Source organism: Corylus avellana, chromosome ca4 (assembly GCF_901000735.1).
Source record: "Corylus avellana chromosome ca4, CavTom2PMs-1.0".
NCBI classification, from domain to species: Eukaryota; Viridiplantae; Streptophyta; class Magnoliopsida; order Fagales; family Betulaceae; genus Corylus; species Corylus avellana.
The window spans coordinates 27,382,019-27,448,609 of NC_081544.1; the positions used below are offsets into that span (position 1 = coordinate 27,382,019).

The 66,591-nt window shown below is 35.6% G+C and overlaps 4 protein-coding genes across 7 annotated transcripts in view; 2 read left to right on the forward strand and 2 right to left on the reverse strand.

Annotated features, from left to right (window-relative positions):
- The window catches only part of LOC132180079 (beta-amylase 1, chloroplastic-like), a 2,876-nt gene extending 1,767 nt beyond the window's left edge, over nucleotides 1-1,109 (reverse strand). Inside the window, exon 1 of the mRNA XM_059592924.1 lies at nucleotides 366-1,109. Coding sequence (XP_059448907.1) covers nucleotides 366-967 — 602 coding nt within the window. The 5' untranslated portion in view covers nucleotides 968-1,109. The remainder of the gene's footprint in view (nucleotides 1-365) is intronic.
- Nucleotides 1,110-11,267: 10,158 nt separating this feature from the next.
- LOC132179729 (uncharacterized) lies at nucleotides 11,268-24,991 on the forward strand. 4 transcript variants are annotated; one of them, XR_009439956.1, is made up of 17 exons: nucleotides 11,268-11,553; nucleotides 12,144-12,302; nucleotides 14,099-14,215; nucleotides 14,324-14,408; nucleotides 14,820-14,928; nucleotides 15,037-15,104; nucleotides 15,189-15,314; nucleotides 15,403-16,343; nucleotides 16,703-16,906; nucleotides 17,008-17,068; nucleotides 17,725-17,838; nucleotides 18,016-18,129; nucleotides 18,256-18,342; nucleotides 20,081-20,156; nucleotides 20,563-20,642; nucleotides 24,243-24,312; nucleotides 24,423-24,991. XR_009439956.1 is itself a non-coding variant. In XM_059592493.1 (15 exons), the coding sequence occupies exons 1-14, from the start codon at nucleotides 11,429-11,431 to the stop codon at nucleotides 20,105-20,107; spliced, it is 2,337 nt and encodes a 778-aa protein (XP_059448476.1). In that variant the 5' UTR covers nucleotides 11,268-11,428; the 3' UTR covers nucleotides 20,108-20,156; nucleotides 24,243-24,401. The 4 variants fall into 4 exon arrangements, 1 of the variants encoding a protein (XP_059448476.1); XR_009439954.1 differs by lacking the exon at nucleotides 20,563-20,642 and having other exon boundaries at nucleotides 24,423-24,988; XR_009439955.1 differs by lacking the exon at nucleotides 24,423-24,991 and having other exon boundaries at nucleotides 24,243-24,401.
- A 976-nt stretch (nucleotides 24,992-25,967) lies between these two features.
- Nucleotides 25,968-28,065, reverse strand: LOC132179730 (cilia- and flagella-associated protein 58-like). Its single transcript, XM_059592494.1, has 2 exons — nucleotides 27,457-28,065; nucleotides 25,968-26,286 (listed from the first exon to the last, which is right to left on the reverse strand). Exons 1-2 carry the CDS (start codon nucleotides 27,902-27,904, stop codon nucleotides 26,066-26,068), a joined length of 669 nt encoding a protein of 222 aa, XP_059448477.1. The 5' UTR covers nucleotides 27,905-28,065; the 3' UTR covers nucleotides 25,968-26,065.
- A 6,928-nt stretch (nucleotides 28,066-34,993) lies between these two features.
- Nucleotides 34,994-59,609, forward strand: LOC132177685 (myosin-8-like). The gene is made up of 38 exons (XM_059590112.1): nucleotides 34,994-35,526; nucleotides 36,853-36,981; nucleotides 38,835-38,978; nucleotides 39,266-39,411; nucleotides 39,499-39,658; nucleotides 39,810-39,868; nucleotides 39,989-40,148; nucleotides 41,848-41,997; nucleotides 42,070-42,206; nucleotides 42,325-42,471; nucleotides 42,580-42,681; nucleotides 43,032-43,089; nucleotides 43,184-43,285; nucleotides 45,207-45,244; nucleotides 45,415-45,541; nucleotides 45,632-45,802; nucleotides 45,893-46,024; nucleotides 46,131-46,240; nucleotides 46,543-46,603; nucleotides 46,904-47,081; nucleotides 47,183-47,388; nucleotides 50,647-50,766; nucleotides 51,044-51,142; nucleotides 52,025-52,237; nucleotides 52,413-52,552; nucleotides 52,726-52,855; nucleotides 52,958-53,032; nucleotides 53,153-53,323; nucleotides 54,264-54,410; nucleotides 54,551-54,733; nucleotides 55,282-55,413; nucleotides 55,503-55,573; nucleotides 55,671-55,770; nucleotides 56,438-56,494; nucleotides 57,912-57,968; nucleotides 58,296-58,376; nucleotides 58,558-58,640; nucleotides 58,986-59,609. The coding sequence occupies exons 1-38, from the start codon at nucleotides 35,524-35,526 to the stop codon at nucleotides 59,098-59,100; spliced, it is 4,494 nt and encodes a 1,497-aa protein (XP_059446095.1). The 5' UTR covers nucleotides 34,994-35,523; the 3' UTR covers nucleotides 59,101-59,609.
- Nucleotides 59,610-66,591: the final 6,982 nt, after the last annotated feature.

Sequence of the window (66,591 nt, forward strand, 5' to 3'; positions counted from 1 at the left end):
AGTAATTGTCAGTCCAAGATGCAATCCTACATAAGAGAACGTCTACAACCAAAATAGAAATGTAAAAACCCATCAAATTTCATGTGGGTTTTTCATTTCTCAGTACTTTGAAGTTGAAGCAACGTGCACGTAGGTCCAACAGATCACGTAAAAGCATAAAAAAAATAAAAGAAAAAAAGCTAATCTACTTTTCGCATATACGTAAGCTCTCGTGAGCGCTGCACACCCTCCACGTGTGCGGCCATAAATCCAACACTGAGAGAGTGTAACCCACGCACCTCACAGAAAAACCGAGTAAAATACTAAAACGAGAGATCGAAAAAAAAAAAAAAAAAAAAAAAAGGAGAGGAAGAAACGATACGCACGTGACGGAGTCGCCGACGTTTCCGCCACATTGGTGAAAGGACATGACGGCCTGGACCTTGAGGCCGTGCCTCTTGGCCATCTCGATGAGCTCGGTGTAGCCACCCCAGTTGTAGGTGCCCGGCGCGTCTCTCTCCACCAACCCCCACCACACGTCCATCATTATCCCCTCAACCCCTGCGCTCTTCAGCGCCTGCAAGCTCGCGTTCATCGCCTTCCTCCGGTTCACCGTGTTGTTCATCGTCACGCTGTCAAGGGGCATCATCACATAAACCGGCACCCCCTTCCCCTTATCATGCGCAACCACCTCCCTGTACTCCCTCTCCGTCGCCGGCGCCTCCACCTCCGTCGCGAATGCTTGGCACGCCATCGATAGATCCATCCGGGTCGACCCTAGAACCGGCGACCGGCAAGGGCTCAACGGCGGCGATAATCCTTCAACGATATCTGGCTTCTGGACGCTGCACCTAAGTGGCGAGGCCGGAGACTTCCACATCGACGACGCGCTCACTGTCGCCATTGACTCGCCGGATGAGGTCCCAGTCTCCGCCGGAATTGGTGTTCCTGCGAGGGCTCCGATCTGGTGGGTCATGCTCAGCGCCATTCGTATAACAGAAAATGAACAAAGAAAGCGCTAGAAGGTGAGAGGAAGCGTGGGAAAGTTTTCTCTCTTTGTTGTTTGAAATAATTGAAAGTTTGATTTGTGTTTTGTAGTTGGAGCTTTGGGATTTTGAATGTGCGAGAGGAGAGGTCGGAGGAGTTCTAGGATTTATAGGCTCAGATCGGATAAGATTAAAATAATCCTTTTACAACCGTCACTCTTGCGCCACGTGTATTACCCCGCGTGGCGGAGAGAGGGCGGTCGAAAAGGCGACGGCTACGATTACTCGATGCACGTGACGATGGACGGTACAGATGTCATTGCGCGTGAAGCTTCCAGCAAAGTGTAAAAGATTGGAAGCTGGCGACACGTGTGAGAAAGGGACTGATCACGTGTCTTGAGCCGAAAGGCGTCTCTTTGTTTCTAAGTCTGCATTGACGTCCACGAAAGTCGAAAGGAAGATATTAAGGACAGGAACGGTGAGATAGACCTGGTTGACACGTGGCGTTATCGGCGGAGTGGGCTCGTGATTGGTGCCAGTCTGATTTTTACGAGACAGCAGGCAACAGCTATTTGTTTTTTTACTGTTCTTCTCTCATTCAATCCTTGAAAAAGTTAACCAACATAACGTTTAGACTTTTCTCTTTTTATGATGATTGGCATTCTTTTTTTCTATTCTGATGATTGGCATTCTTGATTGATCAACCAGCCAGCGCTACATATTGTGTGTGTGTGTGTGTGTTTTTTTTCAAGTAAGATTATTATTATTAAAGAAGACAAAAGAGGAGTGGTGTGATCTCAACCAACACTCTAAAAATAACAAGAATTTAAGTCTAAAATTAAAACAGGAAATGAATATAAACATAATGCGTCCTACGATTCCTTAATCAAAAGGTCGAGGAGAAGGTATTTTTTAAGGTAATTTGTGGTGTTGTTTGAAGATTCATTGGTCGAAAGAAGTGTGCATTGCCAACTACACGATGAGGCAATCAATGTAACACCTCGATCAATTTAGGTCAATGAATACTAGCATATTCAACGCAACATTTTCAATGGTGCAATGAAAAAATAGTTTATCCCTTTTATATTTCTTTCTTTGAAATCACAAACTGAACATTATATGAGTAATCAGAAATAGACATCTTATATAATGTCAGATTTATTACATAATTTTAAACAAAATATTGTAAGCTACATTTACCGAAGTGCCAAAGGCAGCTTCCAATATTATTAGGGCTGGCTTCAAACAAATCCAACCACATCCTGCTATCGTTGTGGGTAATATTCTAAGCATTAATTGGTACAACTCTTCCTTGCCCTTTGACAGCTATATTTAAAACTAAACAATTTGACATGGGCGCTTATTTAAAACTTCACCCATGATGGGAAGAATGGAGAGGGTTCTAACCAAGGAAGAGGAAAAGCGTTTTGGAAGACTATTTGGAGTTTGAAGGTCCCGAATTCATCTAAAGTGTTTTTTTGGAGAGCATGTAAAAATATCCTACCCACCAAGGATAATCTAAAAAGAAGAGGCGTTATTGATGAAGAGCTATGTATTTTCTGCTGTTAAGAGAAGGAAACGGTCCACCACATTTTATGGGCATGTCCATTGGCACAAGATTCATGAGGATCCAGTAATCGGAAGCTTCAAAAATGTAGTCTGAGCTTCAGTAATTTTCTGGATGTATTTGAAGAAATATCGCCACAGCTAGATGGGGAGGACCTGAATGTATTTGTTCTTACATCAAAAGGGATATGGCAATGCCGCAACTCTGTCATGCATGAGGGTGAGTTTACTCATCCAACTGTTGTCGCAAACTTGGCCAGGGAAAGTTTGTTACAGTACTCATAGGCAAATGCTCATGTGTCTAATTGCGAAGCTGACGGGACCGAAGGGACGAAGTTGAAATGGCAGGCTCCATCGCCTGGGTTTTATAAAGCAAACTGGGATGTTGCACTCTCTACGGACAGAAATTGTATGGGAATTAGTGTGATAATAAGAGACGGAGGCCATGTTCTAGCAGGAAAAAAAAAAGACAATTCATGCAGTTTACGAACTTGTCACGGAGGAAGCGTTGGCAGGTCTACACACAGCAGAATTCTGTCGGCATTTAGGCTTCTATGAGATTCTGCTAGAAGGAAACTCTTTGTCGGTAGTCAAGGCCATTGGGGAGACAGCTTAGAACTGGTTACGGTATTGGCAAATTGTGGAGGACACCAAGATAGTTATGAAATCCCTCCGACAATGGAAGATAGGCCATGTCAAGCGCGAAGCAAATGAAGTGGCTCATGTTTTGGCATAGGCATCTAGGATCGTCACAGATAATATTTGGATTAAGGAAACTCCTGTTTGTATTTCCAATATTGCTCATTTAGAGCTTAATGCTCTTTCTTCCTAGAGCTAACGCTCTTGTATTCTTTTTTCATCTATGAATAAAGAGTATTTCCAATTTCAAAAAAAAAAACCCTTCACCAATGATGCTCCTATCGAAATCAAACCTTAGAAGCCGTCTCTCGACCCTCCTCCTCTCCTCTTCCCCTTCTACTCTCCACTCCTACCCTCTCCCTCCCCTTCTGGTTTTCTATCTTTTTTTCTTTATGTTTGTAGGTGTTCTCCAACCAGATTAGTAATTTCGGCATCTCCGCTATGTGTACCTTCCACCATATTCTGCTATTCATCTCCTCCCACGACCGTTATTGCTGGGTTTTTTTTTTGAATAAAAGGTTTTTTCTCTTTAGATCTGCCCTCATGAGTAAGGAAGAGTAATTAGGTATAATGGGTTATTTTTCATGGTCTGGATAATTAGGTGTGAAGGGTTATCTCTCACGGCCTATTTAAATAATTTTTGTTATGAAATTTTTCTACACATGTCTTAGATCTAATATGCTCGGAGCAGATTTACTCTTTAACTGTATTTGTACATGAGTTAAAGGAAGATTGAAGTTATAAATAGCACCTGATTGTATGAATTTTTGCTTGTATCTATGACTTTGTAACTTCATAGCATGTGACTATGATTTTTGCTTTGTGATGTTTGCTATGTAAGAACTTTATGCTCGTGATATTTAATTAATGAAATTCTTAAATTTCCATTCAAAAAAAACTTCACCCTCTTTTTACTTAAAGGCATATTTTCAAAATAAAAACAACCTTTACTTAAAACAGATGCAGGGTTTTAATAAAACATGTGTAAACAATATGTTTAAACTGGGGTTAAGTTTTTTTAATCCCCTCAAACAACCACCCCAATAATAATCTCTTCCTCAAATTATCAATTGCGAATTTGCGACAATTTACCCCCCCAAACTATCAAAACAATGACAATGTACTCCCAATGCTAGTAAAATGACAAAATTACCCTTACTAAAATTAAAAAAAAAAAATACTAAAATTTTATAAAAAATACTAAAATTTATAAAGAAAAACTAAAATTTCTAAGGGATGCTGGACCACCCCTAGGTAATTGGGGATGGTTCGACCACCCATCAGGGGGTGGATCGGCCTCCTCGAGCCATTTTCGGCGGTGGACGAACCACTGCCAAGGGCCTTGGGGGTGGTTCGGTCACCCCCAAAGGCAAAGCTTAGATTTTTTTTTTTTTAATTTTAATTTTATTTGGCTCTTGGGGGTGGCCGGCCACCCTAAACCAGCCAATATGAGGTGGGCGAAGCCACCCCACGGGTGGCTGGCCACCTTTTTTTTTTTTTTTTGTTCATTTGGCCCTTGGGCGTGGTCGAACCACCCCCAAGGGCCATGGGGTGGCTTTGGCTACCCCAAACCAGTCGGTTTAGGTTGGTCGAAGCCACCCAGTTTTCCTTTTTTCATTTTTTCTATTTAGATTAAATTTTTTTTCTTTTAAAAAAAAATGATTGGGATTTTTTTGTCTTATTAAAATTTATATATAAGCAATTTTGTTATTTTACTAGTATTGGAGGTACATTGTTTTGAACTTTTGGTAGTTTGGAAGGTAAATTGTTGCAATTAATAGTCTTTTTTTTTAGAGAAGGGCGGGGGAGATTGTCATTAGGGTGGTAGTTTGAGGGGATTAAAATGACTTTACCCTTTAAATTTAAAACATAAGTGTGAATTCATTTTAACTTGGAAGAGTTTTCTTTCTTAATAGATTTCAAACTACTAGTGCTCTTAGCATTTTCTTTTCACAAATTATATCACTAAATCAATACATATTTTATGTTGGAAAAAATTTTGTAGTAAAATAAATTTTCAGGAAAATTATTTCATCTGAAAATAATTTTTGGTGTTTGACTCATACAAAAAATCAATGACTGCAACGGCAACAACAGTGGTAGAAAATACTTTTCATAAAAATATTTTACATTGAAACAAACGGAATTTTATTGCATTGAACTTATCGGTATCACTATTACACAACTTGGGATCATACCCCTTGTGGTCTATAGTATTAAGCTAATCATTTGCTCTAAGCTTAACAGTACTAATCCTGCTATCAATTTTGTGTTTGGAAGCATTCCTAATTCCTCTCTCATCTTATCTTATATTAGAATTAATAGTGGGAAGGATCCCCTATATAACACTTCCATTTTTCCCTTTTGTTTGTATTTGCCAAGGAAAAAAAAAATTACTGATCATTCCGGGGCAATTTGATTTATTGGACAAAAAGATCAAATGACGTTTTATTCTATTTTTCTTGGGCATATATTTTATATATATGACGTTTTATTCTATTTTTCTTGGGCATATATTTTATATATATGGTTGGATAAATTTTGAAAACCTTCTAAAGCATAGCTCACCTCCAATCTAAAATATTTCAATGAAATTTCATATTGTCAGCCATGGTTAGGACTACACTTTGTTTTGTGAGGTCCATCGCCTTATGAAAAATGGTTCTTTTTTTTTTTTCTTTTTTTTTTTCTCTATTAGTCATCTCCTATCCAACTCTTACAAATTTACCGTTGGATTTATATGACATTAATGGGAAAGACCAATAGGACATCTCACAAACTGGATCTTACAAATTTAATAGTGAATTTGCACCAGTTAAATGAGAGAGGAAAAATAGCATATTTCACACTTACTATAGAGTAGAACAATCATATGAATTGGACCCCCAAATACTAATGTCTTGTCTCCCTCTCTTCAGAAGCCTTTGGATGCAAGGACTTCTAAAAAACACCTCTTCTTCCACACGACATAGCACTCCTTCAAGTTGCTTGGAGTTCTGTTTTCACCAAGTTATGAGATTGCGGTTGGTTGAATAGGAGAGCCTGTAAATTTTCCTCTTTTTTTTTCTATCTTTTTTTATTTATTATTATTATTATTATTTTATGACTTATCGTTCTAAGCATCAATCATGCATAGATCCAAAATTTCATTTTTCTATTTCTCTGTTTCTTTTTGGTTGTTTCTATAAATGGCAATATGAAAATTGGCAAGTAATTAACCATCCTTAATTTGAAAATAAAGCATAGAAAGAGAGGTGTCCTCAAGAGGTAGCTCAATCAGCTGGAACCACGCCTAATAAAGCGAAGGTCACTAGTTCGAATCCCCCTCCCCCTCTTGTGCGGACATAAAAAAATAAAATAATAATAAATAAATAATAAAAAAAGGCATAGATAGAGAAGTCAAGGCTTTCTTTCAATTGTAGTGGCCTCTCTGTTCCAAGTCAAAATGACATGATGCGTTAAAAGTAGTTAAGGGGAGGAAAACAGAGGAATGTAGAATGGAGGGAGCCTGTTCCATTCAATTTTAGACATGTTTGGTAGGAAACAATGACCAATCATATTCCTTTTCACCTAGCACAACATGTTTGGAAGAAACTTGTGTGTTCTATGCCATATTTAGCCGAAAACAATGAGCATTACTAGGAAAAACTGGTGGAGGGGGGCCGCAGAGGACAAGTGGTGTATAAAGCGCCATGTTTTCCCTTTCAAAATTTTGAACTTTTGTGTTTGTTTGCTGGCAGCTTTCTCGTTTTGAGAGAGAGAGAGAGAGAGAGAGAGAGGGGAGGCTTTAAAATAGACCATATACTAACATTTGAGAAAGGTACCCTTCTAAATGTGTCGTTTTTGGGATAGGTACCCTTTTGTTGAAGGTCGTTTGAGCTTTTTCTCGGAGTTGCAATATTGATGTGCCAATTTCATCTAACTTATTATTATTATTATTATTATTTTATAACAATGATTAATTTAAGAGTTGATTAGCCTTGTCATATCAACATTATACGATAGTTGTAAGATAAAAATGTAATTTATAATGGTACTTGCAACATTTTTTTTTTTTAATCCCTATACGGGAGTAATATCAGGCAATTTCAACCTCCATACATGAAAACGAGTACTTTTAATTTCCACAAAATTAATCGAGCTTTCCCTTCTTTTTTATTTTTATTTTTGACATGTCCACACAAGAGGGGGGAGAGAGTTTTGAACTAGTGACATCCGCTTCATAAGGCGTGATCCCCAGCCAATTGAGCTACCCCTTGAGGACAACTTTCCTTTCCCTTATGCTGTTTGAATCATTACTGAGCTTGAATTTTTATTTAAGCAAACATATAAAATGTGCAAATAAACAGTCAAAAAGGTAAACTTAACTTATGACTGACTCCTAAGAGCATCTCTAGCATTGGTTTTCATTTTAACTACTCAATATATATATATATATATATATATATATATATATATATATATATTCTCATTTTAGCTACTAGTTTTTTACTACACACTCTACTAGAATATCTATTTTAAATATATACTATAATTAAATATTATTTTATTATATGAAGGTGGGGAGGGGGGATATGAAGGAAAAGGAACAAACAAGCATTGATGGAGAGAGAGAGGAAGAGAGAAGGAAAAAGAAATAATAATAAAAAAAGAGTAGAATGTGCTAAGTAACTTTCAAATATGAAAGTTTATTGTAGCACATTAAAAAAAAAAAAAATCATTTTAAAAGCTTTGCTAGAGAAGTAAAATGCTCAAAATAGCTAAATTTAACTAAATCTCTATTTTGAAAGCATTGTTGGAGATGCTCTAACTAGGGTAGTTTATAGTTTAGTTTTAGGTTGTTACAATTGAACTCTATTGGTCTAGGTGTCTAACACTCGGTCTATAACGCCCCTTAATAATTATGCATTTTATAATTTCTTTGGGACACTACTACTATCCCTTGACGTTAAATACGCATAAAAAATTGTTATATACGTAAATAAATGTTTGGTTTTCATTTTTTGCTTATTTTTTGTCCATCTCGATATAAGGGACGGGTAAATTCACTATTTAATTTGTAGGTTCCACACATTCAATTGTAGATTTTTTTAAAAAAAAGATAGACATAAGATCATCTCATACATATATTAAAACTATAACATTCACAAAGTGCACTAAAGCTTTAAGCATAAGCATCCATACATACATCTATAACTTTTTACATCATGTGTTCAAATTATAACTTGATAGTTACTTTGGAGTGATAACAAAGATATAGCTAGTGTTTTTCCTAAGTTGTTACATTTTAATTACACCATTAAATGTTTTATTTTATGGTTTTGGGTCAATGTGCCACACATAAGGAAAGTTGCTTTAAAGAAAGAAAATTTATCTCATCACATGCTATATTATGATTAATGAAAGTTTAAATGAAATTAAAAGAAAAAACAAAATGAGCATGTGTTAAGGTAAGTAGAGTTTTAAGGATATGTTATCTGCTTCTTTATTTCTCCATTTTGATTCCATTTATCTGTTGGGTGTCTTGGAATTCTGGGTGCTCTGTTTTATAGGTCCTCTGTTTAATTGGGTTTTCCTCGAAGCACACGAGGTTGGGAAATACTCCTTCCTTTTCTGCTAATATCCTTCAATCAATAAGTGAAGGATAACTTTACGAGTTCAAGAAGTTTTCAATTATATTGTGTTATGTCTTAAGAAAGGAAACTTATTTCATGAAAATTTATGAACTTGTATTTTAATTATCAGATGTTTTAACTTAAACGTCTTTAAATCGATTGGGCTTATTGAGTTTTTATTCATGTATTGTTTTTTTTTTTTTTTTTTTCCCCCTTTAGAGATTTCGATGCAAATAGAATAAGCAGCCAATATATGTACAGTTAGGAGGGGGAGTAATAGTGAACAAGACTTTAAAACATGATACAATTTCTTAGAACATTCACAATGAAATAGCCAAATGTTACTTTTATCTAAAATGACCTTTTTTCAAGTGTTTAAAAAACCCACTATATTGGATTAGCCAAAATAAAATGTAAAATAGATATTTGATTATAGAGGAATGATAGGGACCCAACTTTTTTGCCCAACAAAAGTCCAACTTTTGTCTTATTTATTTTTAAAAAATAAAATAAAATAAAAAATGGAAAAAATGTTTGAAGCAACCCTATCTATTTTTTGTCTTTCTTTTATTTGGTATTTTAAAAAAAATGAAAATTGGTATTTTTTTCATAATAATGTCATTTTTTTCAAGAAAATGTCATTATTATGAAGAAAAATACTATTTTTCATTTTAAAAAAAATACTAAATAAAAGAAAGGCAAAAAATAGATAGGGTTGCTTCAGACATTTTTTCCATTTTTCATTTTGTTTTTTTTAGAAAAAAAATAAAGGGTAAAAGTTGGACTTTTGTTGGGCAAAAAAGTTGGGCCTTTAGCATTTCTCTTGATTATAAGAGCTAAAAAAAAAAAGTTAAATGTAGCAGCACTTTTCGAGGGATTCATTTTATTTTTTATTGTTTCTCTCACCTATTTTCTCTTTTTCCCAAATTTTTTCTTACTTTTTCTCTCGTATGTTCTCTTTTTCCTAAATTTTTTTCAATTTTTCCTCTCACATATTATCTTTTTCCCAAAACGTTTCTCACTTTTAATAATATTTAAATGATATAGATAAAAATATAACTAATTGGATGTAGGAGACCTTTAAAAATTTATTAGCTAGACTAGATAAAGTGCGTTTTAAAGAAGCCATTTTGCATAAAAATTTGAGAGCATTTCCAATGGAAGAGCCAAATGTTACTTTTATCTAAAATAGTTCTTCAAATGTTTAAAAAAACCCTTACATTGGATTAGCAAAAAAAAAAAAAAAGAAGAAGAGTAAAATAGATATTTGATTGGAAGAGCTAAAAAAAAGAGCTAAATGTAGCAGCATTTTTCAAGTGAGCCATTTTATTTTTTATTGTTTCTCTCAATTTTTTTTTTCCAAATCTTTTCCTATTTTTTTTATTGCATGTTTTATTTTTTCTAAAATTTTTCTCACTTTTAATAATATTTAAATGATATAGATAAAAATACAGTTAATCGGGTGTAGGAGACCTTTAAAAATTCATTAACTAAACTAGATAAAATTCGTTTTGAAAAGCCATTTTGCATAAAAATTTAGCTTATCCATTGTAAATGCTCTTACAAGTTAAAAATACGTTTTAAACACTTATGCAATAAAGGCTATGAAATTAACTAACTCTCGACCCTTACATATTCAAGGGTGTTACAATATGCACCCTATACCATGTAATAGATACCTAAATTTAAGATGCATTAGTAACAAAAAACAAAGAGTATAGTCCTCAAGAGGTAGTTCAATCGATTGTGACTACACTTAATGAAGTGGAGGTCACTAGTTCGAATCCCCCTCTCTCTTTTACGTGGACATGTCAAAAAAAAAAAAAAAAAAAAAACCAAAAAGTATAAAAAGGTTAAAAAAGAACAAACCGAATCATAACAATATAATATGTATTTATTTGAATGGAAAGAAAGAAAAAAAAAACCAATATAATATGTATAATAAGAAAATTATTATTATTATTAGATGATTAGGATGATATGCAACAATATTATAAAAAAACAATTGGAAAGAGAGAAATAAAAAAAAGAGTAATACTATTCAAAGCATAGTTTAGACTTGCCATTACGTCGAAAATAAAGGTTTTAAAAGAAAAGAAAAAATAAACATTTTGTTTGTCTTAATTTTGTAAGTATTAAAAATATTTTTTATGTTACAAAAAAAAAAAAAAATTTTTAAGCTCCATAACTCAATCTCAAAATCAGCCATTGAATCAATATTTATTAAAACAAAAAAAAAAAACAATAACTTATTTTTATTGTAATACCATCTCAATTATATAACATTGATATAACAATAAACTAAATAATATTTTTTTTTAAAAAAAAAACCATAAACACTTAGCCGCCCTATAAGACTTTATGCGAGGCGGCTAGTCTCTTCAGGAGCAGACGCGTGGCCCGTAGAATTTCATACTTATGCTAGGGCATTTCGGTCAAATTGGGAAGCATTCACAGAATTTTAGAGAAGGAAAAAAAAAAAAAAAGAAAGAAAGAAAGAAAAAACAACGTATCATTTCAGAAGTCCGATGCCCCTCCTTGCTGCTCTCTCCCACCTCTCCTAATCGCATCCTTTCGAACTTTCTCGGAAAGTTTCTCTCCCTCGCATCGGTTTCTCGGTATAATGCTGTGAAATTCTCAACCATGAGCTCGTCGGAAGCAAAAATGAGGGGATCTATGTATGTAGACAACGCGAACGCTCCGTCAACCTCAGGTCCACCGCCTCGCGCCCCTCAGGCTGCGCCGACCCACCCGAATTCCAAGCACAGGTGAAGAGATCACCAATTTATGCTCACTTCCTCTCTTAGATTGCCGTTTTTCCTCTAATTTCTATCAGATTCGAAGTTCTTATTTCGATGCAATCTTGGAGATTTTGGTGAAATCCACATGAGTTATGTAATTCAGCCTTATGACGATCGTTACTATTTTTAGATTACTAGTATTTAGTGCTATAATTGTGAATCATTCATTCTCGACGTGAAATTTCCACCAAATTAACCTCAATTTCATAAATATAAATATACATCAGTTGCCGATGCTAGTTTTTTTTTTCCTTTTGATATTCTTTTCTGCGTTTTTAATCTAGTCTGGGTGAAATTTCCGAAACTGATACATTGATAGTTATAAATCTTTACTATTATTCTTTGTATTGCTCAAATTTCTGCATAAAACTCATTGAGTTCTGAACAATGTAGTATAGCGCTTTGTTATTCTGATGTAGTTAAATAATGTTGACTGATTGATTGACGCGTTGGTCGTTTTTTTCATTTCTTATTCGTTAGGACTTGTATCAATTAAAATGAATTTGAGTGTGTTTGGTGTTGCTTCTAAGTCTGTATTGTTTTCACATTTTTGCCAGTGGTGGCAATGTGTTTCGACTCTTGGCACGGAGAGAGGTTTCTCCTCGAACAAAGCACTCTTCAAAACGATTTTGGAGAGAAGCTTCTAACTCGCAAGTTGATTTATTTGGGTCAAGATGTGAAGCAATGCAAGATGCAAGAGGAGGTCTTATCTCATGGTATGGTCTGGGTTCTTCATTGTTCTTCTATTATGTTCCAGCACACACACATGCACGCACACGCACACATGCACACACACTTCATTGTAGGTAAGGAACATTTTTTTGTTTGGTTAATTTTTTCTTTTTATAAGTACTCAACACATATCATTAAAAGTGTAAAACAGCCCTAAGGGCACAAGAAGTATACAAAAGAAAGCATCTAGCTAGAAAATGCAAAAAGAACAAGGAAATCTCTATAACTAAGTGCCACAAGAGAAACATAAGTATCTGTCCAAAGATACAAAGTTTTGAAGAATAAGAACTTAATCTCCTTTAAAGTCCTCTTTCAGTCCTCACAACTTCTATCATTCCATTTTCTCCATAAACACCATAAAAGGCATGCAGACACCATTTTCTACACAGCAACACTTTGTGTACTACCGGTAGTCTACCAACAAGCATACAGATGGATTGCGCATTTAGGCATAACGTAAGATAGTCCAAAACGATTGAACACCAACAAATTTCAAATTTTCAACCTTCCCTCAAAGAGTGGCGAACAAACCTTCAACTAGCTAACCAGATAATAATTGAACTCTTTACTTGGCTCACCCTGTAAAAATTCAAGTCGGAGCTTCTCAATACTGTTTGCAACACTTGCCGGGAGAGGAAAGAGGGACATGAAATACGTAGGCAAGTTGGCAAGGGTGCTCTTGATAAGGGTAACCCTACCACCCTTGGACAAGTTTATCATTTCCAACAAGCTAACCGACGCTCTATCTTCTCAATAACACCGTCTTGAATATGGTTGGTTTTATAGGAGGCCCCCCAACGGTAGGCTAAGATTCTTCATCGGCAAAGAGGAAACCTCACAACTTACTATACCAGCCAGTTTTTCCACATGCTCAACATTTCCCATAGGAACCAGTTTTGACTTAGCCAAGTTAATCTTCAAGCCCGAAGTAGCTTCAAACCAAAGGAATAAGCAACGAATATGACGAACTGGATTTGCATCTCAGAAAATCGAAGTATCATTAGTAAACATAAGGTGGGAGAAAACAAACACACCAACGCTACTCACAAAGGAACTAGACAACAATCCCCCACTCACAATAGCAAAAATCATTCTACCCAACGCCTTCATCACAAGGACAAACAACAAGGGGGACAAGGGGCCCCCTTTTCGCAATCCATAGGAGCTACGGAAAAAACCTGTTGGAGTGTTATTCACCAAAACCGAGAAACGCACAGAAGAAATGCAATGATCTATCCAAGTGCACCATTTCCCCCCAAAACAACACCTTCTCAACATATACAACAGAAAGTCACAATTAACATGATCATAAGCTTTTGTTGGATGCATTTTGCATATAACACCCGGCTTACCAGATCCTAATCTACTATCAAGGCATTCATTGGCGATAAGAATAGGATCTAGGATTTGCCTACCTCTAATGAAAGCATTATGCGACTTAGAAATTATCTTCTCCAACCCCAACTTAAACCTGTTTGCTAGAATTTTAGTAATAATTTTGTAAGTGCCCCCCACAAGACTAATCGGGCGAAAATCCTTGATGTCAACAACCCTTGGAATCTTCAGAATGAGAGCGATAAGCGAAGCATTAAGGCTCCTCTCAAACTTATCTCCAGCATGGAAGTCATGAAAAACCTTCATGAAATCCGCTTTTAAAACATCCCAACATGTGCACAAAGAAGGTAATATGTGTATACACATATTAAACGTGTTATTGGTTATGTGATTTGTTGCTATAAGGATATGTGTATAATCTTCTGAGCTGTTGTCATTCTTTCAGGGTGGAGGCAGAAACATTGCGGCATCTATCAGCCAAATATTGTCCACTGTTGCCACCTCCTAGGTCAACTATAGCAGCAGCCTTCAGCCCTGATGGGAGGACGCTTGCTTCTACGCAGTTAGTTTCCATTTCTTGTCTCTCTTTAAGATTATGCCAACGGTTGGATCAATGATTTGCCTAGTGATGCTTCATTTTTCAAATAGCATTGTGTTTCTGTTCTTGCAGTGGAGACCATACTGTGAAGATTATTGATTGCCAAACTGGGAGCTGCTTAAAGGTTTTGAATGGTCACAGGAGAACCCCTTGGGTGGTAGGTTTATGTTATATGCTCTGTTCATATTTGTTTATTTTACTCACCATATAAAAGAAGAGAAATAAGATATTTTTCATTTTTCTGCTAACAGAATATGTTGTATAATCTATTCCATTCAACTTGCTAAAGTTTACAGTTTTGCTGCTGTGATATTGTTCTGGCCTTTTGAGGAAGAAAGTTATTGCTACAACAGGCATTTCTGTAATGTGCGCACCATATGGGAATGTATCATATGGTGATTGCCTGTTAGAAAGCAATTCTTTGCCAAATGAGCTCCTTTTCACACCCATTATTAAATTGCACGCATTGTTAGATATGATGTTTATAATATTAGCATACACCTATTCTATTAACGTGCTATGTCTGCTATGCATCTTTTCTTCTCATGTTCTTGTGGAACTTTTGCAGGTTAGGTTTCATCCATTATATCCTGAAATACTTGCAAGTGGAAGTTTAGATCATGAAGTTCGTTTGTGGGATGCAAACACTGCAGAGTGTATAGGATCACGTGATTTTTGTAATAATCTCTATGTATTTATGTATCTAGAAAATGAGAATAATATCATGCTGAAATTAGATAATCTGTGTGGTGGATATGATAGCTCTTTCCCTTTCCTCCATGCAGATCGTCCTATCGCTTCTATTGCCTTCCATGCTCAGGGGGAGCTCCTTGCTGTGGCTTCAGGTCACAAGGTGAGGATTTTTCACCTTTGAATTTTACAGTTGTTTTAGGATGACTTGTTCTTTAATGTCCTTGGACGGTAATTTCTGTATTAGCTGTATATATGGCATTACAACCGAGGAGGGGAGACATCGTCACCAACCATTGTACTGAAAACACGCCGGTCTCTTCGGGCTGTGCATTTTCACCCACATGCAGCCCCTTTTCTTCTAACTGCCGAGGTAAATTTTTCAATGGTATCATATTACTATCTGTCTTCCAGGCTTTCATGTTCTTCCATATTGCTTCTAATATTGTGCTGATTTGCAGGTCAATGACCTTGACTCATCAGATTCCTCGATGACGCTTGCAACTTCTCCAGGTTACTTGCACTATCCTCCACCCACAGTGTACTTGGCTGATGCTCATTCCAATGATCTTCCTTGTTTGGCGGATGAACTTCCTCTAATGCCTTTGCCCTTGTTGATGTGGCCTTCATTTGCTAGAGATGATGGTAGAATATCTTTGCAGCATTCTTATGGGGATGTTGGTTCAAGTGGTGTGCAACAGAGAACGGATCCTTCTGCTTCAGTGCGACTTCTGACATATTCTACTCCATCAGGGCAGTATGAACTTCTTTTGTCTCCTATTGATCCTAATAGCTCATCTGCTGTGCCAGAAGATATGGGAAACGATTCTCTAATGAGTGAAACAGATAATGCAATTTCGCAATCTGCTATAGATGCCATGGAGACTATGGAAGTGCAGCCTGAAGAGAGAAATAATCGCTTCTTCCCTTTTGGTGATCCAATGTATTGGGAATTACCTTTCTTGCAAGGGTGGTTAATTGGCCAGAGCCAGGCTGGGCAACGAACCATGGGTTCAGTCAATGCTTCAGCTCATGAGAATTTATCAGCATTTAGTGAAATGGAAAATCTTGTAGCTTCTTCAGTTATGCCCACTGGTGTTAGCCAATCTAGGGTTACTGGAAGATCTAGTTCGCGGCAGCATTCTTCACGTTCCCGCTTGATGTCCACAACTGGATCTGGTGAAGGTGCTGTCTTCAATCACATTTCACGCGATGAAGGTGATCCTCAACTTGCTGTTAGCAGAATCCAATCTGAACTTGCAACCTCACTGGCTGCAGCTGCTGCTGCAGAGTTACCTTGCACGGTTAAGCTAAGAATATGGCCGCATGATGCAAAAGATCCATGTGCTCCTCTAGATGCAGAAAAGTGCCGCTTAACCATACCACATGTTGTACTTTGTAGGTATAACCATTTTATAGTGTTGAATAATAGCATTCCCCTGCTGTGCCAACCTTTTGAATTGCCTTTAGCTTATTACTATCTCTTAGCTTATTACTATCTCTGGTGAACATCCAAAAACCTATATGGGAAGTAGTACTTGTTGGTACTACTTATACTTATCTGAAATAGCTCTTCATGGGCTCAAACTTTAGCTTGAAGATAGAGATATTGGAATTATTTTAACTTTCTTCATTTTCTTTTACCATTACAGAAATTGTTAACTGTGCTGCCTTTCTTCTTTTTACCATGTTAATGGGTAGACTATGTAATATCATTAACCAAATTTTGATGGATGTTTACATGTAAGGATTTGATTGCAGTGAAATGGGTGCTCATTTTTCACCCTGCGGGAGATTTTTAGCAGCCTGTGTTGCGTGCATGTTGCCTCATCTGGAATCTGATCCAGGATCACAAAGCCAGCTCCACCATGACATCACAGGGGCTGCAACATCCCCAACACGACACCCAATTTCAGCTCACCGAGTTCTGTATGAGCTTCGGATATATTCCCTTGAGGAGGCAACGTAAAGCTTAAACCTATATATGTTGTCAAATTATTTTCATAGTTTGATCCATCGTTTCCATGCACTTCTTCCTGATGTTCTATGTTTTTTCTTTTATCTAGATTTGGCTCCGTGCTGGCTTCTCGGGCAATACGGGCTGCCCATTGTTTAACTTCAATTCAGGTCAGTTGCTTTCTGGTACTTTTTTTGGGCGTGTGTTTTTTTGGAGATTCAAGAACCTATAATGTTTGAATATAGTTTCATTTGTGTCTTGTATGATGTTGGTTATCCGTCTTCTCTAACAGATAAATGCATGTTTTCTTATTTTTTTAATAATAATTTCATTTAAATGGCCTTTCACCTTCAAAATTTCGTTTTCAAAAAGAATACTCAAAAAATAACTAATTGTTTATTGAAAGCATTGCTCTTTTATGAGTTTGGTAAAGTCAAATGTAAGAAATATTCTTGCTTATTTTGCAAAAGTAGTTATATGTGAAAGTGCATAAAAATCATTCTCTGCTGTATCAACTTGAATTTTGTTTTTCTTTTTAAATTTTGCAAATGCATATCTTGGGCAGTTTTTCTTCACAATCAAAGGGCCATGAAAGAGAAGAATTATAAATCCCGAAAGTTTTTTGCAACTTTTTGTACATCATTGCTCCAAGTAAAAATTAAGTTGTCTGACTTGTATGATGGTAATACTATAATTTCAATTGATGTAGTGACAGAATAATGACATAGTTATGTATGCATTAAAGAAGATTTATTATATGTATCTGTTAACAGGAACTTTGCTTCATATTCTTGTATTAAATATCTATATTATTTCATATCCCCAGTTCTCTCCCACATCAGAGCACTTGTTACTTGCCTATGGTCGGCGCCATAGTTCACTTCTTAAGAGTGTTGTCATTGATGGAGAGACAACAGCACCCATTTACACGATTCTGGAGGTAATGAGTTCATATCTTTCTTTTTGTACTCTTGCCACCTATGTTTATAGAACTTCTCCCCCCAAGAATATGATGCGTAGAAAGACAATGAAAGCACAGTTGTTGGCTTCTTTCTTGTCTGGTATGCATTACTCAGGTTTATGAAATTCCCTTTATTAAAAAATTTCTTTTACTCAGGTTTACAGAGTGTCTGATATGGAACTTGTGAGAGTTATTCCTAGTGCTGAGGATGAGGTCAACGTAGCCTGCTTTCATCCTTCAGTTGGAGGTGGCCTTGTCTATGGGACTAAGGTAAACAGGTTTTGGTATTTGCATCTTTATATATGAGTATCGTGAGCCTGATATTTTCATTTTTTAAATGTTGTTTTGCTAAAAAATGTTTTCATTTTTTAAATGTTGTTTTGCTGTCAAATGCAGGAAGGGAGACTTAGGCTCCTCCAATGTGATAGGTCTCATGCCATGAATTGTGCACCATCTCGCTTTCTTGATGAAAACATGCTTGAGGTATAACTAGGCTTGACATAGTTTTTCCTACTTCTCGTTCTTCTAATGAAGCTATGCGTTTACAAATTACAGACATAGATCTGGAATTCTTTGGCAAGAAAACTGGACTTTTTGCTTTTAGCACGTGGTTTGAACTTTCTTTTTTCATGTGATAAGAAATCTGATTGCTTGTTACCATTTTTGAAGTTTCACTATGATTATTTTTATCTATATGCTCCAAAGATTTTATCAAAAAAAGATTTTATATGTTTTACAGTCATCAAATTTTATGGACTTAGTAATGAAATTTGGCTTTAAGTATGATGATGTGCTTAGTAGATAAATATTATTGGTTTATTGGTCTGAAACATAGGTTTTGCGGCCTGAATGCTGCTGCTTGTGTTCCAGTTGCATGTCAAATTTTTTTCCTTTCTTAAAATAAGTTCAAAACACTGATGGGCACTTTTCACTCATTACTGGGGACTCTTTCCCCTCTGTTTTCTCTTTATTGGTTTTTGTGTTGTTATTACGAATGGGGGTAAAGGAATAAGAGTGGGGAATCCATCGATCATCTTCTTCTTCATTGTGAAGTAGTAAGAGATTTATGAAAGTCACTTTTTAAGTTGTTTGGCATCATTTGGGTTATGCCTAGAAGGGTGAGAGAGTTGTTGGTGAGTTGGGGAGGTCAGGAAGGGTGTCGTAATATTTTGGAAGTTTGGAGGTTGGCTCCGTTTTGTTTAATGTAGTTTATATGGAGACAACGGAATGCACGGAGCTTTGAAGATTAAGAGATTTCAGTAGTGGAGCTAAAAAAGATTATATTCAATTCCATTTACACATGGAAAGCAGCACATAATAGTTCTTTTTTTCTTCGTCTAGTTTTTCTGATTTTTTGAACTATTCTTCTTGTTCTCCTAAATATGGGGTTCTTTTGTATACTTCCTATAAAATAGGGTTGTACTCCTTTGTGATTGAAAAAAAAAAAAAAAAAAAAAAGAAGAAAAAGAAAAAGAAAAAGGAAAGGAAAGGTTGGGGAATGCCAGATGCGGAAGCAGTTCGAGTCCCAGCTGCTAAGGTGATAAATAAGTAACCAGAAAAAAAAAAATTGGCTTTGGTGATCAGTCTATATCTTTTTTCTTTGAGCGAATTTTGAAAAGAGTCAAATGTTTTCTGGTGGCTGATAAGTGAAACTTGAAGTATCCTTTGTGCTTTTCAATAAATCACTTTTTTATAAAAAAAATAAAAAATTAAAAAAAAAAAAAGAAGAAGAAGTGAAACTTTAAGTAATGAAGGAATTCTTTATATTACTTTTACAGCTTGTGAACTCATGTTGTATTTTTCATTGACAAAAAGGGAAAGAATGAGAATGGGCTTTGAAACATGGATAAATAAGATAAAGTAATTACACACTCATGGAGTCCCTTTGAAACTGCAGAATATCTATGACTCTGTTTTTTATGTTATCTTAATTCATGGTTAGTTACGTCATTTTCCTAGTTGTCAAATAATATTAACATGCTATTACTTGATAGAGACAGGAGTCCAGATCAGCTGAGAATTCCTGATTGTTGTGTTTACCTGGTACATACTATGCAAAATTTTGTAAGCTCTCTAATTGCATAGGCATGCCAAGACAGTTGCTTGTGTGTTGGATTTGTTAACTATGCTCGATGAATTGCTTCGCTTATCACGGATCGACAAGTCTGTAATTTGGATTTTCTTTTTCTTTTGGTAATTTGAATTTTACTTTTTATTGTAGGTCCCAACATATGCTTTAGAATGCTAATAGCTAGCGATCATTTCCCACATATGATCTGTACAACTCCTCTTGAATGGTATCCTTCTCTTTCCAAATTTACCTGAGTTTGAACTGCTAGCACTTCATTTATTGACTTGGTTTTTCTTTTCGTTTTGTATTTGCTTACTTTGGTGGGAATTAGTCATTAAAAAAGTATTAGTAGTTTTTTTTAATTCATAAACATAATGCTGGTAGCTATATGAGTGAATCATAGCTTGATCTGACATTGAGGTCACTGCCAGCATGTTTCTTATTTAGCTGTAGCCGAAAGGATTACTTATGTAATAAAGAAACCCCTGCTGGTGTCATGAAGGATTTTATCTGCAATATTTTGCGAGGGACTTGTTTTATCACTTAAACAACCTTGAGAAGCTTGGGTACTAGATTATAAAATAAGGGCATTCTCCTCATCCTGCCTCCTATCTGTCTTCTCGTATTGCCAGCTCTTGCTTGATCTGCTGGTTTCTGGCTGGCTCTACTTGTGGCACAAAGCTGGAGTCCACCAAAGTCTCTGATTGCATCTGTAAGGACTAGAAAAACCAAAGTTCTGGTTTACTGTTTCACTTTATACTTGAAATCCAAAAAAATTACAGTTTTTGTACTATGATGCTCGAAAATTAAATTCATGGGAATTATTGGAATCTCTTGATTTCCATAGTTCTCTGCCGATGATGATCATATATATATATAATGATAACTGGACTATTTTGATTGAAGTAATTTTCCCTCACCAAACATAAAATAGAAACAGAACATGCACAGTTTCTGTCTTCAGCACCCTCCCGTTGTTTTCTATCTCTTTTTGGAGATTCAATGCCATTTTTCTATCTTGCATACCCACTATGGTACTTGGTTGAGCTCTCTCTCTAACAATTTGAATAGTTAAAAGAAACTTGGGGTTGCTGCAAATGACTTGTGGGGGCAGACAGTGACAAGAAGCCAGCACTAGGAGCATATCTAACAAGACTTTATCTTTCTCTGATGCTAACTTTTTAAATAAAATAAAGCACTCTACAAGTATTGCAATGTGTTAGTTGCATAGAGGCTAGCTGAAATATCAGTTGAAGTAAAGCCCAGTGAAACAAAAATAAGAATTAAAACCTGCAAAGTGTCACTGAAATTAATGGAACTTGTCTCAAAGGACAATCATAAAGAAAATGGTGGAGGCATCAGAACATTGCCAAGGTTTTACTGGAAGATATGGCTCAATATGGATCTGAGTGGCATAATGGGATATTTGTAGCCGAGTAAGTGATGGGACTAGGGCCTAATTGACTCGGTTCAATTGTGATTAATCACAATTGAGTATTGTGGTGAACCTTTGTACAATTCATTGTAATGTAACCTCTGACAAAGCTATCCAAAAAGAAACTTCCTCTAGAGAATTAGGGATCTCTGTAAGCATGTTTCTGGAAAATTGACGTTGGGCAGAACTAGGATTGTTTTGACAGTGTATAATAGCAGCAGAAACTAAGAATTGAAGATAGAAAAGAGAACTCAGGAAGAGAGAAAATAAAAAATAGGGAAGAGAAAATCCCTAAGTGCCCCAAATAAGCAAACAGAGAAATAACTCTGAAAACTTAAATTTAATTGATAGTATAAACTGAATTAAAAAACAACAAAGACTAGATGCCTTTATATAGGCTAGACACCTCCTAAATTAACAAGGAAAAGGAAAAGCAAACATATTTGGAAAATGAAAACAAATCCTAATAAGAAAAGGAAAACAAATCCTAATAGGAAAGGAAAAACCTAATCCTTATTGAAAAAGGAAAACTAAAACACACATGCATAATTAAAATAACAATTTTCTAAAATTCATCCTGCTTCAATCTCTCTAGGTTGGAAAGAACTCACCCTCGAGTTCAAATCATATTTTCCTCGATCTTTTGGATGTCCAATTAATCCCTTCCATCCTGTACTTCTCAAAATCAATGCAACTTGATACCGAAAGAGAAACAATTTACAACCCATCACAACATGACTGGGAATAGTAGTTTGAAAACTCTTCTTATCGTATTGAGATATTTCAATCTTCACATGGTATTCATTTATCTTCTCCCATCCGTGCGGCATATAAATCTCCAAAAAATGATCAACTATTTCTTCCTTATTGAAAATAAAATTTTCCTTCACCTCTATATGATCTTCATTGTCAACATATGTATCATAAGTTGGTGGAGAATTCCAATCCACAAAACATTGAGAAGTATCTTTAACGTCTTCTTCATATTGAAACTCTTCATCAACAAACTTAACTCCAAAGTCTAAGTCTCCATGTCGTTCATCCCTAACACGTTCCTGAAACAGAACAAGCTTGTGATACGGGTTCTCGAAATTGGATTTTGAATTGCGACGACAATATTGCAATACATCTCCAAGTTTTGCACCGCCAGACGCTGGGTTAACTCCGCAACCTGCCTCTTCAAATCTTCACTCATCATGTCTTATATATTGCGCTCATGGTAAAGGACTTCATCATTCGGAACTTGTCCATGTCGACCTCGATCACTAGTCATGAAAAACTAATGAAAAAATTCATCCCAAGAAGATGCTAAGCTTTGATATCAACTGATGCCGGGCAAAACTAGGATTGTTCTGACAACGTATAATAGCAGCAGAAACTAATAATTGAAGATAGAAAAGGGAACTCAGGAAGAGAGAAAATAACAAATAGGAGAGAGAAAATTCCTAAGCACCCCAAATAAGCAAACATAGAAATAACTCTGAAAGACTTAAATTTAATTGATAGTATAAACTGAATTGAAAAACAACAAAGACTAGATGCCTTTATATAGGCTAGCCACCTCCTAAATTAACAAGGAAAAGGAAAAGCAAACCTATTTGGAAAAGGAAAACAAATCCTAATAGGAAAAGGAAAACAAATTTTAATAGGAAAAGAAAAACACAATCCTTATTGAAAAAGGAAAACTAAAACACTCATGCATAATTAAAATAGCAATTTTCTAAAATTCCTCCTACATCAAAAATTCATTGTTGAGGCTAGGTTTCTGGATAATTCCAACAAGTAATATGCTTAGACCGTCTATTTTGGATGGCTGGTCCAGATCTCCATCATGTGGTGGAAAATTTTTTAAGGACACAGGTTTATCAGAGCTGGAAGGGGGGTGGGGGTTGGGGTTGAGAGCAAGAAACAATGTCAGTAGCATACAATATAACTGGAAATGGGCCCAGTCTGATAGAAGGGTCATGGTAGAACTTGGCGATTCGAGAAAGCAGTAGCTGATTGGAGAGGAACTCTGATTAGATTACTAGAAACAAGGATGGTCGTTGCATAAGTGAGCAAGATGAACTTGTTCACTGCAACGGATCTGGCTATATTAAAATACTAGTTGTTCTTGAGCCAGCCCGTAGCGACGGGATACTACCCTTATTTAGGTGTTGCGAATAGAATGTGCCCTAATGCATCGAGGATCTAGAGCTGGTGGTTGTGGCCCCTTGAACTAAAAACCCTAACATCTTAAAAGAGAGACCAAAATGAAAGAAAAGGGTGGTGATTTCCCAAAAAACCCCAGTTGGGGGGGGGGGGAAGGGGGCTACATCTGCGGTTGGGTTGGGAGAGCAAGACCTGGGGGAGAAGGATGGGAGGTGGCGGTGAGGGGAGGAGGAAGAAAGTGTGGAGGGCAGCAGGAAGGGAAGGGGAGGATAGATCTGGTTGAGGATGACTAGATTTGGGGAAGGAGAGTTCAAATCAGAGGGAGGAGGGGGTGGAGGGTGGCGATGATGGTCGGGATGGGCAGAGGAAGAAGGAAAGGAGAATTGGGAAGGAGAGGAAAAGGGAGAAAGAGAAGAGGGGAAGGGAAGGGAAGAGAATGAGGGCTAGGAGCGGCACCTCCTCAGCAGAGCAAAGGTGAAGGAGAGAGAGAGAGAGTTCATGGGTTGCTCAGCAGGGATTCCGCACTACATTGCATTTGCGTGCATGGCTACTTTCCACTTATGTTTGTGTAGTTGAAATAACCTAACAAACTTAAGATACCTTTTCTATTCATTTTTATTCTTACAATCTCAAGACATGTCTTTTGTTCATTTTGGCTAGTATTGATACTGGTCTACCTTCTGGCCTTTTTATGAGTAATTGTTGACTGTGTTACTGTGCTTCCAGGTGAGTCAACATACTCATGTATTTATGCGGGTACTGGTTCGAGGATGGCGATCTTTGTTTACCCATGATAGTAAACTCTTAAAACCACACTATTTTTTTCCCCCTCAATGCTTGCCAAATGCTCCCTCACATGCTAATTTTTTTTTTTTTTTTTTTTTCCTTTTTATGTATTGTTACAAGAATCTTGTCTGTAACATTAGGAATTTGGTCTAACATGAAAATGGCCGATGGTGCCTTGCCCAATCTGCCAGAAAAATATAGTTGTATTTGTTTGTTTCACATCAAATGAAGATTGACAGAAAGAAAGGGTCTCTCTCTCTCTCTCTCTCTCTCTCTTAGTTTTAACAAGTTTCCATGGATTCTATAAGCTTGTAAAACTGCAGTAAGTCTTTGTGCACCTGCGGCTGTGTGCACGCGGGGTTGATCTCCATTGAGATTATTGTGGCTTGAGGCAACTTTTGAATTTGAGGGGTAAAAACTAATTTCCAACCGCGTGGTGTGACCTCCTGAAGAAATTAGCGACCATCACTTTAATTTGGTCGACTAGATCACTGGCTCTCTTTTTTTATAAATTAGTGGACCCTGAATGTTGTATGCCAATAATGTTGATAGGTTGTGTGGGGGGCACGTGACCACTTTTCTGTTCATTTTAACGTCCAACTCTGATAGAGTAATCTTTTTTAACAATTGATGATAGTTTGCCGTATCCATATACTATATTTTGAAGTTTGGTGGTGTAAATGAAAATGTTGTTATAGTTTTAGTGTCAAAGTGTATTTTCCATTTAAATTATTGACTAAAAACAAAAATGAATGAGGATTGATGGCTCTTTTCATGATCAATTACTATGTCATAATAACTTTAATGGCACATGCAAGACTTGTAAATGGCAGCACAATAGGGTGGTAACTTTAATGGCACGTGCAAAACTTGTAAATAGTAGCACGATAGGGTGGTTAATTGATTGAGTTTGGTATTACAAATACAATGTGTTGAATTCTTAATTTTAGCTTTTTCAAATTTTGGTTCAAAAATGTATGTGTCAAATTTTTTAAAACCTTGTTGCTCTGTTTTGCTTTTCTTTTCTGCAAATATTGGAGAAGCTACTCCTCTCTTACAGAAAAAAATAAATAAATAATGACTCGGCCTTTTTCATTTGGCTTGTAATTAGTTAAAATATATTAAAATATATATGTATAGTTAACATATACTTTTTCTTTTTCTTTTTTGGTTTAACCACCAAGGTAGTAGTTGAATTGGTAAAGCATCGGGGGATAAGGTTCAATTCCTTCGTTCCTTTCTTCTTAGTGGTCACAAGTTCGAAACTGCTTGCAGTAGTAGTCCGCGAACCAGATACTACTAAGGAGCTTTACTAACTTGCACTTTGGTAGAACTGTGGTGACGGACTCACCTTCTCAAGCACTAGCCATGACTCAAACCAAACATTTCACAGTGAGTAGGAACCCCAATGGTCACGTCTTTTCTTTCTTTTTTTTTTCTAAGAAACTAAAAGATGTTCTTGAAAATAGTCTCCAAATACTGTACACAAAAAAGGTTTGATGATGATACTATGCACATTGGTTTTTTTTTTTTTAGAAAAAAAAATAAAAATAAAAGAAAATCAAGACTTTGGTTGAAGGATATGACCAGAATTTGTTCCCATGTACGCGACAAGTATCCACTGCCTCGTCCAACTGTGCTTTACGCTTAGAAAATTGTTTCAACTTCAACTTTCAAGTACGCCAATTATGCATTAATCTATTTTACCAAGGTGATTTTCTATGCACCGACAATGTAATGATTATATAGTCAAAGTACAAACTTCAGGGAAGATTCTTGATGGCTCGCGAAGCCATCTTCTTACTGCTCATGATTCGTAAGCTTTGCCTCAATATGTCAATCTCCCTTTCCTTCTTGTAATCCTCATGCTCTATGGAAGCTAGCTGCGCTTTCAAGGCTTTGATGGTCTCTTCCTTGGCAACCACTTCTTTCTGTAACTCCTCTATCATGTCTTCTTCCTCTGATCTCCAATACTGTGCATCCCCTGCAGACAAAAGTGCCGAAAAGTTACTCTGATAAGCCTCCATTAACTCAAATTATTGGTAAATGCTACATGCATGGTGCTGTCACTGTACGATGTGGGAGTGAGTTTGTTTTATTCAAACTTTTAAGGAAAAAGGATCTTCCCAATCCCATAAAGTGAATCGAGATGCTGTTTTTGTTCTCTAAACGTCTTGTATGTTGTTGCATCACAAAAGATTGGGACCCAAAAGTTTTGAGAGATCCAGCAAACAATTATGCAATCGCGGAATTTACGAATTACAAGGAAGAATTATATGGGTGTCAGTTTCATCAAATGTCACACTTCAGTTATCGAGGAAATATTGTGTCCTATGTCCTGGAGAATGTCACTAACCTGCTTATCTAGGCCACTGTTGAGCTGCTTAAACTAAGAAGAACAAAATATGCATATCCACTCAATTATGCTGAAGATTACAACTAGATTGGCTATACAATATTAGACCACCTCCTCTACTTTCAGTGCAAGAAAAAGTAAGAACTTTTTAAAAATAAACATCAATCAGAGAATCCTTCTAATGTCATTGTAGTGGAATCCCAAGAAAAAATATGACTTGATTTCCTGCAGACGGCTGTGCACGTATGGGAACTTTTCCCTGATTAATCAGAATTCCAACTAATTTTCTTTTCTTTGTTTTGCATTATTAACTTCCATGATAGACTAGGCATTGTCATTTTAAGTTGAGTTTCCTTATTTAGGTTTTAAATCCACCAATATTTTTAGCATTAGTTGCAGAATGCAGAATAATTACCCATATATATAATTAGATCAATTGAAGCGATTAGTTCTTTCCTTGTGAAGCTTTGTATTTTATATAATGGAAAGAGGGTTGAATGTAATGAAAGAACAACTTAGAATGATGAATTTTTGAGAATTATTGAAACTATTAGTTTCTGTTGTGTTTATAAGCTATATGATAGCTTGCTGTTTCATAGAAAAGAAGATGTTTTTCCTTGTTTTTTTATTGCATTACCATAATTAAGTACTTCATCCTCATTTACGTATAAATTACCTTGTTCTATTCTATCAAGAGAGAAAAGGAGTTTAAAGAGTGAAGCATATATATTAATCAGAGAAGTACTACTAAACATTCATGTGCATGCACTAGAGAGAGAGAGAGAGATGTTCATGTACCACGATCTGTCCTTTGAATGAGATGATCAAGCTCAGTCTTAATGGCAAGATAGAGGTGCTTCCACTTCTCCACAGCCTCATCACGCCGAGCTCTCTCCTGCCTCATTTGTTCCACCAAGAAGCTAGTACTCAACAATTCTTGCCCTTTCTCACTCACCTGCGCCTGCCCCATCCCTCTAATCTTATCTTCTTTCTCTTCCACCATCTTCCTCAGCCTCTTCACCTCCTCTTTCAGCCTCTTCCTCTCTTGCTTCCACTCCGCCTCCTTGAATGCAAACACCATCATGTCCCGCTCATGATAATTACCCTTGCTCTCCTTCTCCCTCTCATACACCATCTCCTTCACTTCCTTCTGCAGAAACACAGCCTTCTCTATCACCCCTCCAACCCTTTCGTCACACAAATTCCTCCTGTTCATCATCTTGCTCTTGCTAGCATTCACACCCATCTAGCTCTAGTACTCTTACACCGAGGGAGAAGAGCACGGATGGCATAAATTAATAGAGCTCGGTCTAATTAGGCCTCACAAGACTTAATCATTAATGCAACTATGCAAGTGTCAAAGAGGATCCCTCGTGAAGGGCAGCTTGTGATGATTTTTCATGGAGATTTGACACACATGGCCTGCAACCAAACATAAATGGGGACATGCCAAGTCACATGCGATTTTTGTCAAGGAGCGTGGGGTAGATCACGTCCAATTATTACCCAATTTATTGCCAGCTTCCAATGGAGACCCTACATTACTTTCTTCGCAATTGCATTATGGCGAATTGTACTTCAAAGCATCCTTCCACTATTCCACACTCCATACTTTTGTAGATGGACCAATAATAAATATTCCTAGCTAACGCAATCCATAATTATAATTTTGAATATAAAATCAGAAAACAATAGGCCAGAAACAAGAGAAGAGGAGAGAACACAAAATATTTGGGTGGTTTGGCCTCAAAGGCATGTATCCACCGTTTGGAAGTGTCCAAATTAAAGGCATCACCCCAACTACTGCAAAGGGTGTTACTGTCGGGTTGTTGTTTCATTGTTTTACTAATTGTTCAGTTTAATGGTTGTTTTACTGGTTTATTATTGTGGTGCGAGTAGAAATCTATCTTATTGACAAAACAGGTCATGTTAAGTCATATTTATCTTTTTTTATGTTGTTATTTGGACAAAATTAGGTTTATTTCTTTTAAGAGTCTTGTTGACAGCAAATTAGATTGTTGAGTCGTGAATCATACGTAAGTCCTATTCTTATGGGACTCTATTTTCTATTATATTATGTTCTTTAAATACCGCATTAGTTTGGTAAAAAGAAAGCAATCAAGAAAAGTACCAAACATTATGTTTGTAAGAAATGAGAGCACCTCTAACTGCTGCTTGTAAAAAGCCTAAAAACTCTATCAAATCTATCTTTCATCTCCTACCATATCTATCATTCTTGTTAAATTCTCACTCACATTATGTACGCAACATATGGGTGATTGGACCACTCGATTTGGTGGTTGCAGCCACCCGTTGGCATGTGAAAGGCGTAAAAAATATGACAAGGCAAGTCAAATAAGGTAGGCTCTTAATAAAGAAAATATAATCAACCTAATAAGACATGCACAGATTTTTTCTTTCAACATTTATTTTCTAATGTTTGTTGCATAATTAGGTCAAATCATAAACCAATCAAAAGACTTTTTGGGCTAATTTTAACTTATTTCCATTGCCGCCAGAGGCGGTGGTTTGATGGTCTTAGAGCATTTTTAGCAGTTTTCTTATCATTTTTCTTACATTTAAAGATTCAAACTATTTTTTATTTTTTTTTATGTCAAAATACACTCCAATAATTTTTCTTAATCATTCCCTATATCATTAAAATATTTATTTTTTTTAATTATATTATATACATGAGAGGAGAGATGAGAGAGAATTGTTAGAGGAGAGAGAGGAGATCAGAGAAGAGAGAGAATCATTTTTTTATATTTTAATAATAATAAGGATTGCAATAGTGGAACCCAAAACATTGGGTTTTACAGTAGCAATTCTAATGTTTAGGGTTCATTTAGAGAGTCTGTTGTAGGATTTTTTTGCGATTTTTAAAACATATTCCCTAAACTTAGGGAACAGACTCTCTATAAGGGAGTTTACTGGGAATGCTCGGCAATATTCTCATTGAATTTGAATAATGCAAGAGCATGGGTTCGACTCTTGAATATGATAATTCTCATGCTTATTTGTATTATCCCCTTGAGTCCCATCAATGCCCTGGTGAGGCGGTCATTGAGTTATGGATCGGTTGGTATTGAGGGTGTGCCTAAGATTTTCGCCGTCTAGGTTTCTCTTGATCAGTTTTCTCCGGATTAATGTTACTATGGTCACGTCCAACTAGAATAACCACAATTGGTCTCATCTTCTAACTAAAAAAAAAAAAAACTTGTTTCCATTGTGGACTGACTCCATGAAAAAAATCAACAAATTTACATTTCCCTTTTTTCCTTGGTGTATATATATATATATATTAATCTCATGGATATTTTATAACAACAGTAAAATTATTTAGGCATGGACTAATAATATCACATATTGAAAAACCATGGACTAGTCAGTAGTCATCTCTGTCTAGTTGTCTGTACTTAAAATTCTTGCCGGTCCACATCTGGCGGATGCCATGATGGTCGACTAGAGCAGCCAGAGCCTTGGGAAACACAACAGGAAGTATGAGGAGAGAGTATATATTTAAATATTCGTGCTGCAAAATGCAAATTATATCCTTTTTGGGAGATGGATATTTATTATTTGTTATTGTTGGAAAACAAACAAATTCCAATATATGTTTATATGTAGGAAATTTCCATTGCTAACCCCATACAAATTTATTAGGGTTGTACAAATCCATTTCTGGTTATAAATCCTTGGATCCCCTTCCTGAGAACGACTTGCAGTTAATGCCTTGGAATCTAATTTTGCAGTCATTTGTCCAGGACCCCCCGGTGGTCCATTAATTTTGGCATTTTCAATCATTTGTTTGCTTATAAAACTCAATTGCATGAGTTAAATTTAGCAAGTGAGACGCAAATGTGTAAGCCCATTTCAAAAGTTAGCCCACATTGGACAAATCTCTCCCTCTCTCTTCCCAATAATCCAACTCATCTTATCTTTTATATCATAGAGAGATAAATCACCCTCAAGACTTATTAGGGGTAGTTTCAGCCACCACCTTTGTGCGAAGGAGGTGGCCGAAATCACCCCCAGTACCCACTGTGGGTGATTTCGGCCACCCCCTTTGTACCAAGAGGGTGGCTCGATGGCCAAGTAGTCACCTCCAATTTTTTTTTTTTTTCTTTTTTGAAAAAACTATTTTTTTTAAAAAAAAAAAATTAATTACATGATACGTGTCAACATTTGATTAGTGCTGACGTGACATTCGGTTAATTTTTAGATAGAATTTTAACAGAGGTACTATTTTCGTCTTTATGAAAGCTACAGGTACCTCCTGTGATACAAATTAAACTCTAGGAGGCAAAAAATAAAGAGTCCAAATCCTATAGAGTTTTTAGCATTTAACCCGAAAAAGTATTGAAAGATTTCATGTAATGCTTTATTGGGTGGATATAAATAATATAATTCACCTAGTTGCTAAATGGTAGCCTTTTCCAAAAAAAAGAAAAAAAAGAAAAAGAAAAAAAGAAGAGTAATGCTAAAAGCTATTACGTGAAAAAGTGAGCATCTAAACGTATGTATAGCATTTTTTTTTTCTCGTTATAATTCCCCACCCTTCCAAAAAAAAAGAGCTTGGGACATAAAATGTTATAGAGGACTCAGAATGTTTACAATATTTAGAATATGATTGCATGTGAAAGGCTATCCAGGCTTAAAGAAAGAGTGAAAAATATATCATAGATAAGATAGAAGAGCTTAAAATATATTTTGTAATTCGACTTGCAGACTGCCAGTTACATGAAGAGATAAGAGTTATGATCTAATTATTTTCCATGTGTGCTTTTGTCCTTGACTCCTATTATTACTCCCATTTGAATGGTCGGAGCTGATATGCTCATCTACCCCCTCTTCCGATTAATTTTATAAGTTACTATTGTGCTTCTTTAAGAATTAAATAATTTTTAAAATCATAATTTGATTAAAATTCAATAATAATTAATCGTAAGGTCAATAATAATTTTAAAAGCAACATCATTTATAGAGTGACATAAGAGTAATTTTTAGCATTATTCTCCTCTTTTCTCCTCCCTTCAAAATCCCAAACTCTCTTTTACTTCAATTATCACTTTTAGCTCGAAAGAAGTAATAAATAATAATAATAATACATTTTCTTAAAAGATGTGTCTTTTAAGAAATTATAGCAAGAATAACTTTTAAAATCACATAAATATAATAATACATTTTCATGTAAACTATAATAAATACATGAAAAGGTAACTCCATATAAATAATAATAATAATAATAATAATAATGTATAACATTACTCTCTCCGTGAACCTTTTGTGTAGCTTAATAGTCACGTGTTCCTTTCAACATTCCGTAGATTAATGAATGCCACAAATAAAGGCGACAACTTTTGGTTATGATGAGGTTGAAGAAATTCTTTAGCCTTTAGAGTTAGACTGGCACCCATATCCCTAATCCCTATGCCTTTAGCAAACAATTGATGGTGGCCTTTGGTGGGCCGTGGGCGTGGAATAATTATGACTTTTAGGCCATCCCAGTACTCAATGTTGGTGGACTTTTGGGCCGCACTAGATTTTTAACACTGACGTCATTTAATTTGTTACACTCCACTCCATCATGCTCTATTCATCTCACCCGTTCAAATTTCCACGTCTAATCGTGGAATATTGTTACTATACATCCAAACCCCTTTTTTTAAAGACATTTGAGACATTTGTCCAAAAAGACACTCATTTTGTGATGGTTTACGTGGGATTGCACATTGTTTGAGTGTGAAAAATATAACGTATTTATATAGAGTAAGTTATCTTTAAATAGTATGAAGTATATTTTTTTTGACATGTTCATACAAGGAAAGGAGGAGGAAGAATTTAAACTAGTGATCTCTGCTTCATTAGGCGTAGTTTACAGCCGATTGAGCTACCCCTTGAGAACTAGTATGAAGTATTTTAAAGTAAATCTATTAATAAAATTGTGCCGAATGACACTCAAAGCAGATAATGTTATAGTACTCGGATCGAAAGTATTACATATGATATTTATCGGAGATTTCTATTGTTAAATAAAAAAACACACCAAAACAAAAAAAAAAAGAAGCATAATATCTTAATATTAAATATAAAAGTAATATGAAAATATACAAAATAGAAAGAAGACAAGAAAGGTAAAATCCTATTCTGATCACAAACTTTTCATAAAGACAGAACGTTCATATCATAAGTTAAGACAATTTTGCAAAATATATTTGTGAGAAAAAAAATATCGTTTTCAAAAATTGATATGAAAGACTTTTGATACTAAAAAAAAAAATAGAGAGAGAAAAATGGTAAATTAATATTAAACTTGTCCTAACCCACAGACATGTTTTTTTTTTTTTTTTTTTTTTTGTTTTCTTCCTCCTTTGTCTTTTATGGTCTTTTAGATAAACCTTTTAATATTACAATATTCCTAATTTTCTGACCTTACGTCAACCATATCTCTTTGCTTCCAATCTGACCGCCAATAACGCACCGAACCCCGCATCGAATAACAGCCGTCGATTGTAGAGATCGGCGCTACACATCGTCACTAGGCGACAAAGACGACGTGTCAAAAGCGCAGGGCAACAACATGATGTGAAGTATTTCCCCGACAAAACAAAAGGCGTTAAAACGAGTCTGTGGGGCCCGCATAAGAAGAAAGTATCTTCGCTTGGCCGTCGGTTTCTGGAGTGGGGCTCGATGGTCAGCTTCTCACCGGCGGGCAGGAGTAGTGCTCCTAGAGGTGGAAGAGACCTCAAGACACGGTGTTGGTTTGGATTCCGGAAATGCCCTGGTTTTGTGAGAGAATAACGAGAATGCCAACCTTTCACGAGCCGTGTACGGTCTAGGATGGCTCATTCATCTCATGCCATGTATCAATGTGTTTATTTATTTTTTCTTATTTTACTTGGCAAAAGGGATGTATTATTGTCTTGAACTTAAAACGATATCATGCAATAATCATATATAAAACCTGTGTTCCTCTGTGATATTCATCGTTCTATTTGATGTCATGTAGCTTTTTGGTAAATTCAACTTTAGCTCTCAATTAACTTTTCAATAGTGATCGGACATGGATGAGGGTGTCACTTTGGAGTTTATAGAACAGTGCAGTACTGCAGGACATGATGGGTGAAAAATAAAAAGATTTCACATGAAATACTTTTTAACAGAAAGACAAAGTCCCTGTCGTTGGTGTGGTGTGGTGTGGTGTGGTGTGGGGACATTACCTTTATATTATTAAGAGATTCATGGTTGGACCGAAATAGAGCTCATGCATGGGGCATTCATTACCTTTAATAAGAATGGCATATTCATATTATTATGTCCTTTTTGTTATCTATTTGAAAACAAAACGGGGGAAGTGTTAAGATTTAAAATCTTCTTAAACTAAGGTATTCAATTTATAAAATTAAAAACTAGGGTCTTAATATCAAAATGATAATTGATAAAATATAACAACTTTTCTTTAATACGAAAAATGAAGTAACACTTACTTGGGCATTATAGTTTGGATGAAATTTCTTTCAACTTACTCTAATAATTGCCAAATATCTTCTAACATGTTTGAATTTTTAGGTTAGTAGAATTGTAGTAAATTACTGTTAAAATAAATATCTGCATCTTACATGTTATAAGACGCTTAACATTTATTAGAATGTGTCGAAAAAAATTTCATTCAAACTAGCTTAGAGTAAATTTCACAATAGTGAGATTAACATACCTTACTCAAACATATAGTATCGTAGTAGCATGGAGAGCTAGAGATGACATAATTGTGAATGTACAATTTTTTTCTTTGAAGCATTTATAGCATCCTAGTAAAAAAAAGCCAAAATGTTAGAAGAGGGTTATAAAAAGCTATCCATTACTCTCTCTCTCCAGCTTTTATTTGCTCTTGTCTCACTCTAGAGTCTAGACTTTCAATAATTATGTCATTTCGTTAATCAATTAGCTAAATGACATTTGAAAGATGCTTAACGAGCCAAAAATACTTTTTGAAAATTGAACATCTTGTTTACTTGTTTTCAAACACAATAAGATGGACAAAAAAAAAATAAAAAAATAAAAAAAACAGAAGAAGAAAAAAACACAATAAGAATATAAGATGGACTAAAAAGCGAAAAGACTAAGATAACACGATGAACCGGAGAGTCGAACCAAGGACATACAGACCGGACCGGTTTTCATGACACGATGTTGAAGAGACAACGGTAGCGCGGGGCAGTCCGAGGAAAATGGTCACGTGCTGCGCCGAATCAGAGCACCTTCTCATTAATAAACGGAAAAATAGCAGTTAAAAGGTTTCTTAAAAAACAGTAGCTCAAAAGAATGGTAGTAACCGAAAATAAAACAAAAAGTCGTGGGGAAATCCGGAAGGAGCAAAAATAGTTGAGTTTGCGCGTTCAAGTTCTTGTTGCGTGCTCTTGATAGGGAAGCCAAAAACGTACACACAGAGAGCGAGAACCGGGGGAGAGAAAGTGCGAGAAACTCAGAGGGAAAATTGTTGCAGAGGAAGGGCTTGTTGTCGTTCCCGATCTTCTTCCCGCCATTGCTTAACCCTCTGCAACCACATTTTTCCATTTGACCTCATTTCCTCATTCATTAGCCTCCAAAACAAGATTTTCTCAAACGGCGGGAGAGCGCGGAAGCCCGTACAGCTAGGGCGTAAAAGCGGAGCAATAGCACTTGTGCCTGGTGCGACTCCAAATTCAAGGAAGGTTTGGGGCAATTGAGACCGAGATTGGATCGAGTTTGTTTGGATTGGAGGGATTTATGGTTTGGTCGCATTGGGTGGTGCTTGTTGTTGAGGGAATTTAGGGTTTATTAGCTGAGCCTCGGATCTCTGTCTCGTCAAGTTTTCGTACGCAAATGGTATTCGTCTCTCTAGCTTCTTGGCATTATCTTCCTCTCCAAGTTTTCAGTTTGTTTCTTATCTTTGTTGAATTTTGTACGTCTTTTATTTGTTTGCATTAATTTATGTTATTTTTCTTAGCTTAGAATGACCAATCTATGCTTAAGTTTGAATTGTTTCTGTGATTAGTTGGCAGAAATTACGACCAAGTTTATAGCTTTGATAGGTATTGAGAAAGCTGATATATCTGTATGTTTAAAAACAAAGAAAAAGAAATGTGGTTTCTGTGTGGAAATTTTTGATATATCTGTATGCTTACAAAATTAAGACATATCTTTTTTTTATTTTTTATTTTTTATTTTTATTTTTTAATTTTAATTTTTACATTACAAAAAAAGAGTTACCCAAGTGTAAAAGTATCAGATAGTAGTCGGGGAGCTAAATGTCTACTCAGTATCAAACAGTGCTGTTTCCCCCCTTTCTTGTTGTGACAAATAATGCTATTTAGTTCTGGCATATGTTGGGTTTGATGATATGTCTTGTTTAATCGCATTGGGTAGCATTTGGTGTGATTCTATGGTTCTTGTTGAAAGTTGTGTATATAGAACCTGCATTGTTGTTGCTGCTGCAGATATTTGGATTTGGTAAACCTTACATCAACATGGCAAGAGTGCATTGCACTAGTGTTTCCTTGAAGTGCCTAGCCATCTGTGGACTTTTCTATAAACTTAAATACTACGAACAACTGACAAAGTGATTTATTAACAGTATTAGCATTAAAAGTGCTGAGGTGCTTCATGGCAAGCTGCATCATACTTTGGTTTACCTGGTTTAAGACGATTTCCTTTGAATGTGGAACTGCATTTTTAAATTTTTTTTTTTTTTTTTAATTTTTAATTTTTAATTTTTTAATTTTTATAATGTATAGTGATTTCATCTAATGTGCCATAAGGGGCAAAAGTCAAGTGAGAAAATACTTCAGGACTCAGATTTTATTGTTATATTTATTTTAGCAGATTATGTAATGAGATGTTTAGAAAAGCAAACCTTTAAGAGGCTGCTCTGAAATTATTTTATCTTGCTAAAAGTCTCATTTGATAATGATTAACCATCAGTCAAATTATGGTAAGTGTTTTTGTTAATTTTGCCGAGGGAGGCAAAGGGACTCTCCAGTTTTGTATGTATTTGGATTCCTATACATTCTTGGTTGCTTTCTTGCTGCTATCCTCACATGTTGCTTTCTTGCATCCAACTCATATTTGATGCCATCGTCCATCTTGGAAATTTGCTATTTTCACAGTCTGCTCTTTTCAATAGATGTGCTGATGATGTAATTGACCACACAGGTTACTCAAGCCAATTTAGTGGTTGGATCTCTTGTTTGGGTGGAGGATCCTGAGGTATCTTGGATAGATGGTGAAGTTGTGGAAGTTAATGGTGAAGATTTAAAAACAAACTGTACGTCAGGGAGGACGGTGAGTGCTACTTCTTATAATCTATAAAGTTAGTCTTAGAACTGTGGGATTTTTGTTTATCGATAAAGAAATTTTGATTTCATTATATTGTAGTGTTTGTTGTTTCTATATTGAGTTTATTCACATGCTTAAAATCTGCATGGGATAATTGACGCTGATTTATTTGTGCATTTACTGGTTTAGTACCAACTGAGTGGTATAAGACACATTCCAGGGAAACATTTACTTGAAGTTTAAGAAATGTTTGGGGTAGCATTTATTCTCGACCAAAACTCTTTAAAGGTTAGAAAAATTAATTCATAGTTGTCAAAATGCCAAGGTGAGAGATACCATATTTGAGGTGGGAGATGGATCAAAGGTTAGATTTTAGCATGATCTTTGGTGTGGGGATATGGCCCTTAAGGATGTCTTTCCAGTTTTATTTGGTATTGCTTGTGCAAAGGACACTTTTGTTGCAGCTCACTTCGAATTTTTTGGAGGTGCCATTAAGTGGTACTTGAGCTTTGCTAGAGCGGCTCATGATTGGGAGGTGGATGCCTTTGGTTCGTTCTTTAGGATGCTGTATTTAGTGAGAATGAGACGGTAAGGAGAAGTCAAGTTGTGGTGGGTCCCTTCCAAAAGAGGGTTGTATGGTGTTAAATCCTTCTATAGAGTCATGAGTTGTCATGATGGCTTCCGTTTTCCTTGGAAGAGTATTTGGCAGACTAAGGTTCCGTTGAGAGTGGCCTTTTTTTGCGTGGTTGGCGGCCCTAGGAAAGATCCTTAGCATGGATAATCTTTGGACGTGGCACATCATTATGGTTGATATGTGTTGCATGTGCAAAAGGGGTGGGGAGTCTGCACTCCGCAGACCATCTCCTTCTTTATTGTGAGGTTGTTTGTGCCATTTGAAAGGTTTTCCTTAGTCGATTTGGGTTGTCTTGGGTTATGCTTAGATGAACAATCGATTTGTATGCTTGTTGGTGAATTGCCGACAACACTTAAGAGTGCTGTTGTATAGAAGATGGTGCCTTTTGCGGTGTCTTTGAATGGAAAGGAATGATAGAAGTTTTGAGGACCACAAGAGGACTTTGGAGGAGATTAAGTATTTATTTTTCAACACTTTAAATCTTTGGACAGATGCTTATGTTTCTTCTGTGGTGATTAGTTATCATGATTTTCTTGTTTATTTTGTCTCTAATAGTTAGGTGACTTCTCCTGTATACTTTCTGTGTACATGGGGGCATCTTACGCTTTTAATGATATCTTGATTGCTTATTAAAAAAATGCCAAGGTGATATTTCACAATGGTGGCTATATATTGCTTATATTAAGATGTTGTCAGCGAGTTATCCCTTCCTTTTACTTTTCATGGCTATATTCTTTGTCATTTATTACTTTTGAAGAATTCAATTTAACTGTAAAGTTCTCCATTGCGGTTTTGTTTGTGACTAAGAAATTATCTCTGAAACGTAGGTCTAAAAAGTTCTTACATTGCCTATCATCTTTCCAGTGCAAGAGAAAAGCTACCTGAAATCTCCATTTACTAAGAGAAGCGGTTTTCATTTCTTCTCTTGGGAGGCCACTGACCTGGAAATATTCACTTTTCCATTCTTCTTATTTTACCCAAGTATTTTAGACTGAGCATATCTGCATCAAAACTATGATGGTTAAGGTTCATTTGAAGTTCTTCTCTCCGTGATATTAACAGGGATCATTGTATGTTTATGTAATACAGTGCCTGCATCTTTATATTTTGTATTTTGTATTTTGTATTTTTTTTGTCCTGTTGGTGGTTTTTTTTCTTCTTCATAGTTACTCTATATAAAAGATTGAGATAAAGTCTATAGCGTTACTATTTGTTTATGTTGTAGGCTGTGGCTAAAGCATCCAATGTCTATCCGAAGGATCCTGAATTTCCTCCATGTGGTGTTGATGACATGACGAGGCTGGCTTATCTGCATGAACCAGGGGTTCTGCAGAATTTAAGATGTCGCTATGATATAAATGAAATATATGTGAGTATTAATCATAAGTTTCATGTTCCCACTCTTCTCCTCCTGCTTTTATTGTGGCTATATTCATGTTGAAATGGATGGTTCTTTATTGAGATCAACTGCTTCAAGTTGTTTCCATAATAATGCATTCCTTGGTCATCTTTATATGTGTCTAAGAAGTGTGGTTGTGTATACTTATTTGTTGTTCACATCATATGTGTCAACTTATTTTTTCCCAATCTGATTTTCAGAATTATATCTCTGGCAGTTCAAGTGTGGAAAGCTAAACTTTCTGGTGGTGTTTGCAGACTTACACAGGAAACATATTGATAGCTGTCAACCCGTTTCGAAGGCTACCTCATTTATATGATAAGCATATGATGGAACAGTATAAAGGGGTGGCTATAGGTGAGCTGAGCCCACATCCTTTTGCTATTGCGGATGCTGCGTACAGGTATCTGTCCTATACTGGTGTCAAAAATTGTTGAAGTTCTTGATGATATTTAATGTGCCTAAAAAAATAAAATAATTGTAAATGCAGATTGATGATGAATGAGGGAATAAGCCAGTCAATTTTGGTTAGTGGGGAAAGTGGAGCTGGTAAAACAGAAAGTACAAAAATGCTTATGCGTTATCTTGCCTATATGGGAGGCAAAGCTGCAGCTGAGGGTCGACGGTCTGTGGAGCAGCAAGTTCTAGAGGTAAAAAAAGTATTTACTTATCCAAATAGGTGTGTCAAAGGTGATACTTCTGATGTTGCTTTCTGGGGTGTCATGACTCTTCCTTTGAAAGGGGATCTTTGAGTGATAAATTCTAGTATGTTTTCTGTTTTTCTTCTTTTTTATTTGGCAGTCCAACCCTGTTCTAGAAGCATTTGGTAATGCAAAGACGGTCAGAAACAATAATTCAAGGTGGGAAATCCATTGCTCAAGTCATTCATACTTTTTTTGTTCCTTCTACTTTTATGATCTGTTATATCGTCTATTTGATTGGTTAAATTCTGCCCTAAATGAAGTGTAACACATTTGCAGTCGATTTGGTAAGTTCGTGGAGATTCAGTTCGACCAAAGAGGCAAAATTTCTGGAGCTGCCATCAGAACATATTTACTAGAACGATCTCGTGTTTGTCAAGTGTCTGATCCTGAACGAAATTATCATTGCTTTTATATGCTTTGTGCTGCACCACCAGAGGTAAATTGGTCTCTTGCATGTGTATGGAATTCTGTTTGTGGAGAAATTAAAGTCTGCTGCCATGCTCTGGTATTGGATGTTGTAGAACAAATTCTTCTTTGAGTGAAACTTTTTATTCAGGTTAAAACCAAAACAATGATCAATGTGCTAACTCATGAAGAGTCCCCAAACCACAGTAATATTTAACTCACGAACTTTCTTGGGCAATCAGTCAGAGACAGATGTAATCAGTCAGACAGATTTGTCGAAGCGATCAGAAAAAGATCATCTTGAGTATCTTCTAGAGGGATTTCTTATTTGAGGAGCACTAAATTGCTCCCAAGTCATTCTACTATTCTAGGCATGTAAGATATCCCATGTTTCGAGATAGTGTCATAATCTTTTCTGATACCAAAACTGCTATATATAGGACAGCCGTTTAATTTGGATATTAGTTTTTCTCAATATAGGTGAGCTACAAGGTTTTAGATTTTCAAGTTTGTTGATTGGAAGGCTAGCTTAAGGATTAAGGAATGTTTGGAATTGAATAATATAAGAAAAATAAGCATCAAAGGTGTCGTTTGGGGGTTGTGAACAGTTCCCGTGAATAGTAACTTGATCTTTTCTGGGTTTCTTTTGCTAATTTATTGTGGCTATGTTGGGGTTTATGAAATAGGTTTACTGGGAGAAACTATGCTTGATAAAGGTTCAGACGAGTTCTGGTTGTTGATTAAATTGAAGGAAAAATGAGAAGAGCAAGTTGAAAGAAGATATACGAAACCTCTGAATCTCACCAAAGTCTTTTAGGAGTCATCTAGAAAATTTTCATGGAGTCTCATTATTAAAAGGAGAGCAAACACGCTGAAACTTCGTTATAAACATTTCCCTCATTTGTAAGAGTTACATCAATATTTATAGACTTCTTGTGCTCCTGACCCTAGTAGGATTTAAGACTAGTACAGGAAGTTCTAGAACCAAGCTTAAAACTACGAATAACCTATGGAGCTCTTGTATTATGCCTAACTAATCTTAATCAATATTCTTTAGTTCTAAGCTTGCTTTTCCTTTTTTTGTTTTTTGTTTTTTTTTTGAGCTTCTTGTGTCCTGCATTGGTTGCTCATCTATCTGATATTTTGAGTTCAGGAGCACTTCTGAAGGCCCTCTAGGTCTTCTTATTTGTTTGTGTTATAAATTTCCTTCAGAGGTTGCATTGCTCATGTCAAGCCTTTTTAATCCCCCCGAGTGCGAGTTTTAGTCTCATTAGAATATGCTCCCCTAACAGACCTGAGAAATGATAAAAGGCTATTTTATCACCCTTTGATTGACCAAGCATCCTTGTTATCAGTATAAATTTGTAGTTTGCTTATTGAACATTCATCAAATGAAGGGTTATCTAATTCTCAAGAGGCTGGGAAATGGAAAAAGTGAAATATGTGGTATAGCTATAAAATTTCTGAATTCTTGTAGATTTTCTTAGCGCCACAATTCATGCTATAATTTGTTCTCTGTTGGATTGGTTGAACCCTAAGTTTGATTCCATTTCCTACATAGAAAAAGAGTTTCTGTGGTGGCATTTACAGCTTTTGTTATTAGAAACTATGACGCACTAACTTTAAATTTTATGTCAAGTTGGTTACCTGCTTAGTTTCTGTTTAACTCTAAATGAAATAATCAAAATTAATTGAATTTCTCACATGTTTCATTGTGTCTCTGCTATCAGGATGTTGAGAGGTACAAATTGGGCAACCCAAGAACATTCCATTATCTAAATCAATCAAATTGCTATGAGCTGGATGGAGTGGATGATTCTAAGGAGTACCTTGCAACTAGAAAAGCTATGGATGTTGTTGGGATCGGTTCTGATGAGCAGGTACTATTTCTTATTAGTTTTTTAACAGGAAATATTTATATGAGAAACTCTACTAGAATTTCTTGTTCTCAGGATGCAATATTCCGAGTTTTAGCTGCAATACTCCATTTGGGCAACGTTGAGTTTGCAAAGGGGAAAGAAATAGATTCTTCTGAACCCAAAGATGATAAATCTTGGTTCCATCTCAAAACAGCAGCTGAACTTTTCATGTATGTGATTCTTCATCACTAGTGGCAATGAAGTTATTGGTAATTTCTTAGGGGATAATTGTTTACAGTAATGTCTGGAATGTGAAATGCTAATCCATAATCTGCATTTTTTGTTTAGGTGTGATGAGAAGTCTCTTGAAGACTCATTATGCAAACGTGTGATTGTGACGCGTGATGAGAACATAACAAAATGGATTGATCCAGAGTCTGCAGCACTCAGTAGAGATGCTTTGGCAAAAATTGTTTATTCAAGGTTATTTGATTGGTAGGTTGCAATATACTTCATAGCTCCATCATGAATGATCTATTCTGTCCGTTAGTATATCTTCCTTCTTTCTTTTTGATTAAATGTTTTGAGCACTTGTTGACCCAGGCTCGTGAACAAGATTAATAATTCTATTGGTCAAGATCCTGATTCAAAAAACTTGATTGGGGTTCTCGATATTTACGGATTTGAGAGTTTCAAGACAAACAGGTGCTTAACCGGTACGCTTTTATTTTTGTTATTCATGGAGGTTAATTTGTTGCAAAGCAACAGCTGGGAATCCCAGTGATGATCTGATGGGGATGCCTAACTAGGATAGTTAAACTTTGTGGCCTTGATGACATTTGTATGTTAATTTGGTGACTCATCATATTTCTTGTTCATTTAAACAACCACTATATGTGTGGTATTTGTTTGGACGGTGGCTAATGACATGGATATGTTAATTATGAATGATTTGTTTATGTTTTGTTGTATAGATATGTAGTTACAGTTTTATGATTTGATGTTTGTCATATTTTGAGTTTGGCAGTGTGTAAATGTTAATTGGCTCTGTGCAGCTTTGAGCAATTTTGTATCAATTTGACGAATGAAAAACTGCAGCAACATTTCAACCAGGTTTGAGGATGAAACATATGCCAAGTGTTCTTTTGTATTCCTGGATCTCCTTAGTTGCTTCTAACTTAATTTAACATCAATTTGTGTTTTACAGCATATTTTCAAGATGGAGCAAGAGGAGTATACAAAAGAAGAAATCGACTGGAGTTATATAGAGTTCATTGACAACCAGGATGTTCTTGATCTCATTGAAAAGGTATGTTAGTTTCTCCGCTGCCATAAATTTTGCTTCAGCTTGCCATCCAATGTTGAAATATATTGGATTCTTTATGATTTAGGTTTTTTAGGTGTATCATTTTGTTATAATAGCAGTGTATTTGCTGCAGTTGTGTGTTTGATGAAAGGTATAGCCCAAGTTTTAATGGTTTTGAGCTCTAATGCTATGAGTTTAACCTTTGGCTTTTGAGATTGTCTCTTGGTTTGATATCGGCTTCCGGACTCTTTTATTTTTTCAGATTTTAGGTTTTAGCTCTTTAGGGTCCTTTTGTGTATCTTGCGCATACTTGAGCTGTACGCTCTGTCCTTCATGATGAAACTTGTACTTATCATCTGTATGATATTTCTTTGGTGACAAAGTTGTTTCCTACTTTCTTTCCTTCTTCAAAATCTTCCCTTATGGTTTACTTAATTATTTATTTTTGGGATAAATGCTAAATTGGTCATTGTGGTTTGGGGTTGTGACAAATAGCTCACCAGGGTTTAAAAAGTGACCTAATACTCTATAGGGTAAGCAAAAAAAAAATAAAAATTCATGCCATTAGAAAAGTTAATAAAATCTGTTAATGTCCCACATCAATACCAATCATATTGTGACATGGGTTACTTATAATATAATAAATATAAAATATACATATAAAAAAAGAACAAGAAAAAAAGAAGAGAAAACAAAGGGGGTGGTTGAGAAGCCTTCTTTGCAGCTCCAGCAATGACAGGTTGCAAAAAAGTGGTGGGCAGGCCAGCTCTCTCTTGAACCATTGCTTTATCATACGAAGAAGTATGGTCCCAATATAGGAAAAGTGAACAACAACCAGAAACAAAACTCAATGATGCTTAGAAAGAAAAAAAAAATGGAAAAAGAGACTTTAAAAGCAAATGGGGGTGGGGGGAGCTGGTTTGAGCCAGAAGAAGAACAGAGTTGCAGATTTCAACATACACATGGTTTGCTGGCAAGTGCACCAATTTGACAAATTCCAGCTTCTGCTGCTTGCACAACTTGAGCTGATTTGCTGATCCCATCACCATATCTGTTTTTTTTAATATATTTTATATTTGTTTTTTTAATATATTTTTATTTTATTATAACTGACACTTGTCACAATGTAACACATAATTGGTGTTAATGTGACACATTAACAGATTCTATCAACTTTTCTAGCGGCATAGACTTATTTATTTTTTGCTTACCCGAAAGGTCACTTTTTAAATCCGAGGGAGCTATTTGTTTCTCCAAACCACAGGGATTTAGCATTTTTCCTTTTATTATCTTTGAGTCTTAGTTACGCCCTCGTCTGCCCAATGATTGAAGGAATTTAAGCTAATGCAGTAGGTGCCAGTACTTGATACTAGCATGCTGCACTTATTTCCAATATCCATGGTTCTCCCCTACGTCCTAGTCTAAAGATTTCCTTTCTATTTTCTTCTTTTTCTTTCCACAAAAAGTTGGACATCTGATGGTTTGAGTTGTTTTTGTGGAAATGATCATTTTGTATGCTGGAATGTTTAGAGTACCATGTTACTTCCATGTATTTGACTTATGGTGGCTGTCTGGTTGCCTCTGAGTGCACATACATAATACACACACATGCATATATATGGCTGTATATTACTCCAGCCAATAAGGAGTCATATATATATGTGTGTGTGTGTGTGTGTATGTATATATACATGTGTGTACACACACACACATAACGAGGCTTTATCTTATCACGACTCTATGCTGGCTGAACATTAGTTGCTTTTGTGCAATTTTATCATGCTTGTCCATCTAGTTTTCTTGTTCTTGGTCTTGTGCCTCTTTTTTTTGCTTGTTTCCCCAGTGGGCGAGTTCAATTCTTTTTCATGGTCAGATTAAGGGGACTTGGGTAGATGAATGACATACATATACTTTTGTATTTCAGAAACCTGGTGGCATCATTGCTCTTCTGGATGAGGCTTGGTATGTTATAAGAGATAAAACAGTAATGCAATTACTGTTATTCCCTTCTATCTCATTTAGTTATGAAACAATTAATTTATTTGGTCCTTGCAATACTGTTTTTCAACTTGTCCTTTATTATATATATATTTTTTTGTGGTATCTGATGTAGCCCTTGTTATTCTTTGTAGTATGTTTCCAAGATCAACACATGAGACATTTGCAGAAAAACTCTACCAAACTCTTAAAGACAATAAACGCTTTAGCAAGCCAAAGTTGTCACGTAGTGACTTTACCATTTGTCATTATGCTGGTGATGTAAGTATCTGAAATTCATTTGGGCTTGCCCTATATATATATATATATATATATAATTTTATTTTTTAATGCGGTAAACTTTTGTTTTAGGTCACTTATCAAACTGAGCTCTTCCTGGATAAGAACAAAGACTATGTCATTGCGGAGCATCAAGCACTCCTGAGCTATTCCAAGTGCTCCTTTGTTTCAGGCTTGTTCCCACCTTTAGCTGAAGAATCTTCCAAATCATCAAAGTTGTCATCAATAGGTTCTCGGTTTAAGGTATGTTTCTATTGTATACATATGTGCAATTCAGTATAAATTCTTCCCATATTGTTTTCAGTCATCATAACCATTGTGTATTTTATATAGCAACAATTGCAAGCTTTGCTTGAGATACTGAGTGCCACTGAGCCACACTACATTCGTTGTGTAAAGCCAAATAATCTTCTCAAGCCAGCCATATTTGAGAATAATAACATCTTACAGCAACTCCGCTGTGGGGTAGGTTTCAATCTTTTCGTCTCATGTATTTTGGCTTACTAGTCTTTTTCCACAACCCCCCCCAACATTTACTTGTATTATTGGCTTAACAAATGTCATATTTCAGGGAGTCATGGAGGCAATTAGGATCAGCTGTGCTGGATATCCCACTAGGAAGACTTTCGATGATTTTTTACGTCGGTTTCGCATCCTGGCACCTGATGTTTTAGATGGAAGGTATTTTTTGGTCGTTTTATTAACTGGAGTTGGCGTTAAACTCTATAACGATCTAGGAAAAACGTTAGTCATATCTACGCTATCATTTCAAAATGACTATTCAAGTTGCAATTGGAGCTTCCTAAAATTACTTATAAAGTCCAGTTTTACCTAATAATGAACTAATGTGGTACTTAAGCACCTATGAGGTCCTTTATAGTCCACCTATTCTATGTGGGCAATTCATCTTCTCAATGTGGGACTAACTCTTTGGGGTGTCACAGATTCTTACTTTACTAACTCTAAATTCTTATTCATTTCAGCTATGATGAGGTTATTGCTTGCAAGAGGCTTCTTGAGAAGGTGAACCTTAGAGGCTATCAGGTATAAGTTCATAATTTCAGTGCTCTTTGTACTGCTTGAACATTCCAATAATAACAAATTTTGGATTTTCCTTTTCTGCATGTGGTTTGGGGATTGCCTGTGCAGAAAATGCTTGGCAGACCATCATTGCCTAGGTCTTGTGTTCTTGTTTGCATTATTGTATTGCAACTACATGCCACCATTAAAATCTACCATTTTTCTGTATTCATGCTGTTGTGGGCTGCTGTATCTCACATGATCCCATCATATCTAAGTTCACAGAAGTCAGGCTGACAATCTTTTGATCCCTTTCTTTTGCAGATTGGCAAGACGAAAGTGTTTCTTAGAGCAGGTCAAATGGCAGAACTAGATGGTTACCGAAGTGAGGTCTTAGGGAGATCGGCAAGCATCATCCAGCGAAAAATTCGCTCGTTTTTGTGTTGCAAAAGCTTCATCTTATTGCGGCTATCTGCCATACAAATCCAAGCCTTGTGTAGAGGTACTGTGTGATTCAAGAGAGTATTAACTTTCCAGGTTTAGTTGCCTAACAATGGAGATTTTTGTATGAATTAATAATATGTTTTCTTTGAGCTGATGCAGGACAAGTTGCACGCCAGAAGTATGAAAGCTTGAGAAGGGAAGGGGCTTCTTTGAAAATCCAGAGACATTGTCGCATGTATCTTTCTAGGCATGCTTATAAGAATTTGTGCTCTTCAGCTGTTTGTTTACAGACTGGTATGCGTGGGATGGCTGCTCGTAATGATCTTAGGTTGAGGAAGCGGACAAGAGCTGCAATTATTATCCAGGTAAATATCAGCAATTATTATCCAGGTAAATATCAATTTTTATTCAACCATAGGAGAGTTATCTGAATGTTCTCTACGTTTAGCTTTTTGTTTTATTTTTATATTTGGAACGATGTCAGCAGGATGCCTATCAATGTTAATTAATTTCTTCTCTTTCTTGTCTCATATGGGGTGCCATTTTTTATATTCCCCCTGCACTTGGCTTGCACCTTTTTGGCGTTTTCCACATCATTCTATTACGTCGATAAACAAATGAAGTTTATAAATTCTGTAAGCTGCCTAGCCAGGTTGTGTAATTAGCACTTGGATGAGTGATAGTAGTAAGTTTATCGCATTTGGTCTGGTTAGGGGAAATATCCTGAGTTTGTAAAATTTTTAATAGGGGATGATATGAGAGTGTACGGTTCGCATGATGTTTGGTGCAGCGATGTGGCATTAAAACAAGTATTTTCTGATCTGTTTTTAATAGCTGAGAATAAGGACGCATCTATTAATTCTTATCTGGGGTATTCAGAAGATGGGGTGAATCTCTCTTTTATGCCTCCTATATCCTAATCTTTTGGGAAAATAAATATTCTAGAACCCCCATGTTTTTTCGAATTTTCATTATAGACCTGAGTTTTCAATTTGGCCAATTTATTACCAAGTTCACAAAGATACTAAATCTAAGACTTCTAGTCATTTTACCTCAAATAAATAACAAAAATGACATGAAAAAGATTATTATACCATTCTCATTAAAAAATTTTAAAAAAATATAAAAAGAAAAAATGGGTCCAGGGCGGCCATGAGACACCCAATTGGGGGGTGGCTGCGAGCCACCCCACGACCACGCTATCCTCAATAAAAATTTAAAAAACAAAAAAGAAAAAAAAAAAAAAAGGTTTGGGTGGTTGTGAGCCACACCTCATTTGCCTTTGTTGTTTTTTGTTTTCTTTTTTTTAAAAAAAATTGGCCAATTTTTTTTTTTAATTTTACTTTTTTAAAAAAAATTGGCCAATTTTTTTTTTTTTAATTTTACTTTTAAAATTTTAATGAGAAGGGTGTAAAATTCTTATCACGTTAATTTTGTTATTTATCTGAGGAAAAAAAAAAAGGCTAGAGGTTTTAGAAAATCTTTGTAGACTTGTGTATTAAATTTACCAAATTGAAAACTCAAGTCGAAAATGCAAACTTCGAAAAAGTATTTGGACGGGGGGGGGGGTTGTTGGAATATTTTCCCTAATCCCTTAGTGTGTCTAGCAGTTGAAGGCTGTCTTGGAAGTCTTAATGAAATGAAAATTTTGACGTTCATTTTTTGTTGAGGTAGCTAAGAGGGTCCAATTTGGGGCAGTTTCCTTCGAAGAGTATTCAATGTAGCAAAGTTCATAGGAAAGCCCTTTACATTTATTTATTTTCTTTGGAAAACTATTTATATGAAGATTTTAGCATGTGGCACGTGTAAATCAAGTGGAGAGTGAATTGACCATCTATTTCTTCATTGCTTGGCTTGTGAATTGTGGTCTTTTGTCTTCTTATTATTTGGGGTTCAATTCATGATGCCCAAGAAAGTAGTTAAGTGTACTTCAGTTGGAAGACGACATGGTAGTAGTTTGGTATGCACTTTTTACCCGATATGGACTATATGGAGAAAGTAGAATAATCAAACTTTTAATGTTGAATGATTTACACTAGAGCTTAAATCTTTGGTTTTGAGATCATTGTACATGAGATTTCTTTAGTCCTTTTTCGAACTTGTAGATGTTTTGATAGTTTTGAGTTAATCTTTTGCATATCCTCGTACATAAGGGCTTTTATTCATTGGAATATTTTCTTTACAAGACCTATGCATGATTGGGAGGTGGAAGTGGTCTTTGTTTTCTTTGAGTTGTATTCTCAAAAAGTAAGGCAAGGAGGCGAGGATAAAATTTGTTAAGAGTCCTAAAAAGAAAATTGTTTGAAGTTAATTCTTACTATCATGTGTTATATATTCCGGTAAGTTCCCTCTTTTTTGGAAGAGTATTTGGAAAGTTAAGGCTCCCTCTATAGGGACATTCTTTGTGTGGATGGCGGCTTTAGGAAAATTTTTAACTTCGGATAATTTATGAAAGATGAATGTTATTGTGGTGGTGTGGTGCTGTATGTGTAAGAAATGTGGAGTCTATTGATCACCTTCTTCTTCATTATGAGGTTGCAACAGAATTGTAGAGTGCGCTTTTCCAATTGTTTGGTGTTGTATGGGTTATGTCTCGAAGGGTGAGTGAGTTGTTGGTGAGTTGGAGGGGACAATTAAAAAACCATAATTCTTTGAAAATGTGGAGGTTGGCTCCTTTGTGCTTAATATAGTGTCTTGGGAGAGTGGATCGTGAGATTGCAATGTTAGAGCTGAAGAGATGATGTTACAATCCCTTTATACATGGAGAATAGCATTGAATAGTTTGCCTATTTCTAATTTTTTTGAGTTTTTGGAATTTGTTCTTCTTTTTCTATATTTTAGGAGTTCTTTTGTATACTTCCTGTATGCTAGGGTTGTGTCCCTCTGCCTTTTTAATGAATTTGCATTACATATTAAAAAAATAAAATCTTATACCTATCAAACTAAGTATTATAGAGAAAGGAAGGAACCCACAATTATCGCTGGGGTTTCATATGAAATGAAAGGAAATATTCCATATTTTTGTTTTGTAGGGAAGTGTTAGATGTGCGATCTTCAAATTATTCATGTAATGATTGCAATTCATGCCCTATTCTCTTTTGGTGGGGGCACAATTCAAGATTCACTCTTTAAATACTATGATTATAGCCATTTTAATATCTTTGTTTTTGACATGTACTGGCAGTAACAGTGTAATCACATATAAAAAAATTTATCGGCAAAAGTAGCTTTATTTCACCTTTACATCTGGTGTGATCCACCTCTTTTAAAAAGTTCTACTTTTTCGGTTGAGTAGCATTCTTGACCGTGCTGAGGCATTTATTTTTTCTACCCTGGTTAACTGAGAGATCCATTACATTGCATTGGGGCTTTTATCCAAGGACACAAGTATACAAGAAAAACCTTTAAATTAAAAAGAAAAAATAAAATAATATATACTAATTCCCAAAGCTCAAAACATCCAAGAATTCAGAGAAGCCTAAATGCTAGGAAAAAAAGTGGAAAAACTGAAGCGCTGAGTCATTTGTTATGCCGTTTACAATTGTATGACATGGTTTGAGTCTTCTCCTGTCTTTTAGGTATATTATGCTCCCTGATTCTATGTGAGTTCATGTCTATCACAGAGTCAATGCCGAAGATACTTGACCCGACTTCATTATTTAAGGATAAAGAAAGCAGCAATTGCCTCACAATGTGCCTGGAGAGCAAGGGTTGCACGTAGAGAATTACGGACGCTTAAAATGGTGACGAACTTTTTCTTTGTTTCCTTGTTTGGTGAGAGCATGCTTGTTATTTAATATTTTCAAAACTCTTCTCACTAGGTGATGTTTTCTAAGGTATTTGTGTCGATATGCTATTTACCATTAAAAAGGAAAAATCTTGACAAGTTTATATATTGTAATTGGTCTGGAATGACAAGTTTGTATTTTTAAAACTCAGTTACTCTGGTGCCTTGTGCTCGCCTTGCATTCGGTGGTCATATGTGGAAAACATCTTTTTATTCTAAATGTCTGTCCACAGGCTGCTAAGGAAACTGGTGCTCTCCAAGCTGCCAAAAATAAGCTGGAAAAGCAAGTTGAAGAGCTGACCTGGCGTCTGCAGCTGGAGAAAAGAATGAGGGTAATAATTTTCTTTATTAGATCAATCCACAATATTTTAATTTTAGCTGTCAATGACAAGCAACTGGAGAATTTATTTGGATACTAGCTTTTGGTTTTGCTGTGAATGTGTTTTTTTTTCCTGCTCAATGCTTTGGCTTCCCTTTCAATTTTAAGTGTCAATGGATTCAATTTAATGTAGAATTTATTCTTCTTTGTCAATGATAAGTTGCTTATATGGTCAAAAGATGCTGTAAACCAAATTGTGAAGTGATGACTTTAACATGGTGTCCTTGTTGTCTGCAAGGTCCTTGGTTCACTTTTTGGCTATCCCCATTCTGTTAATTCTGTTCTGCATGTGCAATGTCATTGGGATTGGGGTGTGGTGGGGGGGTGTTGGAACTTAAAGCTTTTGAGATTGATGGTCTCCCAATAACACGTTAATACCGTAAGAGATCTTTATCAATAATATTGATGTGCGCTTTCTTAATTAATTCCAATTACTTCTAAAAAAATAAAAAATATTGATGTACCACTGAAGCTTTTCGGATGCATCCTCTAACCTTCATAAGTGTGAAAAGGGGTGCACTTCTAATATGAACTTAGGCTACTGTCTGTGTTGCATACAAGTTGTATTTGTCAGAAAAACAACATGCTGGTTTCGGCCTTTTAAAAATGTTTCTAGATTTTGTACATTTTGTTTCTGTCAATACCGACACATTATTTACATAATTTACCTCTCCAAGGGGTTCTCTTCTACCTCTATTTTTACCTTTTGCTAAAGAAATAGTGTGTCAAATGAAACACAAGGATACTTCGAATGTGGTATTTTTTACACAGCGACTCTGTAAACTCTAAACTGTATTGTTTTTCTTGTTTCTAATTGATGTATCTATTAATTCAGGCTGATCTTGAAGAATCCAAAACACAGGAAAATAGAAAGTTGCAGTCTGCTTTAGAAGAGGGACAACTTCAATTTCAAGAAATTAAAGAACTACTTATGAAGGAACTTGAGGCTGCCAAGAAAACTGTTGAACAGGTTCCCGTTGTACATGAGGTTCCTGTTATTGACCATGAAATGTTCAGTAAGCTTACCGCTGAAAATGAAGAGCTCAAGGTAAGGTTGCAGAAATTCTGGTATGTTTATGTTGCTTCTGGAAAGACCTTATCTTGCTTCTGGAAAATAACCTTGGATTTTGATTGGAGGCAATGAAATGAGTAATTATGGATGTGGGGGGCGTGTTATAATTTTTCACATTTGATGATATTTTCCTGGCTGTGGCACTTTGTAGGCTCTGGTAAATTCTCTGGAAAAGAAAATTGATGAAACAGAGAGGAAGTACGAAGAAACAAACAGGGTTAGTGAAGAGCGGTTGAATCAAGCTTTGCAGGCAGAGTCAAAGATAATTGAGTTGAAGACTTCCATGCAAAGGTTCTTTTTATGAGTTTTCTACCTCTGTCAGTTGGTTTCAAGTGTGAATTATTGAGGAGCTGGATCAATTGGATATTTTCTTGATTGGCTTTGGTTGAGCTATTATGCTATGAATTGTGATTTATGGTTAAAAGATTATTTTAATTTTAACGATTGCTTAACTCTTTTCTCAGACTTGAAGAAAGACTTTCTGACATGGAAATTGAGGACCAAATGCTGCGTCAACAAGCATTATTAAATTCACCTGTTAGAAAAATGTCAGAACATTTAGCAATTACAAGACCTCTGCAAAATGGTCATCATGTAAGTGACGAAAATAAAGCCAGTGAGAGTTACTTCTATATACTGTTTAACTATTGTTAGCTACCCTTGTTATATATTCCTGAAGGAGTCTACTTTCTACAGGAACCACAAAGTGCTGCACCAGCAAAAAAAATTGGTACAGAGTCTTTGAGGAGATCACAAATAGAAAGGCAGCATGTATGAACCTGATAAAAAAAACTAGTGAATTGTTGATTGCTAAATTAATTAATTAGTTTTTAAATTTATTTTTATTGTTGAGATTAAATGGATTAATTCTGATATTGGTGTCTGGTGCAGGAGAGCATAGATGCTCTTATCAAATGTGTTACACAAGATCTTGGGTTTAGTGAAGGAAAACCAGTTTGGGCATTTACCATATACAAATGTCTTCTTCACTGGAGGGTATTTGAAGCAGAAAGAACTAGTGTATTTGATCGCCTTATTCAGTTGATTGGCTCTGCAATAGAGGTGAGTTGATGTGCATTAGAAAATTGTTGTTCTTTCCTTGGACAAGTAGAGATCAAAAGATTATTGAGTGTGGCAAACTGTGGGAGGGTAATCAGGTGAACATTCAACCTAGAAATCTGTTGTTTGGAATGATTCTTGATTGCTAAAATTTTCAATTTATTAGCTGGAGATATATACTTTCTTCTCTTTCTTTTTCTTTCTTTCAAAAGTTTAAAGAAAGTAGTGAATCAATAAAACAGTGGGGGCTTTAAAATGGCCCTGCTGCCCCGTGTAAAAAAAGATGAAAGGGAAAATTACTCTTACTACCTCTAAGGATCGCCTCAATTGTTGTTACATCCCCCCCCCCAAAAAAAAAAGAAAAAGAAAAAGAAAAAGAAAACTAAAAAAAGTTGCAATGTCCCCCTTAAACTATTTGCTCGTTTCACTTAGCCCCCCTTCATTAAGGTTTTTTCTTAAATATGACAGAAAATGTGCGTGACCCAAAATGGCCATAATACCCTTGTAAGATTTAAAAAAGAAAAAGGCAGGAGACCCACATGAAGGAGACCCACGGCGTCCTGCAAATATATATATTTAGAAAAAAATTAAAGGCATTTTGGTATTTTATGCATTTCAGGGGTATTTTGGTGTTTTTACACATCTCACCAATTTGAATAAGGTTTAGTTAGCTTTTCCTTGCCAAACTTCTTCCGATAGATCGAATAGGTGGAAGGTTCTTTCGCGCATTTTCTGTTCAAGTTAACCAAAAGTCCAAACGGTAGGGGGTTAAGTGAAAGGGGCTAATAGTTTGAGGGGTCAATTGCAACTTTTTTAGTTTCGGGGGCACCTTACAATTGAAATGATAATTGGAGGGGGATAAATGTAGTTTCCCCAAGATGAAATTTTATTGAGTTTGTCAACTTAAATATAACATGGAGCTTGCCTTTAATATTTCTTGCAGAACCAGGATAACAACAATCTTATGGCTTATTGGTTAACCAACGCATCTACATTGTTGTTCTTGCTCCAACGGAGTTTTACAGCCAGCAATGGAACTGCAGTGCGGAAGCCTCCTGCTCCGACATCATTATTTGGGAGGATGACCCAAGTACTTAAATGATTATTTATTTATAATATTTTTTGTGTACCTTTATGTGTTTATGCATGTATGCACACATTAACATATATTCAAGATGGCAGTGTAATGGTCATACAAAAATATTTTGTGATGTTAATGTTGTTACCCAGGGTTTCCGTTCTTCTTCAGCCAATCTTTCTGTTGGTCCAATGGATATAGTGCGTCATGTTGAGGCAAAATATCCAGCTTTGCTTTTTAAGCAGCAGCTAATAGCATATGTGGAAAAGATATATGGAATTATCCGAGAGAACATGAAGAAGGACATGTTACAAATAGTTCCTTCTTGTATCCAGGTATGACAAACTCAATTTTCCAACACCACAGGTCCAAAGCTGTACAATGACTTGTTTAATGATTTTTCATATTCTTTCAGTTGCTATATGGCTTTTTAGGAATGCTTTGAGACAATTAATGCTGTATTTGTACATGATTTTAGTGTGAATTCAAAGTTAGTTTATTTGTTTTCACATCACATGATCATCATATTTTTTTTCCCTGAACCTGGATTGCTTGTCTTTGCTTCTTTTTTTTTTTTTTAAAAAAACATTATACCCGGCCATAAGCATGGCATGACTTTTGTGGTAGGTCTGTTCTAGTTTTCTGTATATTTTTGTTACATAAGATGGTGAACATGTGAGCTACCCTTGCTGTATTGATGTATCACTGATTGGCATTTAAGTGTTGAGAATTACTTGCCTAAAATGTTGCGAATGTTGTCATTTAATAATTGAGTGCTAAGGTGTGCTGTGCTAGCTATAGCTCTATATGCTTTTTAGTTTGGTTAGTTACATCTTGGACTAGCGATTTTCTAACACCAGTTGTCTGTTATCTGACATTCCAGGCACCCAGAACATCAAGAGGAAGTATTTCAAAATCATCTGGACAGTCTAATAGCAATAGTGGCCCAGCTAGTCCCTGGCACAGAATCATTGAGAGCCTTGATGACCTTCTTTGTACATTAAAAGAAAATTTTGTATGGAATTACTTTTGACAACAAAGTAAATCATTATCCTATTTGTTGAATTTTGATGCATCATGAACTTATGGTCAACTTTGTTTCAGGTGCCTCCAGTTCTTGTTCAGAAGATATTCTCTCAACTTTTCTCATTTATCAATGTTCAGATCTTTAATAGGTAAATTGATGTTCTGTGTGTGTGTGTGTGTGTGGATATGTTGTAAGTTATAAGCTGTCAGTATAACTTGTGGATGCATTTTTGTTCGCTGCTGCAGCCTTCTCCTTCGTCGAGAGCGCTGCACATTCAGCAATGGGGAATACGTGAAGTCTGGGTTGGCTGAATTAGAACTATGGTGTGGCCAAGCAACAGAAGAGGTACTATTTCAGTATTGTGACTAGTGTAAGGCTTCATTTTGACACTTTTTTAAGAGTAACGCTACACTTACTCCCACTTCTCCACCTATTTCCCTACACCCACAGGTGGCTTTTAAAATCACTATTGGATTAAAATCCAGTAAGGATCCATCTCATATTTAATGGTGGTCTTAAAAGCTACCTATGAGTGTGGGTAAATGGGAGTAAGTGTAGCATTACTCATTTTTAAACCTCTGCCTTCCTCAATGGAGAATCCCCATATATGCCTGATTAGTATTAGCCACTTTGGATTCTCATTGATGCACTGGTAGAGCTGGGTCAGGCTATGGCTTAGTCGGATTTGAGGGAGCACTTGTGGTTCTCACCATCTAGGCCCTTCCTGCGGCTCTCAGCGGGTAGGTGTTACTATGGTCACGCCCAGGTAGGATAGCCACAATTGATCTCCCCGGCCTAACCTTTTTGCTAAAAAAAAAAAAAAAAAAACTCTGCCTTCCTCGTTGGCAGATCTTGGCAATAGCCTTCAATGAGCTGTGACTCAAATAACACTTCCTTCCTCATGGTATGGAGGGTGAGGTCATGGGTTCAAGACCTCAGTGAGTGGGCGTCTAACTCTTCAAAGAAAAAAATTGTATTTCTTATTGCTTGTTTGATGTTCCTGTTGTTGCAGTACGCTGGCTCATCATGGGATGAACTCAAACATGCAAGGCAGGCAGTGGGATTCTTGGTGTGTTCCTATACTGGAAGTCTTTTCAGTAACATTCTGAAATTGGTGTAATTGATTTTTCAATTGCTACTTATAAATTCTCAAATAAGATTGTCTCTTCAGTTCTTCTTTGTGTGTTACCAGTACCAGTGTCTAAAATTCTTTTTAACTTTTCATCTATAGTTTTGCTCTGTTTTGTTTTAAGGATCTTCTCCTAAAAAATTCTTTTGTTTTGCAAGTGACTTTTTGCACATATAGTCCAAAGAAAGTGCATCCTTCTTCAGAAGGATTTTCCTCTTGAATCGCCAAGTCCTTGTATGTTTTGATACATTTTGGCATGAAGCTCTTCCTAAAATCTTTGGTTTCCATCTAGAGCTTTTTAACACATTGATAATCATCGTGTGGATCTTACTCTCTCCCTCTCTTTCAAGGATTTTGTTTTCTTAAAACAAAGGAAAAAATGATGTCAAGCTTGCAACTATTATGACAGAGGTGTGGAACTGATGTTGTTGAGTTGTTGGCTTATCAACTGCTGCATTCATTATTCTGGGGGAGAATACACATTCAAAATTTACATTGAATGTGGAGAAGTTGCTGTCATTTGCTACTTATAAGAAAATAGGTCATCGTAGTCTGCTTTGGTTAAGCTGTCCTATCATTGTTTGTAGTCTTCATTTAGAACTTAGATGAAGAGGTTAGTGTTTTGGATCAGTTTAGGATGTCTTAAAGCCTGGACTGGATTGTTGACATCTGTATTGTGAAGCATTCATCAAAAGTTGCAAAACCAAAACTAAGGAAGTTTAATCACCTTATAGTCCTGCTCCTGTTTTGTTAAATTTTGGTACTTCAGTTCCTAGCACTTGTATCCTACTATAAATTGGGTAGGGTCCACATTTAATTAAACTGTACTGAACCAGATTGGGATCTGAGAAATATGACATCGAGATAATTATGTAGTTTATTTATTATTATTGTGATGTAGATGTTTGGCATTCGTGCTGTGAAAAAAGTAGTCTCTTGACTTTTTGGGTTGTCTTTATCTCTGTAATACTTTATAACCATCGTATATTCAATTAGTATATAGGCATGACTTGAAAGTTGCTACTGTTCACAGTACTTTGGAACCTTGTCTGGAACTTCCTGTATAATTGGTAGATCAAGACAAAAAAGTGGAATCTGTTGTTAGATTTACATTCTCACTATAACCATCTATAAGTCATATTAAATATTTTAGTAGGCATGATATTAAGTTTTATTTGGCATTTTTTGGGAATACATTTGTTAATGCAGTCTCATATGGTTTTGAGCCTTTTTCCTTCCCAAAAGGTCTGCTTTTGTTGGTGGTATCAAATATGGACATTATGCATTAACTACTAACTACTTTTGCTGAAATGGATATGTCCACGCCAACTTAACTTGGTTAAAATTTTCTCTGCAGGTTATACACCAAAAGTCTAGAATTTCCTACGACGACATTAAAAATGACCTCTGCCCTGTAAGTCTCTCTCTCTCTTGTGCACACAGTCGCAGGATATTATTGGCTTCATTGAGATTTGGTCTGACGAAAAGCCAAATACTAAATTGAGTGTGAAACCAGCATGTTTTGTTTATACTTGAAGTTAACAAGAGGAACAGAAAAGAAATGGAATAAAGCATGTCTTTTGAAGTTGATATAATAATGGAGCTTGTTGAACAATATTGGAGTGTTTTACCTTTGTAAAGGAATCGTAATTTTTTGGAGTTTAAAATGATAGACCGAGGCTGCATTTTTATAAATATTTTGGACATGTTTCTCTCACACATTATTGCTTGCTGTCTTCAGATCCTGAGTGTTCAGCAGCTTTACAGAATATGTACACAATACTGGGATGACAATTACAACACTCGAAGTGTATCACCAGATGTAAGTCATGAAAAACAAATTGATAAAAATATTGTTTTCGAATTGCTCCAAGATATTTTATTTCCTTTTCTATAGTTATTAATGTGGTGTTTGTGAGTATGTATTTCTGTATGTATATGTATGTGTGCACGCACACGTGTATAAACATATTAAAGTGGTGCTGTACCTGTCATTTGTGCAGGTCATTTCCAGCATGAAGATTCTAATGACAGAGGACTCCAATGATGACAATAGCAACTCTTTTTTGTTGGATGATAATTCCAGGTTTACATACAAACATTTCTAACAGTAGGAATTCTTTTCTATAGAAAATCTAAACGATACTAGAAAATATATATATATATAGCATTTCATCAAAGATAAAGACTCCCTTCAAGGCTGGGAGATGAAGTTTTTTTTTTTTTTTTTTGTGAAAACTGTTAAAAATAATAAAGATACACCCACACATGCGCAGATAGAGAGACACAAACAGACAAAAAACACCCACATATTTGAAAATGACACTCCTGTGTTTCCATTTATATTAGAATGAATCAATTGGTTGAGGGAAAAAGAAAATTTCTAGAACTGATGTCCAAACTCCCCAGTAATTATGGTTTTTGAATGCAGCATTCCTTTCTCAGTCGACGACTTTTCCTGTTCCCTTCAAGAGAAGCATTTTTCTGATGTAAAGCCTCCTGCAGAACTCTTGAAGAATCCAGCCTTCCAATTTTTACAGGATTAAGGCCGTGGTTCTAGCAGTTTTTCTTGTCGTGATGCATCAAATTTTGTCAAAGATTTGACTGAAGCTTCGACTCTGGTCAATGCCACACTGTAAATTCACCCCCGGCTTTTTTTTTTTTTAAATCCTTTTTATATTGTTCCCCTTCATTGTGAGTCACATCCGCTGCCCCGGAGTTAAATATGATTTAAAATAGAAATGTAAAGTTTCAGTAGGCTGGTTCAGATAGTTAAAGGGGCAGGGATAGGTTTTACACTTTTGAGTGCACTTTGTTTTCTTCTGTATTTTACTTTGAATTTTTTTTTTCTTAGTAATGGGTCACTTGGAGCCAGCATTCTTTGTAGGGATGGTAGAGGGAAGAAAATTATCAATAGTGAGGTGGGAGGAGCTGATCTTAAGTGCTGTTCCAGTCCCCCACATAATGTACATAACAACAGAATATGTCAAGATAGTGTAATTGGTTTGTAGTGTATTCATCTTTTTATGGCTTTCTTCATTTGGGAAAGGAGTTTTGTATGCTTTGTAAGTTTTCCACAGCCCAACAGTAATGTAAAGCCATTTCCAGTAAGGATGAAATATTTTGGTAGCAGAGATGGGCGAAGATCTATAACTTAACTTCTATACTGTATATGAAAGCAATATCTAAGCGGAATTATTATATTTCTGTAATTACCAAATTATTTAGCAGGGTCCTTACAGGCTAAACCATTTAATATACTAAAAAAAAGAAGGAAAAAAGAAGAAAAGATAGCTTTCTACTTTTAGGACTCTTGCCAAATCTTCACATTGCACAAGGGTAGGGGCAAGCAGGATTTTGAGTGGACTTGAAATCATAGATCCATTTTGGGCACGTGCGTGAGTCTGGAAGTAAGCCCAGTGCGCGGCCCATATTTGAGGGAACATGATTCTCTCCAGTTAGTTATACTTGAAGGGTATTTTTGTCTTTTTACTTTTTGAGAGAACAAAAATACTTATTTACTATAACTAACTAGATATTCTCCGGTTCAAATGAACGAGAGAGGATCCTATTTCATATTTGAGTTGTGGCGGTTAATTAATATTAATTGCTTGATTAGGGCAATTGCGTGTTTGTTGTAACCAATTAAATCCGTAATAGTTAACCATTTACAACGGTAGATTTTTGCAATCTTTCATAAGCACCCCTTCAAAATCTATAAATAAAGAATTTATCCTACAATTTAATTTTTCTTATTCGTTCAAGTCAAATACACAATTTTGTAGAGAAACAGTGAAGAACAAACTTCATTATGGATGTCTACAGTTTGTAACTTTGTTGTATCCAAGAGGGGAATTGCCTATAACCCAACAACAAACACAACAAACTCTTGCGAGTGGGAGATCAAATCCAAAATGCCATTTATTATTAATTAACATGTGTGCAAAAAAAAGCATCGTGAGGTCATGTTTGGTCAATAATTGATAGAGTAGGCTGACCGAGTTAATCATTTAGCTTGGAAGCACATGCTGGTGGTCTTCCATTTGGAAGATTTTCATTAAATGCGTTTGTTGACCGTTTCCTCACCAACGGTCTCACCCAACTCTTCCAACATTCATGTGATCACATGGCTTCCCAAGTTTCACACCTGATTCTCTCGCACTTGGGGGAACCGTTTGACTAACTATTATATAAAGCTATACTGCATGCCCCCGGCCATTTCGGTTAATACAGTTATTAAGTTAGTTGCTTTCGTACATATACCAAGATCTCTTTTATTAATGAACAAATAACTTAGTAAATGGCTTAATTAGGAAAAATATATATTAATAATTGTATGCAGTACAGCCTCATGTTTCAAGGGGATTTGAGCATGATGGTCCTTCTAATTAATAGTACCTTTTTTTATTTTGAATTCTGAGATTCATTGAATTGGCAGAACCACCATTTGATGCATGGTGTAAGGCATTACACGTTCCAAAGGAAAACATAAACAAAAACAAAGCTATATATATGGTTTTGGTAAACTTAGGACCACTAAAGTACATGAAATGAGTAGATGTAATTAATACTAACCATGCATCACATGGCCGCTGCTAGTAATTATTTGTGCCTCTCTCACTGGGGGGGAGAAGGCATGCAGCCAAATAAATGTATAAAAACAAGAAAAGAAAATCTAGATCAGGTCTGGTTGGTGCCACAAGAAAGATTTTTGGTTGTGCCTACTGCCATCTATCTATCCCTGCCATAGTACTTGGATGACTTCATACAAATTGACTTCATTCATTCAAACTTCATAACCGACCTCATTATCAGAATCTAATTATCGAAAACCGTGTTGTTTATATGAATTTCGGAATGATATAGCAAGAGAATTAATGAGGCTAATCAAATGAATGATCATTTCAGATATATATTCCCCTCTTTTCTTTTCTTTTCTTCTTCTTTTTTTATTAATTAATTTGTCCTTTAATTTACTTGATATATATCCTTTCTTTAATCCTTCATATCACCGTTTTTTTTTTTAGTTGGTAAGATTCTTTTTTTGCAATAAGAGATTCATTCTAATCAGACTCCACAAATAAAAAAATTATATAAAAAAAAGTAGTTAAAAACCTCCATTGATAGAGGCAAATGATTGTCCGGCCGGATGTTCTTATATACGTGTGCCAAAAAATAAACCCCAATGATTGATTTGCTTTGGCATCACCTACTTTTGATAGCACTTGCCATAAGTCTAGAGTGGGTCACATGCATTTAATATAGTTCATTTTATTGTTAACCGGCTCATTTTGAAAACTTTTATTATGTAGATTAAAGTAGGACTTACAATTTTTTATACGACTTGTGAATCTAACACAAATTCAACACGAAATTAAAGGGTTAAGGTTGAGGAGTCTAATATGTTTAATTAAATTAGTCGAATTATAGTTTATTTATATAGTTTTATATCCATGTTTCGACACGACACGATCTAAACATAACACGCAACATAATGATAGGCAAATTTTTGACATAATTCGCAAACATGACATGAACTCAATACAAAACTAGAGGGTTATGATTGAGATGTTTGAACCGTTTAATTAAGTAAGTTAGATTATAGTTGACATTTATAGTCTTATACACATGCCTCGATACAACCAAAACCTAACATGCGGATAGGTATTGACACCCCTAAATTAAAGTTTATCATTTGTTTGTAGTCGAGCAAGATACAAATTGAATAGTAGATTGCAGTCAATCTCGATTATATATATATACACACACACACACACACACACACATATATATATATATATATATATATATACTTTTGGATGTGATCTCCTAGACGAAATTTCTATGTATCTTCACAGAAAGACTTACTACGTATACATTTGTAATAGTCATTATCAACCATAAAAGAAATCTTTTGACTTGTAGCCAAAGTGCCAAACAAGGCCGTGTCCTGTCAACATACCTAACCCGTGCGTCCTTATTGCAATATTCGAAGTATCAACCCATTAACCTAGAGCCTATGCAATGACTGAAAAAAAGGATATAAGAATAAGCATTATATATATATATATATATATATATTGCCCTGTTAATTTGTGAATGGTGTTTGTAGTGATGACGATGGTATAGTTACAGCCTTTTACTTGATAAAAATGGTCCAATGTGAATGGTATTTGGTCGTGAAATATAAAAGATTTTATGGTTTTGTGTATGTCTTGTAGTTTCCTTGATTAGTGGGTTTCATCCCAAAACTTGATTACTTGCTTATCACATAGTGCTTTTAGTTAGCACCATGGTATATATATATATATATATATATATATATATATATATATATTCATTTCTTTTATTGCCCTGCAACCCTAGATAGGGCAAAACGATCCAAAAGGATTTGTGCAGCCGACCATGAGCAAGTGGGAATAAGTCTACTCCTTTAAATATATTGAGAAGCTCGATCAATTAAAATAGTTAACCCCCATGTTTAATTACTAAAACCCTTTTCTTTATAAATATTCTTTTTGCTCATCTTTGTCCATTTTGAACTATAATTTGAGTAATGTTACTCTTCGGATCTATTTATCATATCTCTTTTACGCGACATATATCAACCACTTAAAACATTGTAAAAGTAATGTTAAGGAATGTGAAAACAGAACCAATTCCACATGTATGGTCATGATATCAAACCATTGTTGCTTTCATTGCTGATCGATATGTTCTTAATTGTTATTATTATAATAAAACTTACTATATATTAAGGCTCACTTTCTTAGAACACATTGTCTACGGAGCTTCTTGGTCGAAGGTCCTTATATAACTTAATGAGTTTCCAGCTATATATCATTATCCATGCATCAAGATATCATTTAGCATTAACTTAGTATAGCTAATCAAAGAGAGATTATCCAGATAATTTCTTGGAAGCCCCACCATTTCCTCAGGAAAGCCATCTTGTTGCAACTTGCATGCATGCATATATAATTAATTGGATCTATTGTGGTTTTCGGTTGACGAGCATGCTTGCTGAATCTGAAGCACAGCCCTCCACATAAAGTATACTAAACCTCTAATTTGGAAAGAAATAAGGAGGAAAAACGAAAAAGAGATATATGATCCATTCTCGTTTATACATTGGAAAGATAGCTAGCTAGCTACAGGGGGGCCTCCCACAAGTTGGCTCAAAAGTGCCTTTTGCCAGGCTAGCAAGCTAGTTATTAGATTTAGATACATATAAACTACCTACACACATCCCTGTTTGATCCTTAATAGAATATGGACAGATCTCTCTTTCCTCTCAAGGGCCAGCTTGATATATATATAAATTAAAGTGAAAAGTCTAAATCTTTAATAAACATCAAAATATCTATGCTAATCAAATTTTTATATTTGAGTTTTGTTGAGATGTTCTTTTTAATAGATAATATAATTTTATCTTTCTAGTATAATAGTCGATTGCAAATAAGATTTTATCAATTTTCATTTTCTTTTTTTTTTCTTTTTTTTAACATTAGGAAAATATATCATTATTTTTTTAAAAAGAAATGACTTGTTTCAACTTATACTCAAGCATTTTAACTGGCCAACCAAGTCTCTCTCTCTCTCATGACACACACACTAACACGTACAATCGTGGGACATTTGGGTTGTCAATTGTGTTGGAGAGCCCACAACGATTTTGAAGTGATAATTTTACACATTCCAAAAACTAGATTCTAGAATAAATAACCTCATAAAAGAAGAGCCAAACACCCCCTCATGATTTTTGCACAAAAATAATTTAGCTCGTGAAACAAGGGTTCCAACTTCCAAGCACGTGAGGCACCACTTTTTCCTCCCATTTTCATGATACATATCTCTATCATTGTCACATCTACGAATTTGGCTTACATGTTATTATTAAAATAATAGTACGCATATTATAGTTTAAGCAACGATCAAGATTAAATTTTTTTTAATTTTTTTTTATTAATCGTTACTTAAACTACAATATACATTTTTTTATTTTAATAATGACATATAAGCGGAATCCTCGGATTCTCGTCCCACTTCCCAAAACGCAATGCTGGGACTTAATAGTTAGGCCCTGTTTGCCAATGGCCTTGGAACGGTACTGTTCCAAGGCCGGTACTGTAGCCTTTTTTTTAGGAAAAAGTGTTTGATTGGTTTTAATGAAAATGTTTTGTGGAGAAAAGTGAAAAAATATATTTTATATGAAAAAGTACAAAAAATTTGTTTGTAGTGATTTTTTTATTTAAATAATAATAATAAAAATGATTGATGTAGTATAAAAAGTAGAGATGTTAAAATTAATTTTGAGGTAAAAATATTTTTTTTTTTGGATTGAGGAAGGCCCTAAAACAGTACCATTACAACGCAATCGGCAAACACACCCTAAAACTCCAAAGTGGGGTGATGGAAAATTTGACTTTAGTGGCCCGGAAAAGAACTTTTTCCAAGGCAGGAACAAGGTGCTAGCCAATAGGTGTAGATGACGTGGCTCCAAATTCCAATTCATAGGCTTCATAATCATTAATCATGAGGTGCAACTGCGAATCAAGGAAAAAGCACAAATCACCTACTCCACGTGCATGCCTATTCAAGTGGGGGTGTTTGAAATCAAAATCAAATCAAATTTGAACCCTAGCTAGCTAGAGGTCTTGGAGTAGGGATTGTTGCTTAAACTCGTTTCCCGAGGGTTAATTCTGCTGTGTTTTTTCCATATCTGGTCTTTCACGACGTCGTTTGTTTTCGTAATAATGAAACAAAATCTTGGTCCTTTAAACGGGTAGTCAGGTTTCGGCTACGGTAAGTAGGCTCAAACAACGGGCCTGAGACCTATGGTTTAGGCTACGGTAAGTAGGCTCAAACAACGGGCCCAATGAAGCCATGGGAGCAAATGTTCCGGTTGCCTACATAACAATTGAGGATACCAAGTAGAGGATAACTCCCTACCACTTCATTTTAATTGTTACGTGTCCATGATATATATAGTAAGTAAAACATTCAACCAATACTTTTACCTTACAATTTTCGTCTCTTTATTTATTAAAGTCATTTAAAAATTATAAGTTGGTTCTCAAATCAAAGTAATTTTTTTTTTTTTTTCCTAAACAGAAGCATGGTTTTCAAGAAAATTATTGCGACAATACACCTTTATCGATACATTAGTATAAAAACTCATGGAGGTAATATGGCGAGCCCCATATATGGTTGAAGGTGGTGGCCAAATCACCCTAGGCCATTTGGGGTTGGTTTTGGCCACTTCAATGGCCTTGCCTTTTTTTGTTTTTTTTGGCTGGCCTTGGGAGGAAGGGGATGGGGAGGACATTGAAATTTTTTAGGTAGTTTAGAGGGACATTGATACAATTGGTAGTTTGGGAGGAAACATTAAACTTTTCCCTATTTTGTATTTGCTTAGATAATTGAAAAAAAAAAAAAAAGAAGAAGAAGAAGAAGAAGAAGAAGAAGATAAGATAAAAAAATAGACCATCTTATATATATGGGCCGTGATTTTAAGCACGCCAGGCTTTTTTTTTTTTTTTTCAATTTTTTAATATTAAAAAAAAAAAAAAATTTGCAGGCGTGCTGTTCTGTTTTACTTCACCATATATATATATATATATATATATAAAGAAAATTCAGACAGAAACAAGTTGTTCCATTAAAACAATATCAACGATAGCCCCATAACGGAATTATCTTAAGTCTTCCCAATAAACTGTTTACAAGCCTTTGATGTAAGCTAGTTTTGTACTAATTTTGTCTCTTTCTGATTAAAGTCTATCGTAAATAATCATGAAAGGAATTGCCAGCACCGATATATTGAGTGGTAATAATGGGGTTAGCCCATTTATTGCAATTGTGGAGGCAACATTTGATAAATTCCTGTTGTTTTCTCTCTCTCTCTCTCTCTCTCTCTATATATATATATATATATTCAGATTGTAGTGAACCTTGATGAACCTCTTAAATAGCTTGTACTGACCTGAACGTCTTAATGGGATATAGTCAGTGGCGGAACCAGACATTTCACATTA

Excerpts from the sequence above, each read along its gene's own strand:
- LOC132179730 (XM_059592494.1), bottom strand. The coding sequence starts at position 27,904 with ATGGGTGTGAATGCTAGCAAGAGCAAGATGATGAACAGGAGGAATTTG. Across the intron at positions 26,287-27,456 it reads CATTCAAAGGACAGATCGTG|GGGATGCACAGTATTGGAGA; the intron begins GTACATGAACAT and ends TTTTGTCTGCAG.
- LOC132179729 (XM_059592493.1), top strand. The coding sequence starts at position 11,429 with ATGAGCTCGTCGGAAGCAAAAATGAGGGGATCTATGTATGTAGACAAC. Across the intron at positions 14,929-15,036 it reads TATAGGATCACGTGATTTTT|ATCGTCCTATCGCTTCTATT; the intron begins GTAATAATCTCT and ends TCCTCCATGCAG. Across the intron at positions 17,069-17,724 it reads ATTGTTTAACTTCAATTCAG|TTCTCTCCCACATCAGAGCA; the intron begins GTCAGTTGCTTT and ends TCATATCCCCAG.
- LOC132177685 (XM_059590112.1), top strand. Across the intron at positions 50,767-51,043 it reads AATTACGGACGCTTAAAATG|GCTGCTAAGGAAACTGGTGC; the intron begins GTGACGAACTTT and ends GTCTGTCCACAG. Across the intron at positions 53,033-53,152 it reads CACAAATAGAAAGGCAGCAT|GAGAGCATAGATGCTCTTAT; the intron begins GTATGAACCTGA and ends TGTCTGGTGCAG.